This window comes from Nuphar pumila, chromosome 13, assembly GCF_984573655.1.
Source record: "Nuphar pumila chromosome 13, dmNupPumi1.hap1.1, whole genome shotgun sequence".
Classification (NCBI taxonomy): domain Eukaryota; kingdom Viridiplantae; phylum Streptophyta; class Magnoliopsida; order Nymphaeales; family Nymphaeaceae; genus Nuphar; species Nuphar pumila.
Genome location: NC_143261.1, coordinates 7,147,046 through 7,219,134, shown reverse-complemented (window position 1 = coordinate 7,219,134; position 72,089 = coordinate 7,147,046). Strand labels below are relative to the sequence as shown.

The following is a 72,089-nucleotide window of genomic DNA, read 5'->3' as shown; positions in this document are numbered from 1 at the left end:
CAACCTCGCCCTGTTTGGACCGAGGTTGGAGGACATGAAACATTAATGGATGTGGGGATGGAGGGCAAAATTTGAGATGGGGTAGGGGTGGAGACCTTGTTCCCCGCCTCCACCTCGATCCATTGCCATCCTTAATTATCAGGCCCGTAATCAAATTACGATTAAGGACAAGTATCTAATTTTGATAATCAACTAATTGCTCAATGAACTCCATAGGGCACATTATTATTCGAAGCTGGAACTCAGGTTCGGTTATCATTAGATTTGCATGGCCCCAAAAGATGTCCAGAAGACGGCGTTCCAGATACACGACGGTTACTACGAGTTTTACATGATGCCATTTGGTCTCACCAACACTTCAGCCACTTTTCTAAGGCATGATGAATGATGTTTTTCGGCCCTACCTCTGGCAATTCATATTGGTATTCTTCGACAATATCCTAATCTACAATCCTTCTTGGGAAGACCATATGTGCCACCTGTGGATTGCCCTAGTGACCCTCGTTGAGCATCAATTATATGCTAAGCAGACCAAGTTTAGCTTTGGTCAGCCCTGTGTCCATAAATCGGGACTTGTTATCTTAGGTCAGGGTGTAAAGGTGGACTTCAAGAAAGTCGAGGCGATGTAGAGTTGGCCAGTACTCTAGTCACTCAAGGGATTGTAGAGATTTATTGACCATACTGAGTACTACCGAAAGTTCATTCAGGGGTATGCTCAGATCACCCATCTCCTAATGGGTCTCTTGAAGAAAGGTGTCTTTCACTGGAGCTAGGAGGTTATGGCGACCTTCGAGTCTTTGAAGGAGGCCATAACTCGGGCACCTATTTTGGCCCTTCCAAATTTCACGAAGACTTTTGTGGTTGACACTGACGTTCAAGCTTGGTATAAGGGTTATTCTCATACAGCAGAAGCACCCCCTCACTTATTTAAGCAAGCTTATCGTAGCTGAGAAACAAGACTTGTCTACTTACGAGAAGGAGATCATAGTCATCATCCTAGTCATGGACAAGAGGTGATCATATCTCTTTGGTCGACACTTTATAGTTTGAATAGACCATAGGAGTCTCAAGTTCATGCTTGAGCAATGGGTAAGCACTCCTATCTTGCAGAAGTGTGTCTTGAAGCTCCTCAGGTATGACTTTGAGATCCAATATCTCAAGGGGGGTCAACAATCAGGTAGCCAACACCCTCTCGGAGCAGAGACACAAAGATGACTTGACATGTCTCAGCATGACCGTTGTCACCTTTTCCTTCTTGGATGACCTCCAATGGAAGAATGCGGCACATGACTTCCTCTCTATAGTCAGGGCACAAATTCAGAGGAGAGAGGCTTCTGGACTCAAGATTCAGAGAAATCTGGTGATGCACCATGGGCAAATAGTCATTTTGCTCGGGTCTGACCTGACGACTCTTCTCATAGGGTAATATCAGGTGACTTTTATAGCGGTCCATAAGGGAGTAACAAACCTATCAGTGTTTGAGTAAAAAGTTTACAGGGAGGGGGTACGAAGAAACATGTTTGATAGTTTGTGGGGTAGTGTGATGCATGCCAGAGAGTCAAGTACGAGACTGCCTCTTCTGCCAAATTATTGTAGCCTCTTCCAATGTTAGACCGTGCTTAGGAGGATATATTGATGTGTTTCCTTTCATGCAGAGAAAGTCCACAGTCATGGTTGTGGTAGATCATTTGACCAAGCATGGGCACTTCTTGGCTGTGTTTCACCCATACACTGCCACATCCATCGCAAAGTTGTTCGTACAAGAGGTGTTTCGCCTACACGGGATGCCTTATACTATCGTCAGTGACATAGACCCAATATTCATCTAGAGATGGCAATGGACCAGGGGGAACGGAGTCCCGCCCCACCTTGCTTTGTTTGCACTGGAGATAGAGGACATGAAACGGGAAATGGACCGAGAATGGAGGTTAAAATCAAAACCCGTGCAGAGATGGAGGTGGGAGTGGACTTACTCTTTCCCCCGCCCCGCTTGGCCCTACTCCGTCCTCAATCCCCATTAAAAAATTATTATTATACCTTTATATATATATATATATATATATAACCCTAACGTAAAATCCTTTTTTCGAATCTCTCCTCTATCTAAGGATGGCAGTGGACTGGGGGGAAACGGGCCCCCGCCCCACCTCGCCCCATTTGAAACGGGAATGGAGGACATGAAACATGGATGTAGGAAGGGATGGAGGTTAAAATCAAAACCCATGTGGGGATGGAGGTTAAAATCAAAACCTGTGTGGGGATGGAGGCGAGGATAGACTTACACTTTCCTTTGCCCCGCCCCACCCTGTCCCTAATCTCCATTAGTAAAATGCTAAAATACTCTTTAGGGATGGCAGTGAACCGAGAGGAAACGGGGCCTTGCCCTGCCCGTTTGGATTGAGGGTGGAAGACATGAAACATGGATGGAGATTAAAATCAAAACCCATGCAGGGATGGAGGGCAAAATTTTGAGACAGGGCGGCGGTGGAGACCTTGTCCCCCGCCCCCGCCCCGATCCATTGGCATCCCTACCTCTATCCTTCCTCTAACAAGTTGCACAAACTCTCATTTCTCTTGTCGCCTTCCTCTAATAGCAGAAGATGACAGTGACAAAAGGACCAAAAAATCAAGGCCCTGCCTCGCCTCGCCCTGTTTGGACCGAGGATAGAGGATACAAAATGGGGAATGGACTAGGGATGAAGGTTAAAATCAAAACCTATGCGGGGATGGAGGGCAAAATTTTGAGACGGAGTGGGTTTGCCCCTACCCCAGTCCACTACCATCCCTATGTTTATCAGTACCTTCTGGGTGGAGTTGTTTCGGTTTAGGGTACCAAGCTGACCATTAGTACTGCCTATCATCCTCAGACTGACTGAGGTACTGAACTGGTGCTTGGGGGGCTACCTTTATGCCTTCATAGGTGACAAACCCAAGGCATGAGTAAGGCTCCTCCCATGGGCAGAGTGATCCTACAACACAACCTACCACAACTTCATTCAGGCAACCTCATTCCAAGGTGTGTATAGATGCCCCCCTCCGACCATAGCCGACTATGTTGGTTGAGCTGCATAGGTGGACGAAGTTGAGTCAACATTGCTAGAAAGAGACCACCTATTAGCGGCCAGTCATGAATATGTTTCTACTTTCAGTCGTGCCTTTGGCATCTACCTTATTTCCCACACCCATCAGGTGAGACATCCCTCTCTCTCCATGTTATTTTTTGTCTGTGACCGTGTCTTCCACCCTGAGACATGCCCAGCCTCCACAGGCACCCTCTTCCTGGTCATGTTCCTGCCCGGTGACACGCCCTGCTCGCTGCAACATGTCCGACACCTACTCAGACATGCTGCTGCATCCTCCGCCGTAACTGCTACTATCGTGCCCTTGCCTCCATTGCTGCACCCTCTACTGCTATTGCAGCAACCCTGCCACGACCTCAGATCCATAGGCGGAGCTGGGGGGGGTAGGACTGGGCTGTAGCCCAGTCCTGCCTCCCGAAACAGTTAAAATTTTTATTTTTATTTTGTAAAAGCCCAGTCATAGCCCAGCCCTGATTCCATATGAAATAGATTTTTACCCATTTTTTTAGCCCAGTCCTAGCCCAGCCCTGACTGCAGCAAATAGTTTGATTTGTCCATATGAAATAGGTTTTTATTATAATTGTAGCCATTTTTTTATTTTATCTCAAAAAAAAAATATTCGGGGGCTCTGCCCCCGAATCCCCAATTATCAAACCAGTTTTTTTTTTCCTACACCCCTGTTTGCCCTCCCCTCACATGAATCCTAGCTACGCCACTGCTCAGATCCAACCCACCCCCTAACCGTGCAGGTACAGTTTCTTTCTGAGTTTTTATCTGCGTTCTGCAAGGCCTGAACTGCAGGACCGACCCATCTGGGATTCAGGTCCTGACAGATGTAGGTCTGGATCCATCCGTTTCTAATGAAAGTCGGGCCCACTCTCACCCCTAATGTCAAGTAAGGATGAGACAGTTGGATTTTGTTTGAATTGTTTTCAAATCCAGATTAAGAATTAGACCCAAACCCAAACCCAACCCAATTTGATTCAAACTTCGGTTCAACTTCGAGTCTTATTAAAATTATAGACCGTATGGATAAATGGGTTTAGGCATAAACTGTTCGTATCTCAAGCAAGTTCGCTCTTAATCCAGTCTAAAAATTAGATTCAAAGCCAATCCTTTTCGTTTTGGGACTGGGTTACAGCCTGATTGAAATTGTGGACTTGTGTAAGTTAACAGGTTCAGGTATAAATGGGTTAGGTCTTAAGTAGGCCCACTTTGAACCGAGTCTACGTCTGGGTTTCGGCCTGATCCAAATTTTGGACTTGTATGAGTTAACAGGTTCAGGTATAAATGGGTTAGGTCTTAAGTAGGCCCGCTTTGAATCGAGTCTAAAAATTAGATTCGTATAGGTTAATAGGTTTCAATCTGGAAACTAGACTCGTATACCCTAATATTCAACCTCAATGGTATTCTAACTCAAAAAGAAGTAGCTGCTAAATTGACGCATATGGTTCATAGGCCATTCATGCCAAAGAAAAATTATAGTCTACTCTTGCAAAAAAAAAAAAACAATTTCATTACACCATTAATAATAACTAAAAAAACATTGGTAAAGCTAGAATCCCTAACTCATACACCAAAACTAAATTATAACAAAATTCCAAGATTCCAACCTTCGAAACTAGTTTATTCAGATTATATATATAAGGTAAATATTGGCTACTAATGAACGTAAGGAATTAATGAGTAGAAAAAAACTCTTCAAAAAAAAATTCATTTTTTTGTAAATCAAGTGTTAGGGATGTGATCTACATGGTTTGTTTAGTAGGAAACTTGTTTTGAATCATGAGATTATGATAAATAATTAGGTTTTTAAAGGGCTAAAAAAATTATTGGCCCGCAATGTACCGAAATTTCATAAGTCAAAGGATCACATTTTTATATTAGAAAAGCACTATTCAAGGCTTGATCCTTAGCAAACAAACCATGTTAAACACATCTATGCCGTTAGATTGAGTGGATACAACTTGGATTTCTAGCACATTAGTTCCTTACTTTCATTAGTGACATATATATATATATATATATATATATATATATATATATATATATATATATATATATATATATATAGGGAAAATGGTAGGTGCCTTATCCTTTTTATGCCTATTGCATGCCTACCGAGCTTGGATAGGGGTTTTCAGGTTGTTTTTGAAAAATTTGACCCGATATATCGATTTACTATAAAATCACACTTGAATCATGTTTTTTTGAGAAAAAAAATAAATTTTTAAGCACTAATTATTTTTTGAAATGGTAGATCGTTGATTTTTTAATCTTATAAAAACCTAACTTGGTGTTGGAATCAGACGATTCAAAAGTCGATTCCCACAAAATCAAACATGTAAATCACATATGTATGATCAGATTTTAGAAAAAATAGAAACAATCTTTCCAAAGCTGGGTAGGCACAAAAAAGTATTAGGCACCTATATATATATATATATATATATATATATATATATAGAGAGAGAGAGAGAAAGAGAAAGAGAAAGAGAGTACTAAACCCATTTTGTGTTAAACAGCATGCTAAATACGTTTTTTGGGCTTTTTATTTTATTTTTAAATTCTGACCGTACATATGTGATCTGTTTACTTGATTTTGTAGGGATCAGCTCTTGAAGTGTTCGATTCTGACACATGGGTAGGCTTTTATAAAGTTCAAAAAATGAACGGTCCAAAATTGTTGTAAATTTTGGAGGCTCCAAACATCATTTTTTTCATGATCATGATCCAGGTGTGGATTCTTAGTAAATAGACCATGCCCAAAACATTTATAAGGCCGAAACTGAATTAAAAGCACAGGAGAAGCTGAAAAACTCATTTAGCACCAAATGAGTTTAAAACCGACCCATTACTATATATATAACTCGAAGAAACTGCTTCTGTATTAGAGACCTAACCATGTTGGCTCAGATTGTCCTCTTACCCTTCAGCTTGAGCAAGGGTAACGTCCATAAAATTTGAACCTAGACCAGCCTAGCGCCCCCACAACACCAAACCCCTTTGGGGCTTCAAATCATTCATATATGTGATGCATCACAAAGCAAGTCTTCAACATTAACTACTCCATGAGCAATGACGCACGCGCAAGAGAGAGAGAGGTTAAAGAAAAGTTAATCATTGTAAAGAAAACTGTAATGATATTTTTATTAATGGGAAGGATATGTAATTTATCATGATTTTTTAGATTAGGATCAGTTTGGTGATGGATCGGATTTGGGTTCCGGTTCGTTTAGCTTCTGGTACAAAATCCATAGAATTGTTTGGGTCAACTATGACAAACATAGTTCAGATTTGGGTATAAATTACATAAAACTGTTTTGCGTGATGTAAAAATGAATCGGGTCAAACAGGTTTTGGTTTATATTTTTTACACCCACAAAATTACCCATTTTTAAACTGGTACAGGTTTCACATCCGACCTGAAACCATTAGTCAAATCAAAATTGGATCTGTCCAGGTATAATCGTGCTTGGCCCAACTCAGTTGCAACCTTAAATTGTCAACCTTGCTTTCTCCTAACGTTTGGGACATGTTGTGTAGGGTTCTGTGCCAGAGGGGCACAACATGACACCGGAGATGCACCTTGTGACTACGTCGGGGGCAGGTTATATGTTCCTCCAGGAACATGCACTGTAGCTACAGTTTCCGGAGTCCCCACTGAGCATGGGGTACACGGGACCGTACATCCTTCAAGCTGATGTACGGCTCCCCCTATGCTCCACTGAGCACCACGCGGCGCGTGGAGACCCCGAAACATGCACTGTAGCTACAGTGCATGTTCCGGGGTTGCACACGCAACACCCTCTCGACTATGTCTCTAATGTTCAAAACTGTTAAAAATGTTATACAAAAATACTAAAAATATATTATTATCAATTAAACAATAAAAATTTTCATATATAATAGCACGTGAATCGACTAAGGCTCCCATGAACTTTTTTTTTTAATTTATAACTCCAAGAAATCGCGCTGGCTCAGCCTGCTATACCTACTGTCATTGTGCCGACATCTTAAAACTCCGAGGCTAAGACCCTTACCCTCCAAGCCTATGCTACTCATTAGCTTGCGCAAAGGGGTGACACCCATGAGAATCGAACATTTACTGCCTGTCTAGCAGCTAAGGCCCCATCCCAATATGCCAACCCACCTTGGGGCCGGCTCACATGAACTTGGTTGCTTAGAAGGTTGTCAAAATCAGTTCGAAAATCTGCCTGAATCAGGTCGAATAGGAACCGACCCAAAGACGATTTAAAATGAGCCAATTAAATGTCGATTCAATATTTTTATTAATATTTTTAAGGGGATTAAATTTGTTTAACTTTTTTTATTTTTGGGTTTTTTGCATATTGGTCCCTGCCTTATAGACGATTCAAAATGGGTTTGTTGCACTTTGATGGTAAAAAAGGGGTGATTCAAGATTGATTGAATTCGATTTTTTTTCATTTTTTTTTAATAAACTGATTCACCTAGTGAAGAGATTTTAATAACATTGCTTAGAATGCATCAGTAGGGTTGGGCATCGGGTTAGAGCTCAGCCCATTGGGTTTTAAGTGTAACCATGGGTTGGGTTTTGGACCAGTTCTCAACAGACTCCGGTTTGAAGAGCAGCCCATTAGCCCAATGTGCCAATGTTCAGTGGGTCCGCCCAGCCTGACCTAAGTTGTTTTTTAAATGAAGTTCATAAATTAATTCTTATATACCAAAAGCAATGAATTAAATGAAAGATTAATGCACTCATCTAATTATCTTTTTATTTTTCATATAATTAATGCAACTAATTAGGTAAATAGTAATAGTTACCAAGTTACTATGCAACTAGCTACTAAAAAATAAATTAGGTAGCTCAGGCTCATTGGGTCAGCCCGATAGCCCATGGCCTGACCCGAGTCTGGCCCATGTATATAACGGGCTGGTAGTTAACGGGTCAGGGCCTAAAACCTTGACCCAAACCCAGCCCACGGTTGGTCAGGTCGGCTTGGCCCACTGGGCTGCCCGGTCCTCCCTAAGGGCATCTTGGTCGTTCTACACTAGCAGGGGTTTATGAAGATTCCAATTTCCAAGGAATACCTGTGAATCTTGTTTGTCTATTTCTGTTTACTTGAGCAAATCAGACTTGAACTTTGAGGTTTTCAGGACTAGTTCCATTTTTGTTTGTCTACGACGTGTCTATTTTTGTTTCTTGTCCCAAATGTCCAAACTCTTGTTAATAATCATACTGGTGGAAATTACCAGGGAAGTGGTTGGACCTCCCACCCTCCATCAAAATATTCACTGGATCATGGGCCCATAAGGTTGATAGATCAAGATGTACATCTTGTAGGGTTTTTTTTTTAAACCCGAAAAAACTGTACCTGTCACAGAGACCCGGTCGTACTGCCTGCCATACCTACGGTCGTCATACCAGCAGCGTAAAACTCCGAGACTAGAACTCCTGCCCCAAGAGCTTATGTTACGTGTTGGCTTGCACAGAGGGGCGGCACCCATGGCAATCGAACCTTGACTGCCTGTCTGGCAGCAAGGCCCCAACCCCACTATGCCAAACCCTCTTGGGGCACATCACGTAAGTTTAGAAGTAGGGATGTCAATGGGTAGGATGTAATCCGAATCCATTTCGGCTGTTGTGTTGATGATCTGTCTCAATTGTAATTACTTTCTTTTTTGCTTATTACACAGAGAAATCCGAGCAATCAACGCCTACTTAGCAGTTTGATCTTAGATCGACCTTCCAGAGGAGGAAACTTCGTGGCTAGGACCCTGACCCAGGGTGGGCTTCAGCTCCTGAAGGGGGTAGCGTGCCACAAGAATCGAACCCTGACTGCTCGTATGACAGAAGATGTTCGCTCCAACTACCCTAACCGCTTTGAGACTAGCAATTGTAATTAACAAAGAGAGAAAGACAAGAGAGAACTTTGACTTAAGATTTGTCAAACTAACTTTAGGTTGCAACTTTGCTTGAGAAAGGGGTAGCCTGAAATACTATACATCAACCAATTTTGCCTTATACGCTGAACTATGACGAAATTTAGTGGTATAACAAAAGTAGGTAGTTGTAGTTAACGTCAATAAAGAAGCCACCAGCCTCTTACATTTTGCTATAAAAGGCCATGTGTCACTACAACCCTTACTCTCAAGCTATAAGGCATGACTTCTCGTGAACACCCCCAACCATTTATGATCTTAACCAATTTCTGTTTTAGTTAGGTGATACGTTGCCATCGTTGCCTTCTCATCTTCGTTGGCATGACCGTGTATACCATGATTATGACACCATACTTTAATTGTCGTGGACCAAGCTTTTGGAAAGGGGCAGGGGAAGTGCGGAGCTCTACTTTATGTATGAACGCAGTATGCATTGGCTTGATCGGTGATATACGGTAATAGCACGACATGCGATAAGCAACGATATCATCGTTAATGCATCATTGTGTGGCAGCACAGACATGAAGCATTGTTTGACTAAGCAGTACCACCGGATCAGAGGATCTTGTCTTTGAAGATTTTGTTAAGGACATTTCAGCTTATAAGAAATTCGCATGCGTAACGGTTGGACACACAACGTGTGGGTTAGGGCTAATTCCCCTAAAGATCACATTAAGTGATTCCAACCGAGTATAGTGACTCGGAGCTAGGCGAGTGAATGCCTAGGCGCTGGCGAATGAGTCTGGGTGGTGCTCTTCGCTATGATGTTCAATCACCAACCGGTCTTCGGACCGGGGGCTGCAAGGTCTTGTTTCTTCAGTTGCAACGTTTTGTTGTAGCGTGTGCATAAAATTGCAATACGCTCCATGTCGCGCAAGGCTAAGGCAAGTTTGTGCCTCTTTCAAAAGTGATAGCTGGTATGGGACGGCTATGCATTAAGTAGCATGAACTAGATGAAATTAACATTTTAAGATGTGCTTGATCAACTTTCGCTAGACAGTTGCGCACGAGATGGTGTGCAGGGCAAATGAAATGATTCAGCACATGAAAATATGTTAGTGTGTGGCCTTTAGCCGTTAGGTTGGCCAGACTGGGCAGTTTGGTATATCGCGGGTTTGCGAAAAATTCTATGCCCATGACAAATTGGCATCAAAGCAAAAAGATTCATGAACACCTTATTGTTCATTATGTGTGACACTGAAGAGGACAATGATGGTTTATCCTGGTTACACAATTTTGCTCAACTGAAATGTGGTTGACCGTGCACAAAAAGCAAGATGTTAGTAGGTTGGTATGGGTCATCTTATTGATGATAAGCAGATGTGTAAGGTTGTTGTTCAGTCAGCTAAGAGAACGTGGATAAGCCAAAGATTTCTACCAGTTGTGTGTTAGGTTCACAGGTGGAGCGTGACGTTTGTCTTGTGTATGCAGAAAATGCATGTTGGATTCGACTGGATGGATTTGCACCTTTGAGTATAAGAGACTCAACTAAACTTCTAGATTCTCTTCCAAGATTGTGGGTTAGCGGAGTGCCCATATTGAGCAGAATGCTCATTGTTTTGGTTCCTTAAGTTGGCAATTCCTCTGTGGATTGTGTGTGCGAAAAAAGTTGTTGTTCATAACTCGACAGTTTAGTTCCTGCGAGAACATTTTGCTAGCTCCGGATGAGAGTTGCAGCGTTGGATCGTGTTGCTCTTTGTGCGGACGAGTGCATAGAAAAATACTTTGAAGGACCACTTTGGGGTGATACGCAAGTAGGCATCCCCCACTTGAGGACTAGTTTGGATAATTGAAAAATCGCAAGTTGGTACTTAAGGGAGTTGATATCCCTACGACACGTGTTGGTTGTTGTCTTTCTCTGTGAGGACTACGAAGGGCTTAGAATTTCTCTTGCTGGGGTTGGAAGGCAACCCAACCATGAGTTTGAAAACGACAAGTTTGTCGTGCGGGCGAGGATGACCCGCTTGTGTATGAAACTGCACTGGGGTCCCACGATCAAATGATGCTCAATGTTGATGCAAAAACCGTTGTGTAAGTGATCGAAGGTGCATTAAAGAATGAGACTTGGCGTGATAAAGGTTGCGACGATAATGAATGAAAACCAGAATAAGTTGAGTAAGGTAAAGAAAAGAAGTAAATTAAAGATAAGTAAAAAAAAAATTTGTCATATCAGTTAAGACTATGTTCTTACCTGCACTGACATTGTCAAGGATGACAATGGTTTAGGTGGAGGAGAATGTTTGAAACCGAGCCTTCAGAATGGGGCAGTGGCAGTGCGGTGCTCTACAGAGTAAAAAATGCATCGAGTGTAGGAACACGTGATATATGTTGGCTTGATCGGTAACGTGCGATGATAACACGACACACAATAAGCAACAATATTATCGTTAGTGCATCATTGTGTGACTGCACAGACATGGAGCATTGTTTGATTAAGCAGTGCCAGCAGATCAGAGGATGTTGCCTTTGAAGATTTGGTTAAAGACCTCTCAGCTTGCAAGAGATTCTCACGCATAGCTGTTGGATGCATAGGGGTGCATGTGGGTTAGGGCTAATTCTCCTAAGGATCACATTAGGTAATTCCAATCGAGTATGGTGACTCGGAGCTAGGCGAGTGAATGCTTAGGCGTCGGTGAATGAGTCTAGATGGTGTTCTTTGCTATGGTGTTCAATCATCAACTGGTCTTCAGACTAGGGGCCACAAGGTCATATTCCTTTAGTGGCAAGATTTTGCTGTAGCGTGCACATAGAATTGCAATATGCTCTATGTCGCGCAAGGCTAAGACGAGTTTGTGCCTCTTTTAGAAGTGATAGCTGGTATGGGATGGCTATGCACTAAGTAGCATGGTCTATATGGAATTCACATTTGAAGATGCGCTTGATCAGCTTCTGCTAGGCCGCTGCGCACGAGGTGGTGTACAGGGCCAATGAAATGATTCAGCACATGAAAAAGTGTTGGTGTGCGGCCTTTGGTCGTTAGGCTGGCCAGACTGGGCACTCTAGTGTGTCATGGGTTTGCGAAAAATTCTATGTCCGTGACACTAATTATTGTGTCTCATATTCCACATATATAAGTTATGCATGAATTTGGTAAAAACTTAATATGTTTGGAGCAATGACATTGCAACAATAGTTTATGCATTTTGGAAAGGAGGTGGGACCAAAGAAATTTCTACACCAAATCCAAGATCAAGCGACTCATGATCCAACATAAGGATCTCACTAGAAGATAAGGCACAAAGAAGACCTAATCAAGCAAGTCTTCTAAATAAAGTAAAGGGAGAGGAAGATGGCATGATAGGGAGAGACCTATTAGGTCTCTTTACAAACCAAAATAGTGTTTCTTATTCTTGTAAGACCTTCATTACTCTTGTAATATGGAACTCCTGTAACTTAATATATTAGAGAGCAATGAAGGTCATCCTCACCAAGAGAAAATGGTGAGGTTATTCATGGTAGTAGGATCAAACTGTTTTGAACCATATTAGACAATGTCTTGCATCTCTTTTGTGTGTGTATGTGATTCTTGTGTTTCATGGTTGTGTGTGTGGTTTTCATGGTATCAAACACGATGCTCGGGCACAATGCCACAATCGACATTCTCTTCCCAATCGTCTACTCAGTCTCCTCCATCGGTCATTAGATCAGTCATTGATGTTACCTTTCTTACTTGCACCTACCATGTTGTAACACTTTCTGTATGGGAATCTCAGTTGGTTGCCTTGTTAATTTCTTATGGTCTTTATGGATATATTGATGACTCTAAGGTGTGTCCTCCGAGATTTATAATTTAAGGAGACAAACAGGTTTTGAATCCTAATTTTATTACTTGGCAACGCCAAGACCAGCTTCTTGTTAGTTGGATTACTTCTTCCTTGAGTGAATCGGTCCACATATAGGTGGTCGGTTTGAAGACCGCATTTGAGATTTGGGTAGCATTGAAGAGAGCCTATATCGCTCACTCTTGCTTTTGGGTTTAGCAGTTACAAGACGCTGAACTGGTTTTGTCTATCACCTTTCCAGAATCAATCACGCAGACAATAGACGGGCACCCTGCTGGTGGCATTGTTTTCTTGAACAACATTTTCGGTGGCAATCTTTTCTCTCCCCATCTTCGACGGTCGGATTCGGTTCAGATTTGTTGCCCTGGTATGTGTGTTAGAAAAATCGTGTGGGCCTACATATGTTGAATCATACATTATAGTTTGTCTAAGGTTAAGGCAAATATAAAGTGATCTAATACGGTTGGGCCATATGATATCTCATATGGTATGGTCTTATTATGTGAAAAGACCTCTTATGCCTTTTTTTGTCAATTTTCATTTTTATAATGGATTGAATTGAAAATAGACCCTAAGGTGGTTACAATTAGGTTATGGTGCCCAAACCATATATAATGACTATTTTTTTAGGATCCACATCAACATCAAGAGAAAATAGTCCCTCTCTCATTAGGTTTAGAGAAAGGCAAGGCCACATATAGAGGTTCTAGAAGATCATATCTATCACAGATCTATCGGAGCACCAATGGATTCAGGTACGCTTTCACATCAAGATTCAATTTCTGTTTATTTTGTTTTCAATGATTTAGCGTGAATAAGATTAATGATCTATTTAGTTTTTCGATGGATCCAAAATCCAACAATTGGAATCAGAGCGGCTTATTCCTATTGAATCATTGGAATATTCATTTTTTTGTGAACATCATGTTTTTTGTTTTGTTTCTTGATCGATGGTTGAGCACCGATGGATGAGGGTCAATCGGTCCTCCTCGCACCATTTAGGTACATCCGAACGGGAGGAGGGGCAGATCGACCCCCCCCCCCCAAAAAAAAAAGGAACTTGTTCCTTTTTTTAGTTGTTCAGACGAGAAGGGCTGACAGGCCCTTTCCCCTCCAATCGATTAGTCGACCTCCCATTTTTCTCTCTGCTAGCTGGACGACATGCAATAGAGGAACCCCTATATTTTTTTTAGACCGACGAATGGCGGAAGAGGCCCTCTCTTCTTTTGTTTGTCAGACGACGAGCGAGCCTATTTTTCTGATGGTCAGACAAAAGAGGGTTTGCCCTTTTTCGGATCACCGGACAAACGGGGATGTGTCACCATTCAGATCGCCAACCGACGGAGCCTATCATTTCATCGGATGGATAGGGTCTTGGCTGACCAATTGGTGACTGACAGTGACCTGGGGCATACGACTCGCCCCAAACCACAGCTGGTGACCATTCAGAGTCAGCTGTGATCGACAACGGTGAGGGAAAGGGATTCGACTCGCCCTTGTCACCGTCGTTGGAAGTATTCAGGCCGACGGCAGCAGGTAGCCTTTTCATATAAGGCTACCGACTGTTAGGGTCGGTTTGGCGTACAGTCGATCCCTTGACCTGAGATGAGTTGGGCCAGGTGATACAGCTTTTAGGTCAGTTCGACGTCTATCAATCGACTCGGTCAAGCCAGGCGATACGACTTTTAGGCTGGTTCTGCGCGCCATTAGCCAACTCAATAGGGATGGGTGGATCAGGTGCCATTTGCTATCAGTCTCAGCGCCATTAGCTAATTCTAGAATTTGGTCTAGTCCTAGTTCGACCTTCAACTGACCGGATCATAGCTGGTTCGTCCTTCAGCTGGGGCTCGAGTAGGCTTACTTTCACTTAGATCCTGGAGCAGTTGACCTGGTTCAGTCCCCATTTGGCTGTGGGGACTGAACCATGTCATATGATGTTATTGTGCAGGCCAGGCCTGTTCAAACCTGGTAGAGGTGTTTTAGGTCTGACACATGCATATGTCTTGCGATAAAAAAAAATATGAGGACTGGTGTAAGTTTTATGAAATGAATTTTTAAAGATATATTTTTGATAAAACATTTTGTGAAATCCAGATGCCAAATAATAAAAACTGGCTCACACTAGGGTGAGATCCGAGTTGAACTCAGGGAACAAAATAAAAAACTTTGTATTCCACAGAAATGCAGTTTTTATTGTCTTAAAAATAAAAATAACTAACTAATTACAACGAGTTACCCTCTTGCAGAGGGCTCAAAAATAATAAACATGCCTTATTACAAACCCAATTAATTAAAAACGACCCTAAAACTAAAAGAAAAGAAAAGGAGAGGGTCTTCTTGTTGCTTGTGGTCTAGTCCCTTGCATGCTAGTTCTTCAATTGAATTAGCTGACTTATAAAAGCTACTATTACTCCGTCTTGAGGGCTCTCTGAGGGACCTTAGGGGGACTTTTGAGGGCTCTTTCTTCACTTGCAACGCTTTCCTGCAAAATACAAAAGGACAAAAACACAAAATAAACAAAGACACTATTCCTAAAATGAAGGTTAGACACATAAAAACATGAAAAACAAGAATCAAACTAACTATTATAACAAACTAACTAATTTGTAATAAATTAACAAGTTCTATCTAATTGCAAAACAAACTTAAAACAAATTCTAACTAAATGGAATATTATCTTAACAAACTAACTTCCAGCAATACGTTAAATCAACTTGATTAGCTAATGATAGTAGGAAATAGACATTCTAATCTACGACAATCAATGATTAAACTAACTACAACTATATGGAATTTAATAACTACTATCTAAAGTAAACGGCATAAAATAAAACACAATGACTGCAATCTAAAAAAAACTTTTGATCAATGCGAATCACGCTGGTGCGTAATTGGCATTAAGGTGCGTAATTGGCATTAAATCAAGTGAAACGCTGACTCTGATCTGTGTGAACACACAGCCTGCTAACAATCAAGTGAACAAAAGTTTAGTTTCACAGCAGGTATACGCTGATTCAAGATCCCGTGATTCGGCGAACGGATCGGATTCTTGAGTCTAATCAAACTGTGTTTTAGAAAGAAGAAAGTACATAGATGCGTTGGAATGGTTGTTCAGAAACAAGATCAGAATATTCACTCTCTTCAACTCCCGGATTTGTTGATCCAATCATGCATAAAAATACTGCAGACCGCGCTATTCAGAAAGATATTAGAACATACGTGATCTGATAACCTGCGGGATTTTACAAATCATGCACAGAACGTTTTTCTTATCCTTCTTTATGCATCAATTGGATATGTGTTGTCGTTGATCAAACGACCGATCAGAATAAAAAAACAAACTGTAAAATACGTTGATCCAATTCCATGCTGGTTCACCACACGCTGTTAGGCACTCACACATTCAAACAGATCTGCGTGAGAACTTTAGTCACGCAGGTCCGTTTGATGGCTGTTTAGCGATTTCACACTGTGTTTTCAAACAATAAACAGTTAAAACACTAAAACAAATAAAAACAAAATTCAACTAACTAAATATCACATAAATTTTAAACTCTATTCTATGCTAGATGCAACTAACATAAAGAAATTAAGTTACGCTATATGCTATGCTAAAAAAACTTATTTATGTTTTCAATGCACTGAAATAAATATAAACTAAATACACCTTAAATGAAGACCTAGGGGAGAAGAAGCAAACCTCACAGCTGCTTCTGTTGGAGAGGTTGAGAAGAAGAAGCGGTCGCTCCCATGGTTGGATGCACACTCCGACAACAACAACAGGGTAAGAAGCACTGGCGAAAGCAAAGATCCGAAGTAAGATGAAATAAAGATCAAAGAAGAGAAGAATCGGTGATCGAACGAGAACAAAGAGGGAAAAAATGAATCGGAGAGGGAGAAAAGAGGCTGGCATTTTTTCCAAGGGAGGATGCCCCCTCTGTCTTGAAAAATACTATTTATACTAAAAAAAATTAGGTTAAAACAAAAAATTCTAAAAACTATATTTAATTTTCTAAAAAATCCAAAAACTACCTTGCTAAAAATTAATTTTAAGAAAGACTCAATCCTAAACTAATTACAATACTCTAAAACATACAGGGAAGGTTGAAAGTCGTGTTTTTTTCTCATTTTTTATTTTAAAGCAGTCTATCGAAAACATTGACAAGAATGGGTTCTTATTCATTTTTTTGACAGATCGTGCATAAAAATATGTATCTAAAATGCAAAAATTATGCATGAACAAACTCTCCCATGCTTATCGTTTGCTAGTCCTCGAGCAAACTAACCTTGAATAGCAAAAAAAATAAAAGCAAACTAAGCAAAGCAAAAACCTAACTCACTTTTGTAAGAATCATGGTTGCATTTAGCGTATGCAATAAGCCCTTTAAACCCATGAGTTACCTCAGTGGACGAGGAAGGTCTCATGAGGGTTTGCACCGATGCTACCCACAAACATATTTGTCATGTATATAAAAGATTCAAATTCAAATGCTAAATTCAAAATTCTTTATTTCTCTTCAAAAATTCTAAAATTTTGAATTTTCATTTTCAAATTCAATTCTAAAATTCTGAAGTTTACATCAATTCTCAATTCAATTCTAAATCAAATGTTTGAAATTTATTTCAAAATCTCATCTTAAATTCCAAGCTCAATTACAAAAATCGATTTCCAATTTTAATTCAAACTCAATCTTCAAATTTTCAAATTTCAAATTCCAAATTCAAAGTTCAAGTTCAATATCAATTCTAAATTCAAATTCAAATTTTAACTCTGATTTCAAGGTCTCAAAATTGATTTCTAAGTTCAAATTCTCGTTTCAAAATCAATTTAACTTCAATTTTCAGTCAATTTCAGCTTTCAAAGTTCTTAAATTCAGAATCCAATTTCCAAATCCTCGATTGCAAGCTTTCAAAGTAGAATTGATTTCAGTTTCAACTTTCAAAATTTCAAACTTCTGATTTTCTTTTCAAATCTCAAAATTCACTTCAAATCCAAGTTTTGGATTCAAATTTCAATCTTTTCAAAACAAATTAAATTTCTAAACCATTTTCTAAAGGATATTTTTCAAACCTATTTTAAAATCACTTGAAAAATCTAAACATTTCCAAGAAAAGCATACACATTTCTCAAAATTCAAAAGTCATAGCATAAGCCTGATTCCATGTGCATTTAGGATTTCAAAATAATCACTTAGACAAATTTAGGCAAAGCACATGCATTAAAGTCGATCCTTGGTTCAATTACCTCTGGTAAAGGCGTCAGGAACGGTTGAACCTCGTACTGACGAGTGAATCCCATCTCTCTATTTTCCAACAAAATTTCAAAACGGAGGCGAGTAAATTTCAAAAACATCTTTTTCAAAAGGTCAAGTAAGACCTTGCAAAGAGTTTCTTCTTCTTCTTTTTCCCCTTAAAAAGGAGAAAAAAGGAAGAGGAAAAAATTTGCAACGATCACAGCAAGGAGACACACTTTTCCCCCTTCTATTAATTGTTGCTATGGAGGCTCTCTCAGCCATGGTTGCTAATGCGAAGTGGGTCATCATCTTTAAAAGGTGGAAGGTGTGAGATTCGATTTCAATCTCACACATCCTATTCGCAAATGATCTATTAATTTTTGGGGAAACATTAGAATCTAATATGTAGACCTTGTGGATGATTCTCAAGTATTTTTTGAAAATCTCGGGTCTTCGAATAATTGAAGGGAAGACTCAAATTATGGTACTCAATGACCCATCCGGAGGCTCTCATCCTTTGGCCTCTTCTATTTTTATTTGTTAAGAATAGGCACTACCAATGAAATACTTAGGCCCATCGCTTCACTTGGGAGTCTCTAAGGATTCTCATTGAAATGTGGTGGAAGACAAGATATGTTAGAAAATCCAATTGTGTGCCTCTCGCTTGCTCTATAAGTGGGTAGACTTAGTCTTGTTCGGTCTTGCACTTTCTCCAAGTGTTCAAAATCCCAAGAAAAGTAGAAAAGCGATTGAATTCCCTATTTCAAAAATTTATTTGGCATGAGTCTTTGGAAGGAAAGTCTAAGGCCATAATTAATGGGACTTCTATCTCTCAACCTTTATATGTGGGCGGTTTGATAATTCATAACTTGGAGAGATTCAATAGAGCTTTATTAGCCAAATGGATTTGGAGAATTTGTAGGAGAGAAAGTTCTATTAATATCATTTTTTTCATAGAAATACAATTTGGTAGGGTGGTCTTGGTGATGGGTGGAGAACAATAGGTGGGTTAACATTTGGAAGGGATGGATCTCGATTTTTGATTCATTCAATAAGGGGGTGAAGGTGAAAGTTGAAAATGGCAAAAATACTTTGTTTTGGCAAGATGTATGGTGTGGTGACATAAAGCTAAGAGAAGCTTATCCCTTGGTGTATACTCTTTGCTAGAGAAAAATATGGAAGGGTTTGTGACTTTTGGTCTATCATGGGGGGCATGTGGGACATTGTTTTGCATAGAGAACCATCTAATTTGGCTTCTCAACAATGGACTGCACTCATGGCTACCTTATCAAGTATCTCTTTCTCATATCGTAAAGACAGTGTTTTGGTCTCTTACTAGGGATGAGTTTTTTTCCTTGTTCTCCATGTACATTTTCCTTGGGCCACCCTCTATCCCTTGGCTCCCCAAGCATGCTTTATGGGGTGCAAGGTTGCCCCTTCATGGGTCACTCTCATGGGCTGGTTGATCCTTCTTGATGTGGTGTACTCGAACTCTAGACTCAAGAAATGAGGTTTTCATTTTGCTAGTCAGTGTTCGCTATGCTTTGGTGATGAAGAGTCCACACCCCATCTTTTTTGGAAATGTGGTTTATTTTGCACTCTTTTATGCCGTGCTTGGAGCAATTTTTTCTTTAATTCGGACACCTTATCCTTTCCTAAGGAAGTTCTTATTGCTCCTCACATCAGGCCCATGGGCATGCGGTGGCAATTCTTTTGGCGAGTTTGGGTATTGATGGCTTGGAAGCTTCTATGGTTAGAGCGAAACAACTGTCTTCCGTGGCAAAGCTTGTGGCATTGAGCGCTTTTACAATCAGCTGCGATGGGAGCTTGGTGCGAGGGCTTGCCTCAAATGGCCATTTTATTAGACTGGATTGAGGCGTGCAAAGTTGAAACTGCGATTCTCTCTTAATGTCTTCTTTTTTTTCTAGTTTTCAGGCTTATTTTTCTGTCTTCTATCTAATGTAGTTGCGAGTGGGGGCTGTGATATTTCATCACCTCCACACTCAATGCTTAGTTGATGTAATCCTATACCACTATATTCCATCTTCAGATTCAGCTCCTCTCACATATCACACTTCGACATTCAGTTATTCGGATGATGGCTGGTTTCCTTATTCAGGGGTGTCCCATCATATAACGTCTGACCTGAATTCTCTCTCTTTGCACTTGGACTATCAAGAAAGCGATATAGAAAAGATTGGTAACGAGACATATTTGGCTATTTCACATATTGGTGACTCTTCCTTTTCAAATAATGACACAAACTTTATCTTGAGAAATATTTTGCATATGCCTCAAATAAAAAACCAATAATGTTATTTACTCAGGATAATAATGTTATTTTTTTTTTCACCCCTCATTGTTGTGTTAAGTATCCGTCAATTTGAAAAGAAATCCTTTGTGGAACAAGTAAGAACCTTGCTCTCTCAATGGCATTGTTTGTCAGGGGCATTCTACCCATCATACGGTTCAACAAGTTAATCATAAATTTGATTTACCTTATTTTGATAATGCAATGTATTTGTGAAGCATGTCAGAAGGGAAAACATCATAAACTTTCTTTCATTGATAGTGTTAGAGATATTTCTAAAGCTTCAGAGATTATTTTTGCTAATGTGTACGGATCGCAAGCACAAACTTGATTATAAGTTCTCTCGACATGTGTTGCTTGGGTACAACCCGAGTCATCATGGTTACCTATGTTTAGATCCCTAGTGTCATAAAATTCTTGTATCCCATCATGTGATATTTGATGAGAACACCTTCCTGTTAAAACAAAAATACCCATCACACCTAAACCTATGCCACCAGAAAAATCACCTTCTTCCCTTGTCCCCATACTTATTTTACATGTAAGTGGGCCGTTTACATGTTCATCATCTCCCTCTCTAACTGCTAATTCTCCTCTTCCTTCTTCTGACCCTCCTGTCACCCGTATCCCCACCTTCTACCTCTTCTTCTACTCGGCCATGGGCATCCTTTGGTTATTGTTAACCTTGGCCCACTCCAAACCCCAGCTCCTCCTGTTCCCCATTGTACCCATCACATGGTTAGACAAGTTCAAGATGGAACTCTCAAACATCGGCTTTAACAAGCAACCAAATACCCATTAATTACTTGTTGCCCTTCTCACTAAGCTCTTAATTGATGTTGAACCTACTTTCAAACAAACCCATAAAGAACCTCATTGGCATGTGATGCTATGCATTCAAAGCTCTCTACTCTTCATAAAAATGCCACTTGGACATTTGTCCCCTCTTATACAGATCATAACATTATCAGATGCAAGTGGATATATCGCATCAAACGGCTGGCATATGGTAGTTTTGAGAGTTGTAAAGCGTGGTTGGCAGCCAAAGGCTTTCACCAGGAAAAGGTATTGATAGACCTTCATCCCAATTGTGAAGCCTCCTACTATTCGAGTAGTGTTGTCTATCGCTCTCAATCAGAAGTGAGCAGTTCATCAACTCGATGTTAATAATCTTTTTCTTAATGACAATCTTGAAGAAGTTGTTTATATACAACAGCCTCCTGGTTATCAAGATCCGAGGTTTCTCCAAGGTTGTTAAATGCGATGAGGCGAAGCGAGGGGTTGAGCCTGCGCTTCACCTCTGAGGCGTATGCCTCAGGTACTGAGGTGTACGCCTCTCACAACGTGAGACTCTCAAGCAAGGTTGTAAATGCGATGAGGCGAAGCGAGGCGTTGAGCCTGCGCTTCGCAACTTGAATAAGGCTCTCAATGAGCTCAAGCAGTTCCCACAGGACTGGTATCAACATTTGAGCTTTACTTTGTTGCATTTTAGATTCAATGAATCACCTACTGATGCTTCTTTGTTTATTCCTCATAACTCCAAACATGTGATTTATATCTTGGTGTATGTTAATGATATACTAGTTTTTGTTAACTCACCACAATATGTGCAGTCGCTTATTACTCATCTTAGTCAGAAATTTGCTCTAAAGGATTTTGGGTATCTCCACTATTTCATTGGCATTCAAGCTCTGCACACCAATGAAAGCCTACTTCTATCCCAATGCAAGTACATTCTTGAGCTTCTTAATCGGACCTCCATACTGGGTGTCAAGCCTATCAACACTTCTATAGTGTCGTCCTAACCTCTCTTAGCTACTGCTGAATCATTTTATGATGCTACCTTATATCGGAGTGTCTTTGGAGCAATGAAGTATGTCACTATAACTCACACTGATTTATCTTTTGCGGTCAATCAAGTTAGTCAATATATGCACATGCCAACCACAAATCATTGGGGTGTTGTTAACTATTTACATGGGGTTGTTTATCCTGCCATCCAAGTCTACCACCTTATCAGCATTCTCTGATGCCGATTGGGTTGGTTGCTTTGATGATTGCAAATCCACTCTCGGTTATGTTGTATATATAATACCCCAAAATTTCTAACTTGGAATATTTAGGAAAATTTTAAAATTTTGCAATTGGTCTTCTTAAAACCAAAATGATTGCAGCAAAAATCTTTTAGGGTGTTTACTGATAATGTAGGACTAGATCTACTTCCCATTAGGATTTGGATCCAGGTCCACCATAGTAAATCTAAATTTATGAATCAAATTCCATATCATAACAAGAAAAGACATTCATATCCATTTTAAAACCCATGCAGTTTAAGCATAAAATTAACAATACCAATGTCATGAAAACTCATTTGCTAGTTTCCAAATATCCAAACCATTTTCTTAAACAAATCCTAGAAAATCTTGAAATGAATAGAAGTTTGGTTTGATGCTCCACCATCACATCAGACCATCAGATCATCACAGCTACTCAATACCTAAAATTTTAAAGGGCCAGACTCATGAAAGCCTAGTAGGTATCACCAGATCACAAGTAATTATACAATATTAAAACATACATTCAAATAATATTACTGTTCATCAATTCAGATATTCATAAAAGAAATCAAACAGAAGGAAAAGGGTATTTGAAAGCACTATAACATGATGTCACATATTGTTTGCATCAATCATAACGAAGCCCATAAATATTATACAACAATATTCAAAGACATGCTAACAACCCTCATGCTTTTATCATATATTCGAGATACAAATTAATGATATTCAATTTAATATCAACACCCAATCTTGTGGTATATTAATCATAATGAGCATACTTCATATAATACATGTGATTTTTCATGGGCATTCTCACAAATAATAAATTGATAATCATAATAAGAGGTATGACATAAATAAATTAGATTTCAGAAAAAAAAAAAACCAAGTTGTCTTGCCGACCCTAGTGAAAATCACACTCGAAACTAATTTCAGTAAAAATGGTATTTTTGAGAAGAGAATTTAGCTAATTATGATAAATTAACGTTTGAAAGAACTGCACATGAATTCGAAATGATTTGGCTTACATGTAGTGTCATTCCATCTAAAATTGAATTTTTGTTTTAGGCATTTTGAAATCCAAAATGCCAAATAAAGTTAACTAGTAAATTAATTAATATGGACTAAAAATTTTGATTTACCTAAATTGTATAAAGTAGTACAGGTCCATTGGTGGAGCATCTCTTGTAGGGCCCATCCGATGTGGTACCTCAAGTTAAATTGAAACTTTTTAAAACTTTAAAAACAAAAAGATTTTTAAAACTTTCCAAAAACCAAATAAGAGAAGCTAAGTCAAAAAATTTCAAGTTGATGGAAACCCTCCCAAAGGGGGGGTGGGCATCCTAAAATATTCTAGGATGGGATGACAAGCCAAGAAAAAAAAAGCAAAAAAGTAATATGAAAAGAAATGGAAGAAGAAAAGAAAAAAATATAACAAGTCAATTACTTACCAAGCAAGCTAGCTTGATAATTTGGAATTTGGAAAAAAGCTAAACAAAGAGGTGGGGGGTGGGGGGGGGGGGGGGGGAGGATGTCCTGCCTTGTGTGCCCCCTTGCTTAGTATTCAAACCATATGATGTACATTAATGTACATCATATGAATGCCTAAAACCTAGAATAGCTAAGTAGAAAAAAATATATACATTGTGTATAAAAAATATGGTTAAGGAAATTAAGAAAGGGAAAAAATAGAAATTTTTTCTAGGACTGAGATTTAATATCAGCACCCTAGATGAGGTAAGAGAGGGGGTAAATGGATATAAATAAGGGGGAGGGGCTCATGCCTCCCTTATTTTGCCTTTTTAAGATTTTTTCTCTCTCTCCTCTCTATCTCCCTCTTTCTCTCTTTCTCTCTTTCTTTCTTTTTCTCCTTCTCCTTCTTCTTCATTGAGATTTCCCTCTTTCACAACACAAGAACAACCATATTACACGTTGGATTCAGGCTGAGCATCAGAATGCAGCCACCATAAGAAGGAAAGAAGGCGGGTCGATAGAAGAACTGATCTTTTAGCGATCAGATTCATTATTTTTGCAAAAAGGTACAAGGTTTTATTCTTTACTCATAGATCAAAACTCGTATGCACGAGTTTATTCTGATACTAAATAAATAAACCCTCATCAAGCCTACGATACAAGGATTCGATGTTGGATCTATCATATTTAGTGTAAAAATGGTTTTTGAGATAAAAAACTATCTTAAAAACTCGATTCCCACTCTAATCAGTTTCAAGGTTTAAAAATAAATTCGGGCTAAATACACATATGCATGTACACATCTGATATCTATACACACATATACATGTGAGAAATACTCTGGTCTACAGTATTAGCCAACGAAATAATAATAATAATTTATAGTTATGCGTTTTAGTTGAATAAGGGTAAATCATGCATAGTCGATTAGCCTGAATTCGATGCATGAAGGATTTTTAAATGAAAACCCTTCATGGATCAGAATGGGTGTTTAAGGGGTGGGGACTGATCAGATCCCACAGTGGAGGTCGGTTTAGTCCCTAGAAAAAAAAAATGAAAACGCATAGGAATGTGCAAAATGTGTGTGTTGGATTAATTAAAAAAAATGGCTTTCGAGTCAAATAGGGGGATGTGCAATTATTTTTTAAAAAATAAACTAGTATCCTTGCGTTATTTCTCTCATTCGTGGTATATGTTGTCAATAAAAGGAAATTTAAAATATAAAATATTTGCTGTAAAAATTAAATGCATGTAATTAGGAAAAATACTGAAAACTTTTCTAAGAAAATAGTTTTCAAGATGACAATTCATTTTTCGGCTTAATGACTGTGGAATTATGGTTTATTTGAAAGAAAATTTTATATTGTTAGTAGTTGAATTTTTTATAATGAAATATGGCTTGTTGTTAGTGGAAAAAAAATCAATTCGCTTTGTTTTTTTCTGCTCACCCAAATGTATATTACTCGTTATTGGGCATATCTGTTCTGACATTCATCCGGTAAATCGTTAATATCTTCCATGTTTAGAGAAGTTTTTATGAACAGATTGTTACATTGAAAAGCTAACAAAAATTTATATAATCTGTAAAATTTTGGGATCTATTTACAGAATATGCACAAAACAGTGATAGTCGGAACAAAAAAGTATAGGCAAACACTAAATTGATCATATCTCCCTCATTCAGAGGAAGTTTTATGAATAGTTTATGGCATCGAAAAGCTGACAAAATTTTCTACAATCTATCAAAAATTGAGCTCTGCCCACAGATATACAGTTCTGTGATAGTTGTAATAGTAAAACAGTTTGAGGGTCTGCCGGGTCCAAAACCAACTAAAGACCGGGATAACAATGAATGTGATACCTTATCGGTATTTAAATATGATTTTATTCTTAAATGAATGGTACTGAAAATGACTTTAGTATTGATCTTATGAGGTGTTGAGTGCCCAAATTGGGGTATGATTTGACTATGGTGCTTAATGCACAAAATGGCTTTCACTACAAATTGATATCGAAGTGAATGAAATGTGTATGAAATATGAATGTATATGGGTTCATCTACCTGTGTATGACCATAGCCTATTGATGAATGAATGTTAGAGTCGAAAATATAAAATTCTTAGATATACTTTATGACAAATACATAAAAGAGATTTATGATGTAGCCCATCGACACTTCAAGGGGACAGTGCCTGAGCTGAAGTTTGTGAAGCATATTCTCAAGGTGCACCATTGCTCGAGTCTCTATCAACCTCAGCTCAAGGGAAATGATGCAGTGGCATGCCATTACTAATGAGGTCAATTTCTTGTAGAGGATGTATCCGTAGCTGCAAATAGAATCGCTTTGCAGCAGGAAATGAATTCGACGATGAACGATACAGATGTTTTGGTGATCGCTTTTGTAAAAATAGGAGTCTCATAAAGATAGATATGCGTTTAACAAAAATGTCTTCCCATAAATAGCTTTCCATATTCCCACACCTGGATTGCATTAGAAACTCATTACTAATTTGGATGTGGGTTTCATACTTGTGATGATATCTATTTTCTTTCTTGATGATGGTCATGTATTATATCTAAGCCAAACCATTGGTCATGATGTATTGCATCTAAATTCTAATATTTTTTGTATATGAATGTGGTTTTAAATCATGTGGATTTGTAGTTACGAAATTGCGGTGAGAACGATATGTGTTTGTAAAAGCAAATTGCGATAGCACGTGGCCTTCATACATCATTGTGTAAATCGTGATGGTATAACGATTTACACAATGACGTCTATGTTGGTCACATATGGATAAAAATGGTGGTTCATGAGTACAGTGTGCATTTGTGCAAATCATTTTAGTCGTTTATCAAAATTTATGCAAAGCGATTCATTACTAGTAGATTACTTTTACATTTCATAATTCACTGTTTCAGATGTTTATTAACTCAACTGTGTAAATCGTGATAGGAACAACTCGTAAAAGCAAATCGGTGGCATTTTCACTATACACAACACTAAACGATTATTTGATTTTTATTTATGAACGCCGATCATTACAATGATTTGTTCAATGACAACGATTTATTCCATTTGCCTTTGTTACAAAAATATTGTCATAGCATCATACAAATCGATATGGAAATTCTTGTTGATAGCTTATAAATCGATATACAGAATCAACATATAACTCGATATTTAGAATCATAACAATAACATATAAATCGATATTAAAAATCAAAACAATAACTTAAATCGATATCAAGAATCAACACAGAAATCGATATTAAGATTCAGAACAATATCTTAAATCAATTTGAAAATTTGTTTTGATATCTTAAAAATCAATATTTAGAATCAAAACAATATCTTAAATCGATATTAAGAATCAAAATATTTTCTTAAATCGATATGTCAAATCCTATTGATATCTTAAAAATTGTTGCAATGTTTAGTCAATTTGTCTTTGTTACGAAAATATTGTCATAGTATAACGCAAATCGATGGTCAAATATCATATAAATTGATGTGGAGATTCTTATTTATAGCTTATAAATCGATATACCAAATTATCTTCATAATCGAGGGTTTAGTTATAGGGTTTAGTTTATAGGTTTTAGGGTTAGGGTTTAGGGTTTAAGGTTTAGGGTTTACAAATATATTAAGGGTTTATGGTTTAGCATTACAATTTAATAAGATATTAAGAGTTTAGGGTTTAGGGTTAGAGTTTAGTAAGATATTAAGGGTTTAGGATTTAGGTTAAGGGTTTAGGGTTAGAGTTTAGGGTTAGGGTTTAGTAAGATGTTAAGGGTTTAGGGTTTAGTTTAAGGGTTTAGGGTTATGGTTTAGGGTCGAGGGTTATGGTTTAGTAAGATATTAAGAGATTTGGGTTTAGGTTAAGGGTTTAGGGTAAAAGGTTTAGGGTTTAGTAATATATTAAGGGTTTATAGTTTAACATTACAGTTTAGTAAGATATTAAGGGTTTAGGGTTTAGGTTAAGGGTTTAGGGTTTAGGGTTTGGGTTTAGGGTTTAGGGTTTAGGATTTAGGGTTTAGTAATATATTAAGGGTTTATGGTTTAGCATTACGGTTTAGTAAGATATTAAGGGTTTAGGGTTAGGGTTTAGTAAGATATTAAGGGTTTAGGGTTAAGGTTTAGGGTTTAGGTTTAGGGTTAGGGTTTAGTAAGATATTAAGGGTTTAGGGTTTAGGTTAAGGGTTTAGTGTTAGGGTTTAGGTTTAGGGATTCGGGTTTTAGGGTTTAGGGTTTAGGGTTAGGGTTTAGGTGTTAAGGGTTTTAGGGTTCTTGCTTTAAACGTACAAATCGTTGCTTTAAACATACAAATAGATGTAGATATCACATCGTTCATAAGTACATATAGTTGTAACGTTTGAACTTCAACATTAAACATCGTTGTACAATTTAGCAAACTTGATTACAAATCTTGGTAACTTTATAAATCATAAATCTCGGTTGCATTAAATGTATAAATCGTTGATGCTTTAAATGTGTAAATCATAAATCATAAATCGCCACAATGATTTGCCTTTGTTACAAAAATATGTGGCATTCATTTATAAAAGAAACATTGTTTCAATCCCGCTTGTTGTCAAAAATCGATATGCCTTGTGAGACCTGGATTCTAATTGTGATGTTTGCGATTTAAGCAATGACGTCTATGTAAGCAATAACGATTTGCCTTTTTATAGAAAATATTATAATAGTATAACGCAAATCGCAGTTGTAGTAACATACTATCAATTTGCGAGATATTGTTTTGTTTGTTAATATCGATTTGTAAGCTATGCTGCTAAATTTTTGTATCGATTTGTAATATAGTATGCGATATGTATATCGATTTGTAACATACTATGTGTTTGCTAGTGTCGATTTGTATGATATTTGTATTTAACATACTATTTACATTGTTGCACGATTGTGCTGATGATGTGCGTATTCAAATCATTGTTCATTTAGCGATTAAAATTGAAATCGCTTTGCAGAATCGTAGATGTCATTGAATCGTTGTCTCTTGAATCATTATTGTCAACACACATATACGATAAGTCATTTCTTTTATTGGCATGGTACGTTTGTATGTAGACTTATTTGAATATAACATAAATGTATCATTTATGACGATTGTATAGCATCTGTATAGATTCATAGAATGACTTATTCAGAATCACAATCAAGACATGGCAGCAGAAAAGGAACAAACAAAGATCATTTGTCTTACCTCTTATTTCTCAATGAGTCTCTAAAGTGATAGTCCTCATGCTTTTTCTACCAACTAAGAGAAACTAACTGCTTAACATTGTTCACAACAAATGGTTGAATGTGAATATACAAAATAAGGTGCTCATACTTTCTTGGATAACAAAAACGTGTCAACAATGTATCACTTAAACAACATTGCATACTTACATTTACATTTATATATAGATAAATTACTTATATTTTAAACTTGATACATATAATGTCCCTAAAAAATCCAACCTTTTTAAAAAAAATCTCAAAACCTAAATTTTTGAAAAAAAATTACATTTTTTTATTTAAGTAAAATTATACATGACTTATAAAGATAATGCATTAACGAATTCATCTAAGGTCGTGTTTCAACTATTCTAAATACTAGACGACCTACCTGAGTGCAAGCTCAAGCATATATTAGCCTCTCAGTATCAGGTACAATACAAGACCATATATAGACACAACTCGATTGGGTTAATTACTTTATCAGAATTCATATAATAAATATGGAAGGCAAAATATATTTAAGAGTTAAAACATTTGAGAAGTTATTTAAAAGTTTAAGATTTGAGATAAAATTTTAATTTTCATACGAGAAATGAATTAACATCTATAAGTTCATCTTATTCCAAAATATTTACAAGTCTTTTACCATAAAATTCAAGACAATAGTCATGATCTAGAATAATAAAAGTTTAATATTTTTATAGTTTTTTAACAAGAAATCAAAGTCTGGATCCCCCAAAGGATCATAGTAGGTAAAAGTGTCCCTCGAGTGCTCAACAATCCCTTATTTGCCCCAGTCCTCTAAAATGGTATCTGTAATGTTATAGGGTATTAACACGTGCCCGTAGAAAACCTAAAACCAAACTTGAAGAATATAAACCAAGTTTGTATTGGTATAACCATAGTGTGATTCTCATCATTTATAAAATGAGAGTCAAGGGAATCTACAAACATAACATTTATTCATATTGCATTCATTTATTCATTTTCATAGCATTTATTCATCCATTCACTCATTCTCATGGCATCCATTTACATAAATGAATAAGCAATTAAAATAAATCACATATAATTGCGTAAAACATATAGGTCAAGTCCAATTGATCGTATCCAGCGTGAAGCGCACATACATGCTTTTCAAACAAGTCAGAACATATGAATCCCACAAAATCATAACATATGCATTCACAAATTACATATAACAAACAGGTCAAAATCTCATTTAACAATTTCAACGTATATTATATGTGCATGCTTTTCAAGTAAATAAGACATAGAAGTCTACAACAATTTAAAGCAATGCATTCATTCTTTCACAAGTGTATAAACAAGTCAATCTCATAACTATAATATGCTTTCATGCATTTATGAGACTAACAGGTCAATCCATTTGACCAAAATATACACTTTTGCATTTTTATAACATAGGAACAGGTTCATTTTCATGGCCTTTTCAATGTGTATCACACATACACATGCATTTTATTTGCACTTCTATCAAGTCCTTTACTTGAATCATCTGGTCAATCTCATGACCCAATACATGTCATTTTCATTCACATGTATACTCATATGCAATAACATTTGTCAATATTAGTAATTCTATATGTCTACATCAATATATTTATGTGCATGATAAAAGTGATTCTAATAATCTAATGCATTGTTTCTCTTGATTGTTTTAAACTCATCTGGTACAATAGAATGTATAACTAACCATAAATAACCAATAGAGTGTTTATTATTTTATGTCTTATTACTTCCCCAAGGGCTCAACTGGGTCTATCCTAAGCAGTCAATCCTACAATGCAACGATTAAGAGATAAACACAAAGTCCTTGTATCAGCCTACGCCTGCATACGTTGCTCGAGCTAAAAATATAGGAAACATTTTTTCTAACTGTGCAGAATTTTTGGCCCTATCTTATAAATTCTTGGGTAGGCATGTCCACATAACTTTCGTGGGGCAGAGATGAGGCACACATAGTCTTCTAATATCTTTATATCCTATGAGGTTTGTATTGTCTTTCCCTATCCAAGGAAGACATGAGATCATAACGGACTTAGCCATCTCGTTGAGATCGAGACAAACTCATCTATCTCAGAGAGCCCGGTTTCACTGATGCCTCATATGGACCCATGTTCTCAAAGCTATATTTTATTGAGGTCATAGGTCACACTCTCAATGTCATTATCTCATACGATAACTCTCTCATGCTCTTATGCATGATTTATTAGTCCACGCTCTTATGCATGAATCATGTCATCATTGTATCTATGCCCTCATGCGTAATATATGATACACTTCATTTATGTTTTGATGCATAATACATGTCATATTTAATTCATGCTCCTATGCATGATTCATTCATACAACACTCATATGTATAATACATCCATAACATACATGACATACTTCACATACATTCATTTAGCATATACATTCATTTCAGTAATACATTCATTTCACCCATAAATTCATTTTAATCATGCATGTACCTTCAAAAACACTCCATATTCTATTATTTTAAAATTATTTTAAGCACAATCTTCGTACTACAACAAGAAAAATACTTCAATTCCTATACATTTAAATTATGCTCTGCATGATTTCCAAACTTCTTTCGATATTGCATAATGCATTGCATCATACACACTTACCACGGGTAGTTTACCAGATTTCATAGGCGATTGTATTTTTTGAATGCGCTTGACTTATAGCTTCTTTGCAATACTTAGCATTAAGTATTGTATTTTTGCGATACCTGCATGACAATTCATATAAACATATGGTGCAAACATTTGAGCATTTAACACATATCTAAAATTAAATTAACACCTGCATCTAAGCACATTCGAATGCGAATATCAATAATGCATGAGCATTAGCACAAAACTGAAAATTCAATGTTCATGTTAACCTAGTTAACTATGCACATTCACACTTGCTTGCATGCATTTATGATGCATATAAGGCATAATCAAAACCATGGCATAAATATGTATAAAAAACTACTTCGAAACTGAGATTTAAATACACATGATTGAAATTTGAAAACTGGTTTTGAAACTTGTTAAATACTGCATCCAATTCTGGAAAATTTCTCTCTTAGGCATTTTACCAAAAACTTATCGTGCAACACAATTCCCAAGGCAAAACTAAAATTTTAGAATTTATAACATGTAAACAAAATTTATTTTGTTAACTAAACAATTTTAATTACATGCTTCAATCACTTATTAATTAAAATTCACATAATCTAACGATTAGGCATAACCAAAACTTATTTATGTTACATGCATAACTAATTTAGCAATAAATCACACACAATTGCAACAAAACAACATATATAAGTATTGTAAAAATTGAGTTAAGGGTTTCTACCCTCATAGATCCATTAATTGAACGCTATATAACCCAAAAACCCTTTGGGTTTTGTAATCCGCAAAAAATGCAACACTATGCAATTGATCGAACACTTGGTGTGCATGTGCAATACCAAGGAAACCCAAGAATACCACACAACTATCGAGGTGGTGTTAGAAGGGTCTCCAAAAAAAATTGATATCAGTTGAGAATAGGGTAGGGTTATTTCCCAAAAATTGACCCAAAATCTCAAATCAGCAAGGGCTAGGCTGGTCAGCTATGGCTGGGCGTCCTCCACAGTCTGCACGCCTCCCAATGCTAAAAAATAATCTCCATTGTTGCACTTTCTTCAAGAATAAGTATGATTCCCAAGGAAATTTGATTTCCTTGGGGAAATCAGCTAAGAGAAGAGGAATCAACGGAAGAAGGGGATGACGATGATGTTGATGAACACCCGCAGCCACAAGATTGGGGTGTGAATCCCAATGTGACATTGTTCCCAAGAAAAACCCAATAAAAAAATGAGAAAATGGGTCGACTATAAGAAATCCCTCAAGAAAAGGAAGAAGAGATGAAGAAGAAGGAAAACTTACCAATGGCGTCGGTCTATGCTATTGATGCAAATCCCAATGCAAGAAGGATGGCGGCTGTTGGTGGCATAAATCCCAATAAAATGGGAGCAAGGGTCAACTATGGGGAAGAGATAGAAGAGGGGTTTTCTCAAAACAAGAGAAGAAGAGGAATATGGAGGGTTGGTTGAGGCTTGGAAAAAGAAGGGAAGAGAGGTGGGAGTCAGGTGCCTTGGTAGACCCCACTCACCCTCCTCCCTTCCTTTGTGCACTCCCTTCCATATTGGATCCAAATCGGGTTCGATTTGCTGCCAACCCAAAACCGCTTTGAAAAAACCAAAACCCTAACTATTAACAAGTATTTTCTATTTTCAAATATAAAATAGAAATATAGTTATTTCATAAAAAAAATAAAACTCTTTTAAATCTCTCAATTAGAGTGGGTCAACCCATTGGGTCCAAACCCATATGGATTCTAACTTCACCTTAAAAGTTTGCCTTAAAAAAATAAAATCCTAAACTTTGCTAAACTATAAGCAATTTATTCTACTCTTATTAAATTATTGTTTTAGAAATTCCAAGACTAAATCACTATTTTGAAACAAAATATCCCCTAAAATTAGTTTTGAACAAAATACCCTTTTAATGAAAATTCATTCGCAAGCTAATTAAATACATCTAGTTAAGCTTAAAACACTTTGAAATTACTTAAAAATTTTGTAGACACACTCAATTTCATATATTTAAGTATAAATTAAATATTTTTAATAGTTAATTGCTTGAAATAATTTTATAAATACCAATTATACCCTTATTTGCCATAAATGAGTAAATGAACATGTAATACATTAAAAAAGAGAATTTAAAAGCCAAAAATAATTTTTCAACTAAGTCATAAAGATGTTTACTTTATTTATTTATAACTCTCAAAATTTATAGGTTTTACAATATATGTTGCAGATCTTAATTTCTTTCAACTGGTTCAATGAACACTAGGTTTTGTGAGAGATGGCCATGAAAGAAAAGAAGTTGAGACTCAACAATTCTACGAAGTCCTTATATAATCTAGATACTGACATAAAAAATCTAATACAAACTTATTAATTATTCAATAATATCTTTATTTTTCTCTCATATTAAGTAGGATTAATGTTAAGTTACAAACTAATTTTTTCCAGAGTGCTTTGGCTGATATTCTATAACAAGAGAACGAATAATTACTTTGCACATAATTACTTGATAAATACTTGTACGTGTCGTTGAGTTTTTATATGATTGTTACATCAAAGATTCTGTTTGGGTCAATGCCTCTATCACTCAACCAGGGCAAGTTGAACACTAAACCAAGGTCCATTCCAAGTGTCAACGGGTTGGGTTTACCCGGATCCGACATAGACTAAACCCTATGGGGTTCGAGTATAGTGATAAATAAAAAGGCCCGATTAGACCTAGGTCCGAATATGAAGGTCCGATTAATACATGGATCCGAGTATAGTTTGTGAAATTTTATACTAGACCCAGGCCCGACCCGAGTTCTGATTAATACCCACAAATTTTCAATGTAAAAATGATAAAAATTATTATTTTATCGAGTATGGTTAGGGTCTGGTTTATGGAGTTCTTATCATGTTCGGGTATGGTTTCTCTTATAGTGGACCACATTAGATCCGGATTCAAACTCAATACCATACCCAAAAATTGGGTCCAAGTATGGTTTCACCTGAACCAAACCCGACCCAGTAACACCCCTAATTCCAAGGTACATAGGGATGTCAACGGGTTGAACATAATCCAATATCCGACCCAAATCCGATTAGTCAAATTCGGTAACCAAATTTGGATGCGATAAAAACTCAAATTCTGATTTGGTATTAATTTTGCATTGAAATCCAAATCCGATTCCGACTAAAACCCACACCCGATTAAGATCCGAATTACATTGAGTGTATATATGGCCATATGGGTTATAGACTAGTAGGATTCGGATTTGGTTTTATCTTTTTTTTATCCAAATCCGAATCCAATTAGGTCAGATCCGATTAAGTTGTAGAGCCTGTGGAGAGAGAGAGAGACGCCATGTCTTCCCGCAAAAAGGATCCCAAACTAGTAAACCAGAGCGAGTCGGAGCAGGATTCTTCCTCAGAAGAGGTTGGTTCCCTGTGTGTGTTTGTGTATGTGTGGGAGGAATTGATTGCACGCATTTGCTCTGCTATCGTTTGTGCTTATGCTTTGCTTCATGGGTTTCAGGAGGAAGAGATCGAGAAAGAGCTCGCAGATTTTAGCTTCGAAGAGCTCCACAGGGCTCGCTCCACTGGATTCGTCTCCGTACCCACCACCAAGACCGATTCGACCAAGAAGCAGCACGCTAGAGCCAACAAGAACAGGTTCCTCTCTCTCTTTATTTGTTTTGGCTTTTGTTCTTGTTCAGTCCATGGGTTCAACATTTTGTTGATCTTCATGAGTGGTAATGTTGAATTACTTTCGTCTCTCTCTCTCTTTTAATGGAATCGGTGGTGATAGGCCGATGGAGGTTAGCAGCAAGAAGCCGGCTAAAAGGCTCAGACAAGTGGTCCAAGTGCAGAAAAGGGCGAGTTAGATCTCTCTTTCTATTTCATTATCCTGTTCTTTTTCTGCTCTCTGTCTAGTTTACCTGGGAGATTTATGACCCGTTTTTGTGGCATTCTTCGCAATGCATTCTCTGTATGATTAGCGTCGTCTTACATATACCATTGGCGAAAGTTTAGATAACTGGTGTGATTCTATTGGAATAGTGGGCTACGATTATGTGAAATTTGGATCAATTTTGGTACCCAAGAATGTGAATTAGTCGAGGGAACGTTTGATTCTTGTTGGTGTCTGTTTAATTGCCGTTTGTGTGGTTTTTTAATTTGCTATATATTGTCGATTCAAGGTGCAAGAAGCTGTATTAGAGCCATGTGAGCATGTATTGTAGATTTTCTGTTGATGAATGCTTCAAGGTGGATGAGAAAGCATTTCATTTGATCATATTTTCTAAGGTGATTTATAATTTCGTTCAAGGGAATGCATCAGAAAGAATCTTTTCTTATTGAATTATAGTCTTCGTTGGATCTTTTATTATGATTGATTGCTTATCAATGTTGAAGCACACAGCCCAAACAAAACTTGAGGTGGTTTTTTATTGCACATTTTGGAAGAAATGTGTATTGGGTAAAATACGCTTGAAGTAGAATCAAATAAGCCTAATTTTAACTCACCAACATTTTACACTTAAAAACACATGTGAACTCACATATATGCGATTTGGCAGAGACTTACAAACAAGTAAAACTTACAACCCATACTAAATTCTATATGCATTTTATCCAAAACATGTTTTGTCGGTTCCATTGGACACCCTGTAAACCTGAACTTGATCTGTCCTCTGATGCCAAATATGAACCAGAATGGTTGGATCGATGTACACCATGTCTGCTATGTATGAGTAATCCTTACAACATATGTTAGTAATCCCTACAACATATGGACAGAACACATTGGTGCGGTAAGGGAGGGTGCAGGACCGTGGCTTAGGGTGTTGTGGACTGATCTGATTCAAGCTAGATCAAATATGATCCAATCAAGTGATGAAGTTTGACCATTATAGAGATACTCCAAGGTATAGATAGACCCTATGATGAGCAGCTGGTAATGTGGACAGAATGCGGGATTACATGGTTAAGGCAGGACGTGGAAGTAGGTGTGCAGGTCCAAGATGATTAAATGGTCTTGGTGTTACAGATTGCGAGCTTGGTTCAAATGAATCTGTTTCAAAAGAGTGGATCTTAGTCAAATGGATTGCCACATCAACTTTTTGAAATCCATTTGAATTCTTCGATGACCACCATTTCCATCCTTTGATACTGGTTTTGCATGTACTGCACAGTTTTCTAAATTGCAATTGGAAGAGTTGCACAAGGATGCCAAACTTGTAGGCATTTGATCCAATCCTATGATTTGACTTACTTTTGATCTAAGTTATTAATTATGGAGTTTCATTTCAAAGAAGGATTGTTTTGGGGGTAGTTGGCTTGAGAACAAAGCAAGAATAGAGAAATTCACCTTCCTTGAGTTTTCACATGAGGAAAGTTCTCTTCTTTTCCTATGTAGATTGAGTTTAAGTCTAGGTTCGCTTGTTATATGCAATTCATTGAAACATTCATTTTGTTAATAATATGTTATGGTCTTTTGGTCTTAATCATTGGCTGTTTGTTTGTTTGTTCAAGTTGCTTGTGACGGATATCCTTCATTATTGCCTCCCCTCCATTGTCATCGGGTTTCGGTATAGTGATGCTTATGGTGAATGGCCTATGATTTACCATATAATTTAGGTGAAGTCATCTTGTAGAAGTTAGCAAGTTCTTCAATTTGCTGACCAAAGATGTCAATGAACCTGTCTTTTGTGGAGATAAGTCCCCACCTTGGTGAATTTGTGATATTTCTATATATTGTGGATTATTAACAAATCAATTTAAGGATGAAAATAAATAAATATCCGTGATATTTGTCTAGACTATAGTAGGTATTACATGGGCCATGATTAATGTGATATGTTGGCAGACACATAGTATTGAATATTTATTTAACATGTTAAGTAAAAGTTGCCTTGTAGAAAGCCAAAACTCTTTCCTTCCTGAGGAGAATGACACTCAGGCTGCCATTAAGCTTCTACTTTATATTCTTTCTGTTTTCCATGCCTTTTACTACAGAGAAGGAATGGATGCGTGAATTTCTCCCATTAGGAGGAATACATTCCCTGGGTTCTCATTCTTGAAAACTTCTGTCGCTGCAAAATAATCAATGATTTAAGGTTAGAAGAAACATCAAGATGGTGGTTATCAGCATGGTCATAGCAGCACACATACAAGTTAGAAACCATTTTCAACTATTCACGAAATTATCCTCACCTCTTATGACTGGGGATTAATATTACATAACATGAGGTTGAAAATAAATCATAATCTGCAAAATGAGTGAAATCTTGTGGAGTAATTAAATTATTGAGATGCAAGATATTTATGATGGATTTATTTTTTCCACTTTTTCACCAATTGAAAATAATCATATAATCTCAAAAAAGGGTATATACAAGTTTTTTTTTGTTAGTTATATATTTTGCCCTTCTATGGACGTATTTTTTTGTTTAGATTGTTATTATCACCAATAAGCTTTTAAGATAGCATGCTCCATCTTTTAAGAATCCTTTTTCTTGGTCTATAATGCTTCACGGCATTTTTCATGAAAATTCTTTAAGTCCTCTCAAGTTTTATTAATTTTTTTACTTTTGCATTGACAGGAAGTGCGAGACCCACGTTTTGAATCTTTATGTGGAACACTTGATGTGGAGGGGTATGCTCTACTGAAATTACTAATATGTGAAGGATTATCTTCTCTTGATTAGTGCTTTCCTTACTGGTTGCAATATTTTTCTCTTCTTGTTATGGTTTCCATTGATGATGGGGCGGTTTGATGATTTTTGCATTGGTACTATGCACTTGTGCATGGGACTGGCTCATCTCTTTTGAGTCGCATCTTGTGGTCCCGTAATGCAATTTACATAGGTGTGATACTGGGTTGTCTTTTTTGGTTTGATTCCTGTGAACCATGGTCCAATATGCTGTTATGAGTTGCATCTTGTGTCTGTGCAGCGTAGCTTGGGTTCATGCTTGACACTGGATAGAACCAGGCTTAGCTCTGTCTAATACTTTTGTGGGCTGGGTTTGATCAGTCTATAGCCTGTCAAAGTACCTGATCGGACTGCCTCTTTTACATGTTGGGCCAGCCTGTTGACTGTTAATATATATATATATATATATATATATATATATATATATATATATATATATGTATGTATATCAGGGGATTTTTGGTCATTTCACATCATGTAATGGGGACAGCCTAGTAGGGGCTGTATGGACTTTTTAGGGTCTTTATTTTTTGTATTTTTATTTTTTGAGTGTTACAGTCAATTTGACTATTGGAGCAGTCCAACTAGCTGTTGGAATGTTCCCAACAGTCATATTTATGTCTGTTGGAGGCAGTCCAACTACTAGCTGGATTCCCTCTCTTTTTCTCTCCTCTTTGGCTCTATAAATAGAGCTCTCTCTTTTATGAATATACGTTTTTCTAAGCATTGTTGTGGTTCAATATAATTTATATTTTTACATTGTGTTTTCTTTGTGACTTGTGTTTGGTGATTATCTCCTTCGTTAAGATTGTGGTTGGCCCATTAGTGACCCTATTGTAATTGTGCTCTCTTGTAGCCCTTAGTGGCATTCTATTGTATTTTTATTGTTTCATTTCATGGTATCAGAGTGTAGGGCTCTTGTATTTTAAAAGACACCTTGGTCATGCTCTCTTTGTGGTGGTAATCATCTTAAAGTCTTCTTCCTCACCGTGATTGTCATCATGGGCAAAAGAAAATCTTCTTCCGTCATCTTCTACGAGTTTAATGAAAGCAACTACATGTGGGCTACCGCCATGAGAAACCACATCAAAGGGAAAGAGTTGTCAGGTTTTGTTAGTGGAACCACTACCGAACCCCAACTAAAACAAACAAGGAAAGGAGATCAAATTAAAGCTCTTTCCGAAGAAGAAAAAGCGAAGGATCTACAAGAATATCAAGAAAGAATTAGGAGGCTAACAATGATCAAATACTCTCATGGTTCATGAATACCATAGAGTTCAAGATCACTACCAATATTATCAAATTCAAGAAAGTATGTGATGCATGAGTGTTTTAAAAAAACATGTTGATTAAAAAGGACATGGCTCAGTTATATTATCTCCAAGATAAAGTACGTACTGCCAAACAAGGAGATAAAAGTGTAAGGGATTTTTATGGTCTCTTATTTCCTATATGGGACGAATTGGCTATGCTAAAGCCTAAGTGGGAAGGCTCGACAATTGAAATGAGGTAAAGGCAAGTCGAAAGAAAAAATATTTTCTCCTTTCTATATGGCCTTAGACCAGAATTTGAGCAAGTAGGGTCATCTGTTCTCCATAGAACTTTCGCTCATTCTATAAGTAAGGCTCTTATCCAAGTGTGTCAAGAGGAAACTAGACTTGGGATGGACAAGACTAGTGATGAAGTCCTTGTCGTATCAAGACCCAAAAACTATGTAAAAACCTATAAACCTCCTCACTTTGAGAGAAAATACAATGGAAGAAGAAGGAAGATCATTTGTCACTTTTGTAATGAACCGGGATGCATAAGACCAGATTGTCCAAAACTCAAAAGAAAGGTGGCGGTGGTGAGTGAAGAACCTCTAAAACGTGAAGAAACAAAAAAAGAGGCAACTTCAAGTTCAAATTACAGAGTCCGTTTCACAAATTCTAAAACTTACTCCTAAATCCGGTGTCGCCATATCTTCCTCTTCTCCTTCGGGTAAGACCTCTTAGGATTTGGATTTGGGAGCCTCCTTCTATATGACACATAATGAATCTTTACTTTTCGATTGCACCAATTCATATTTTTCATGTGTGTCAACCACCGATGAAACTTCTTTAAATGTGAAAAGTTAAAATTTCGAATGATTCAAAAAAAATTCTTGTTCAAAATGCTCAAGTTATTCCAAAACTTAATTTAAATTTTTTTTCGGTTTCTCAAATCTCTGATTATGGGTATAAGGTCTTTGTCTCATCTAAGGCTTGTTGGGTGCAGGATCTTCAGTAAAGGAAGCTGATTGGGCAAGGCCATATAAGAGGCGGCCTTTATTATATGAATTGTTTTATGTCTTCCTGAAGAATATTTTTGTAACTATGCTAAAGAGGTTGACTTAAACTTTTGGCATAGACGTCTAGAGCATCCAAGTATATCCAAACTATCAACTTTTTCATTTTGGGAAAAATCTTGTAAGGAAAAAGACTATATATGTAATGATTGTCTACTTGAAAAAATGAAAATGTTACCTTTTGGTTCTAGAACTTCTTTATCTAATGAAAATTTTGAATTGGTGTATTCAGATGTGTGGGGTCTCACTCCCGTTTTGTCAAAAGGTGGATTCTCATATTATGTTACATTTATAGATGATTTTACTAGACATACTTGGATCTACTTCCTTAGATTCAAATCTGATGTGTTTTCATGTTTCAAAGATTTTCATAATCTTGTAAAAAATCAATTTAAAACAAATATTAAGATCTTTCGCTCTGATTTAATGAAAGAATTTCTTTCAAATGAATTTCAATTTGAACTAAAAACCAATGGTATTTTACACAACTAATTATGTCCTATGACTCCTCAATAAAATAGAATTGCCGAGAGAAAACGTCGTCATATTGTTGAAACTATTAGGACTTTACTTATTTCAAAAGGAGTTCCAAAAAGGTTTTGGGCTGAAGCTGCTCTCACTATGGTGTATTTAATAAGTAGAATGCCTTCTCAAATCTTAGAAAACAAGTCTCCAATTGAAAAGTTTTTTAAAACTATTATTGATTTGAAAAATTAAAGGTGTTTTGATGTAAATGCTTTGTGCCCCTTGAAAAATATGATAAACTCTCTTCCAAAGCTATTAAATGTGTATTTTTTTGGATATGTCGATAACCAAAAAGATTATCGATGCTACGATTTAAAAAATGATAAAACTTTATCTGTCTAGGAATGCTATTTTTCTTGAAAAAGAAAAAGGATTTGATCTTGAAAAACCTAAGGAAGAATCCGAGTATGCTTTTTTTGTTTGACTTGTTGCCTAAGTCAAATGTTGAGATTAATGATTGTGAAAATAATGATAATTAAGTTAGTGATAATATTGAACCAAAGGATGAATCAAGCGATGGAGGAGAACCTATTCATGATCTTATACATTACTCTAGATGTGGTAATGGGGAGCATCCATGTGCACTTGAAAAATATATTCAACCGCTTGAAATAGAGGTACCTAGTCTTAGAAGATCTAAACGAATATCTAGAACCCCAGGTAGGTTTGTTTTGTATGAATCATTTTCTTCCAATGATAAGGCATGCCTTCTAGCCATTCAATCAGATTATGAGTCATCCAGCTATAGAGAAGCTAAAGATATCAAAGAATGGGTTGAAGCTATAAACTTAGAATTAGATTGCATTACATAAGGCCAATACTTGAGAAATCCAACATCTTTCCAAGGGTAAGACGACAATAAGATATAAGTGGGTTTTTAAGATCAAAACAAAGAGTAATGGATTCCTAGAAAGATACAAAGCTAGTTTGGTTGCAAAAAGGGTATTCTGAGGAATATGATATAGATTATGAAAAGACCTTTGCCCTAATAGCTCGTATGACCACCGTTAGGACTTTAGTTGGCATAACATCCATTAGAAATTTGTCTACATATCAATTAGATGTTAAAAATATTTTTTTGAATAAAAATTTAAATGAAAAAGTCTATATAGATCCCCCCTAGTCTAATTATTGAAAAAAGCATGGTTTTTTGTCTTCGTAATGCTTTATATGAGCTTAAACAAGTCCCTCAAACATGGTATGATCGGTTCAGTAGGACTATGTTACATTTTGGATTTAAATCATGTTATACTGACACTGAGTTTATAAGGAGGGTTGCGGTAGGCCAGTGACAGCCAACATAAAAAATTTAGTCACACCCTATGAATATGAACCAATATGAGAATTTCGTTGGGGCGTTCCCTACTAAGCGACGCGCTATACTCTATAGGCCCAGAGGCAGTGATAAATGGGCAAGGGTTGCTAGGTCGTCGCCCAGAAGCGACGCGTCACACCGGCGCCTGGGTATGGTGTCAAATAGGCAAGGGTTCCCTCACTTTGTTAGACGGGTGGGGGTAGAGAAGATAGTTCAAGACCATAAAATTAGGTTAGCCACTTGGAACATAGGGTCTTTAACTGGTAAGTTGGTAGAGTTGGTAGATGTTATGTGTAGGAGAAAGATTGATATTTTATGTCTACAAGAGACCAAATGGGTAGGTGAGAAAGCAGAAGTGATAGAACCTTGGGGATATAAGATTTGGTATACAGGAATAAATAGGAATAGGAATGGAGTAGGGATTGTTATTAGTCGTGAGTTTATAGATAATGTAGTTGAGGTCCGTAGGAAGGGTGATAGGATTTTACTTATTAAATTAGTATTAGGTAAGGATATAGATGATTCCATTAAGCGTCAATTTTGGGAAGATTTAGATGGAGTAGTACAAGGGATATCTTATGGAGAAAAGCTTTTAATCGGCGGTGACCTTAATGGACATGTAGGCATTAGTAAGGATGAATATGATATGATCTTAGCCAACACTTGGTTTTGGAAGAGAGAGTCTCACCTAGTAACATTTAAAAGTGGGGTTAATACGAGTCAGATAGATTTTTTCCTACATAGAAAGAGAGATAGGGGTTGCTGCATCGATTGTAAGGTTATACCGGGAGAAAGTGTAGCTACACAACATAGAGTCTTAATTTTAGATCTTAGATTTAAAAAATGCCGCAAAAGGCATAGACATAGGATAGATCCTAGAATTAAGTGGGGGGCACTGAAAGGAGCTAAACAAGGGATGTTGGTAGAGCAGGTAGTTAAGGAAGCTGATTGGTGTCTCGAGGAGGATTCAGAATCAATGTGGAATAAGATAGTGGGTTGCATGAGAAACGTGGCTAAGGAGGTATTGGGTGAGTCTAAAGGCGATGCACCGCTAGGTAAGGATATATCATGGTGGAACGAGGATGTCAAATTAGCTATTAAGGTTAAAAGAGAGTGTTATAGAAATCTAAGTAAGAATCATGATAATGAGAATTTGGAGAAATATATGATAGCAAAGAAGAAAGCTAAAAAAGTAGTTCGAAACGCGAGGGATAAGGTATATAAGGAGGTTTATAACAAGTTGGATACCAAAGAGGGCGAGAAGGATATTTATAGGCTTGCAAAGATGAGAGATAGGAAATCGAGGGATCTGGGTATGGTTTGATGTATCAAAGATGAAACGCAAAGGGTTTTAGTCAAAGATGAAAAGATTAAGGAAAGATTATTTTGATAAGCTATTTAATGGAAGTCATGCTCAGGATCTTGGAGACTTCTCCATTCATTTTCATGAGATGAATCGTGACTTCATGCGCAAGATTCAAAAGAAAGAAATTGCAGAGGCTTTGAAGAAAATGAAATCAAGAAGGGCAGTTGGCCCAGATGGTATACCTATCGAGGCTTGGAAATGCTTAGGTGAGAAAGGTTTAGAATGGTTGACAAATCTTTTTAAAAAGATTTGGCGGACAAATAAGATGCCTAATGAGTGGAGGAAGAATACTTTGGTGCCTCTATATAAGAATAATGGTGATATACAAGATTGCACAAACTATCATGGTATAAAACTCATGAGTCATACTATGAAACTTTGGGAGAGGGTGATTGAGTCTAGGTTGAGGAAGGTTGTCATGATATCGGAGAATCAATTTGGTTTTATGCCTGGAAGATCAACTATGGAAGCTATACATCTTTTTAGACAACTTATTGAAAGATATAGCGAGAGGAACAAAGATTTGCATATGGTTTTTATTGATTTAGAGAAGGCATACGATAGAGTACCTAGGGACGTTCTTTGGTGGACAATGATGAAGAAAGGTGTTTCTCTCAAGTACATTAGTATAATTAAAGATATGTACGAAGGAGTAGTAACCAATGTCTGCACTTGTGGAGGGGTGACAACCAATTTTCCTATAACGGTTGGGTTACATCAAGGATCTGCATTAAGCCCTTTCCTATTTGCTATAGTGATGGATGAGCTTACGAGATTAATTCAAGAAAATGTGCCATGGTGTATGTTGTTTGCTGATGATATTGTTTTGATTGATGAGTCTAGAGCTGGGGTTAATGTTAAGTTAGAATTATGGAGACAGACATTGAAAGCAAGAGGTTTTAAGTTGAGTAAGAGTAAGACAAAATATATGAAATGTCGGTTTAGTAAGCAACGAAGTAATGATGGGAAACAAGAAATACCGGTGGATGACTGTTTCAAATATTTGGGATCTATCATTCAAAAGGATGGAGAAATTGATGGAGATGTAAATCATAGGATAAAGGTTGGGTGGATGAAATGGAAAAGTGCAACGGGAGTGTTGTGCAATCGTAGAATGCCATTGCGGTTGAAGGGAAAGTTTTATAGGACGACAATTAGGCCCGCTTTACTATATGGTACAGAATGTTGGGTTGCCAAGAGACATCATATTCAAAAAATGAGTGTAGCTGAGATGCGTATGCTTCGATGGATGTGTGAAAATACAATTAAAGATAAGATTCAAAACGAGGAGATACGTAAGAAGGTAGGCGTTGCATCCATTGAAAATAAGATGAGAGAGAATCGTTTACGGTGTTTTGGACATATTCGGCGAAGGCCTAATGATGCTTTAGTTAGAAGGATGGAGAAATGGGAAAATATATTAGTTAATAGAGGTCGGGGTAGGCCTAAAAAGACTTGGATGGAAATGATAGGAAAGGATATGAATGCTTTGAACCTCACCGACGACATGACTTTGGATAGAAATGATTGGAGGAGAATGATTCATGTGGAAGACCCAGAATGATTTTCTTATTTGGTTCATATCGTCGACCCCAATTATTTTGGGATGAAGGCGTAGTTGTTGTTTGTTGTTGTATACTGACATTGAGTTTTTTATGAGATCTACAGGTTCTAGAATTGTTATTTTGCTCTTATATGTTGATGATATGATCATCACTAAAAGTGATAAGAAGGGAGTTGAAAAAATTAAAATTATGCTTAAGAAAACTTTTGATATGACTGACATTGGTTTCTTGAGATATTTCTTAAGTATTGAAGTTGTCTATTCGCCAAGAGGATATATGTTGTCTCAAATAAAGTTTGCAGCCCATATTGTTGCACGTTCAGAGATTACAAACGAGAAATCTACTATCACTCTTAAGTGATTAATGCCAAAATGTGAGTCTTATTGGATGATCTAACTCCTTATAAGAAGCATATTGGATCACTAATGTATTTGTCTATTACTAGACCGAATATTGCGCATCCAGTGCATACTGCAAGTCAATTTCAGCATGCGCCTATTTTAGTTTACATGAGTATTGTGTTGAGAATAGTTCGATACATTAAAAACACTATATCTAAAAGTCTATTCTTCTCCTTTTTCTCATTATTAAATTTTATTGCATATACTGATTTTGACTGTGGAGGCGATCTCCATAACTGACACTCAAATATGGTTTTTTGTGTATTCTTAGGTGATTCCCTTATATCCTGAAGTTGTAAAAAGTAGTAGAAGGTATTGTCCTCCACAAAAGCTGAATATAGGGCGATGGCTATAACAACAATCGAGGTCATGTGGGTACGATCATTACTTACCGATGTGTGAGTTGATGTCTCAGAACCTTCAAAGTTATGTTGTAACAACAAGAGGTCCATATATAGCCAAGAATCATACATTCCATGAACGAACAAATAACATCAAAATTGATTGCCACTACATTCGGAAAGAACACTTGAAGGGGACGATTGATTTACTATATGTATCGTCTTCTTCACCGAGGCTCTTCCTCTACCACAATTTCTTTTTCTTTTTAACAAAGTTTCGATAATCTCATCATAAGTTTAAGTGAGTGTTAAAATATGTTGTATGGATGTTTATATATATATATATAATCAGGGGCTTTTTAATCATTTCATATCATGTAATAGGGACAACCTAGTAGGGGCTGTATGAACTTTTTAGGGTCTTTATTTTTATTTTTATTTTTTAACTGTTACAGTCAATAAAATTGTTGGAGCAGTCCAACTAGCTGTTGGATTGTTCTACAACTGTTGGAGGCGGTCCAACTACTTGGACTGCCTCCCTTCTTCTCTCTTTTTTGGCTCTATAAATAGAGCTCTCCCTTATATGAATATATGCTTTTCTAAGCATTGTTTGAAAGAAAGCAACGAACGAGGAGAGAGAGGCTCTGAGGGCTGCAGAGAAAACCCAATACAGGTCTTCGTGTTTTGCTTCTCATTAAGTAGGCTTCTGTACAATGATTAGGGTACGAAAATACCCATTACATGTTATACAAATATTACAACATGCCATTAATGAGCATGTGTTAATAAACAAGATAAGTTGGGTCTGAGATCCAGACCCAGTCGTGAATGATGTCTTTTTACCCTCCCTCAAGGTGTACATGGTTTTTAACCATGAACAACTTGCCTTTTAACATCCAAAATCGGTCCTTGATAAGTCCTTTTGTAAGCAGGCCAACAACTTGATCAGCAGTCCGAACATATTCTGGTTCAATTTCCTTTTCTTCGACCTTCTGTCTTACAAAATGTTGATCAATTTCAGTATGTTTGGCACGACTGTGTTAGATGGGATTGAATGACATGTTGATAGTACTTTGATTGTCACACAAGAGAACGCTTTTGAAAATCGATTCTCCTACTTCTGTCAACAGATGTCTGATCCATGTTACTTCAGCTGTAGCTGCTGCCATTGATCTATACTTTGCTTATGTGCTCAACCTCGCTATGACTTTTTGCTTCTTACTGCTCCAGGAGACAAGATTTAGGCCAATAAAAATACAGTATCTTGAAACTGATTTACGCTCATCTAGATCTCCTGCCCAATCTGCATATGTGTAAGTAAGAAGCTCATGCATGTGATGGCCATGCATACTCTTTCTGTATTGAAGACCATCTCCAATAGTTCCCTTCAAATATCGAAGAATGCGTTTAACAACTTCCATATGCCCAATATGTGGTTCATGCATGAACTGAGATACCTGATTGACAGAATAGACAATGTAAGGCCGAGTGAAGGTAAGATACTGAAGCATTCCTACTATCCTGCGATATCTTGTAGGGTCCTCATACAGATCTCCATCTTGGGAACTGAGTTTCTGATGAAGTACACTGGGTGTGCTTATAGACTTGCAATCAGTCATACCTACCTTGCTAAGAACATCGACGGTATACTTATGTGAAGTGAGTGTCATGCCTTCAGCAGTCCTGTCAACTGCTACTCCAAGAAAGTATCACAATTTACCAAGATCCTTCATCTTGAATCTATGATTCAGAAGTTCTTTAACCTGTTGAATATGTTCATTAGAGTTACCTGTTCAACATATATCAATAACAGGGTAACTACATCTTTGCATTTGAATATAAAAAGCGAATGGTCGAGAAGAGACCGAATAAAGCCATATTTTTCTACTTCAAGCAAAAAACTGTCAAACCAAGATCGAGATGCTTGCTTCAGACCATATATAGCTCTCTTTAACTTGCACACGTATTCTTTAGAGTTTCCTTCTGCATACCCAGTGGGTTGCTCTATGTATACTTCCTCCTTTAGAGTTTCATATAGAAACACATTTTTCACATCCAGTTGACCGAGAGTCCATTGGTGTTCAACATCCAATGCTAGTATGCTGCGAATAGTGCCCATTTTCACGACCGGACTGAAAGTCTCATCATAATCTTGTCCTTGCTCCTGTGTGAAGCCTTTAGCAACCAACCTAGCCTTGTATTGTTTGATAGTCCCATCCGGCTTATACTTTATCTTATACACCCACTTTGATCCAACCACATTTCGATCGTGGGGTCTGGGAACAATATCTCAAGTCCCACATTCATGAAGGGCCTCCATTTCTTCGTTCATAGCTTCAATCCATCTCTTAGAATTTATTGTTTGATAAAATGTTGTGGGTTGATCCTCCTTGCCCAAAGAAGCTAAGAAGAGTTGGAAATCCATTGTAAAATTCTCATAACTAACCCACCTATCAATAGGATGTCGAGATCGGGTAGACCTTCTATGAATAGGTGATTGAATGAAAACAGGAGGATTCTGCTCCTGATTAGAGCTGAGGGGTATCTCCTTCTCACGTCGAGAGTAAACAATGCCTTTATATCTTTCTGGAGCCGATAGTGACTCAGAAATCACACTTTTCTGAGGTCTTTGCTCAGCAGTAGATACGTTTCCCTCATCTCTTTGATGACATTTAGAGGAACAAACATCATCAATACTAGAAAAGAGATCTGAGTTTAACCAAGGATGGTAAACTTCAATTTCAGGAGTGATAGCATTATGACCAAAATTTGATTCGTCAAACACAATATTTCTGGATATTTTGATGTGCTTGCTTACAGGATCATAACATTTGTAGCCTTTGTAATCATTAGCGTATCCAACGAATCTGCACTTTAAGGCCTTATCCTGAAACTTATGCCGCATTGAACTATCAACATGAACATAACATACACACCCGAATACACGCAAATCATGATAATTTGGATGCACACCATGCAAAGAGAAATAAGGTGATTTGTTTTCCAAGATGTTCATGGGCAATCGATTTATGACATAGACTGTTGTATGAAAGGCTTCTGTCCAGAAGGTAACTGGAAGATTACTATCATGCATCATGCTCATTGCACTCTCGACAATATGGCGATGCTTTCGTTCAGCAATCCCATTTTGTTGAGGTCTATGAGGGCAAGACACCTGCCTACTTATCCCGTTTGTCTGGAGGAAACTAATAAAGTCATTTGAGGAGAATTCACCCCCTCCATCACATTGGAAACAAATGATATTCTCAGAGAATTGATTTTGAACAAAGAAATAAAAGTTCTGAAATAACTTAAAGATTTCAGATTTATTTTTCATAAAGAAAATCCATGTGTATCTAGAATAGCTATCAACAAAGATGAGATAATATTTAGTGTCAGACATGGAAGAAACTGGAGTCGGGCCCCAAACATTTTAACATATAATCTTGAATGGTCTTGAAGCTCTTTTATTAATGGAATGAAAAAGAAGAACATGACTCTTACACTGAAGACAACTAGAACATTTTTTATTGTCGACACTTAAACTTAGACTTGACTTGGAATAAGACTACTTGAAACAAGCTTATCAATAAAACGACTACTACGATGACCCAGACAACCATGCCAAAGATTCGGCTCAATACATTTAGAAAGATTAAAAACACTCTCAGGAGGAACTGAGGATGATGGCGTGAGCTTCAAGGTGGAATCAACAGACTGAATACCAGATGAAGGATTCTCTTGGAACACATACATATTCTCTTGTCGTTTTCCTTCAGCGAACGTTTTCCTCGTGTGAAGGTCCTTAACACAAACAGAGAAAGGAGTAAACTCGACTGAAGCATTAATGTCATCTACAAGCTTAGAGACAGAAACAATATTTTTCTTGATATTAGGACCATGGATGACATTTGAAAGAGCAAGAGAAGAGTTGAACATAGGAATTACAAAGTTTCCAATGTGCGAAATATGGTGGTGAGACCCATCTCCAGTGACTATATTATTTCTACCAACATAAAGAACAAGATTTAGGAGCTTACCAGCATCACCAGTGACATGAGTGGCTGCACCAGAATCAACATACCAAGTGCCTTGATCATTCTGTTTGATATTTAATTCAGCCAAAGCAGACAATAACAATTCTTTGACTTCTCCACTATTTTTCAATGTATCTGTTTCCTTTCTTGTCTCCAATTGCTTTCCTCTATTTTGCGAGTTAAACCAACAATTTACCTTTATGTCCCCTTTTGTTGCAGAGAAAGCAGGTAGGTATTGTCCTTTGCCTTTGCAGATTAGGAGGCATACTAGGAATAGGTAATATTCTACGAGCTCCTTGTCCATTCCTCTCTTGACTTCCTCTTTCTCTAGATTCATACCTGCCACGTCCACGACCATAGGCGACTCTTGTGACAAGAACGTCGTGGGCTCCAACGGGGTTGTGATTACCTTCAGAGAATCCTTTTAAAGTCATCTCATACTGTAAGAGCTTAGCACGAAGATCTTCAAATGTAGGTAAGTCTGACAAACACAGAAAGGAAGTAACCATCATATGATAATCGGGTCCCAACCCGTTCAAGGTTTGTTGCACCATATCTTTGTCGTTAACCGCGCATCCCACTATAGCAAAATGATCTGTGATGGTTTTCATTTTGTTTAAGTACTCCATGAGAGTCATGGAGTCCTTTCTCAGCATTTGAAATTCTTTCTTTAAAAATAAAACTCTTGCCTGAGAAACTGCTGAGCGAGACGATGCCATAACTGCATAGTTGTGCAGTCATCGGGGATTGCCACAAGCACCTCCTGTGACAGGGTGAAAATGATGTAGGCAACCAAAGCCTGATCTCGTTTCATCTAGGATATATATTCTGGATTTCTGACGAAAGTAATGGAAGTGTCACCCTCCCCGGTCTTGCCATCTTGTGATATGAACTCTGGAGGAACATAAACAGAGCCATCTAGATACCCAGAAAGATCCTGACTTCTTATGAATGAGATGATTTGTCTTTTCCATGTAAGAAAATTGGAGTTATTCAGTTTTTCTGACACAAGTTGGCTAAGAAAGTTGGAAGAAAGTACAAATTGAGAAAAAGAAAAAGAATCCATAGGTAATTGAAGGTAGAAGGAAAAGAATATTGGAGTAGAACAAAAATAGTCAGAAACAAAGGTCATAACCAATACGAAATTTCAGAAAACTCAGAACTTGGCTGCCTTTTTTTTTTACAGCAGACCCGAGTCAGAAAACAAAGTTATGCAGTAAACTGATCTGAATAAAGATCAGTTAATGAGAAGCAAAACAGAAACACGTTATTTGGATATAATGTGTTTTTTTTTTTGAAAGATGCAAAGCGCTGAATCTGATTTTTGGATGAAACGATATTCTAAAATGTAAAGAAAAGAAATCTGAATTTGTCCTTACTTTTCTGAAGAAGATGAGGAACAATTTATGAAGTCACACAAGAATTTGGTCTTGCGTGACCATATGGAATCACGTCAAACAGCGTGAAAGGGAAAAGTAAATGCAAAATAGAGAAGGTGCAGACTCTGATGACGATTAAAGGAAAGAGGATGATGATTAATGGTGGGTGACGATTAAAAGTGAAAAGGGATTGACGAGATGTAGACCTTAGAGATAGGAGAAAAAAAACAGAATACCTTAGATATAGGGAAGCAACGAGGGAGGAGAGAACCTGGATCTGTTAATGAAAGGATTACCGTGGAGGAAGACGTTAAAGAGAGAACCTGGAACCTGTTGCTCTGATACCATGAAAGAAAGCAGCGAACGAGGAGAGAGAGACTCTGAGGGCTGCAGAGAAAACCTAATACAGGTCTGCGCGTTTTGCTTCTCATTAAGTAGGCTTTTGTACAGTGATTAGGGTACGAAAATACCCATTACATGTTATACAAATATTACAACATGCCATTAATGATAAGTTGGGTCTGGATCCAATCGTGAATGATGTCTTTTCATTGTTGTGGTTCAATACATTTTATATTTTTAAGTTGTTTTCTTTGTGACTTGTGTCTAGTGATTATCTCCTTTGTTGAGATTGTGATTGGCCCATTAATGACTATTAATTGTGCTCTCTTGTAGCCTCTTGGCATTCTATTGTATTAGTATTGTTTCATTTCATTGACCACCCTTGTGTGTGTGTGCACACACGCACAATGATGTGACCGGAGATGTATCTCTTTTTGAACATGTTTGGACTGATCCGATGATAAAGTTGAACCAGATTCCTGCATCAGGGATCTGCTTATTTGATCCAGAGTTTTGGAAGAGCAAAAAATGGAGTTTCATCTCGAAATGGTGCTTTGTTTTGCTTTGGGGAGGAACTGCAGATTTTCAAGGGCATTGATGCAAAATTATTAATATTTGTCCTCATATTTAAATTATTATTTTTATATCTGCAATGTTCAAGTGGCCTGATTTGCATTTATCATGCATTGGTTCTGCTAGATTAGGGGTTATTTCAATGTCGCATCATTGTGTCGCATTATGTTTCAGTGACTCCTTGTTGCCTTCGTTTATCACTTAATGATATTTCCTTTAAATAATGTTAAAACTTCTGCAGTAATATGACTGGTAGGAGTTTATGCGGCGTACTTATTAAGTTGTTCACTTCTGATGGTTGAACAGGTTCAGAAAACGGTATGGTTTCCTGTTTGAGGAGGAACTTCCTAAAGAACAAGAGGTAAGCCTTCATATGACATCAAAAGGATGAAACTTGTATTACTTACAAGTTCATTATTTTTTACAATCACTATGATTGTTAATCAGAAGCTGCAGAAGATGCTCAAGAAGTCAAAGGACCCAAAATCCATCCAGGAATTGAAAAAACACATCTCTTGGATAGTAAGTATTTGGATAATTCTAAAATTATATTTTAGCTTGTTTGTGCTACCTGCAGAAGGATCAGAGAGTGACATCTGTCTTTATCTTAGTTTCTTGATGTCTATTGTTGATGCTATTTTACTATTTTTTAATGGCTGTCCAGCTTATTTGATGGATCTTTTTCTCTTCCGCTTAGTCTTGGGTGCTGCAAGTAAAACATCACCTTGATACTTTGTTAAGAAGTTCTTTCTAATAGATGATAATGGGCTGAAGGTTACATTTAGATAAACGGATTTTATTTTTGTTATTGAAACCTCAACCTGAACTGGAGCTTTCCATTGTCATAATCTTGTGTATCGTAGAGAAAAGATGAATTTATAAAGTAGAATGGAGAAAGATGCTTAGTTCTCCATCAGGGGACACGGGTCCCTTATGAAAGCTTGACTTTGAAATTAATACAGGAGATTCTAGTGGGTGTTGCGCATGATTTCACATGAATGTGCGTCTGTTGCAAGTTGTGTCACATAGATGCGGGTGTAAATGTGACACTTTAAAAAAACTTGGGTACGGGGGTGCGAGGAGTATATATATATATATAATTTTTAACATTTTTAAGTTAACACTAATAAAATAAAAACAATTATCATATCATCAATTCATCATGTATAAATTCATGCAGCAAATCAAATTAACAATCTACAATTGTTATTTCTCGTCAATAAAAGATAACACCGCAATTAAATCAACCTAAATATATTATGGCTACACTAAGTGAATTAAGAAAACATGAAACAATCAAACAAGTCAAGCAGAAAAGAATTAAATTATACTAATAAAAGAAACAAACAATGGATAATTGCATATCAAAAGTATATCATACACAATGTATATGACGGTGAGGTAATGATCCTAATAATTGTATGCTTTATATTCAAGTTCATCATAAGAAGAAAGAGTATGCTCAGTTAAGCCCTTGCACCAACAAGGAGATGATGAAAATGAAGAAGAAGAAAGAGAAGGGGAGGAGGAGGAGGAGAAGGAAGAATAAGAAGAAAGAGTGGAGGAGGCAGAGGAGGAGAAGGAAGAATAAGAAGAAAGAGTGGAGGAGGCAGAGGAGGAAGGATGTAACGTCCCCAAGCTGACTCAAAAAAATGCAGAATTTTTTTGTTTTTTTTTAAACGAATACATATTTTAAATCATTGCGGAAAGACAACCCATGGATTTGGGGCACATTACAGATTTTATATTCGCCAAACCAACATCCATTCAAAAACATAAATTTATTCAAGTCATAAATTTAAATTCAATGTATTTAACTTAATAACCCAATTTAAAGTTTAATCAATTCCAAAAGAAACAGTCAACTCCTATAACAGTTAGAATCCGGGCCACCTAAATCATAAATTGTCGTCCTCTCTATCAAGCCGGTCCCTCCATCACTTTGCTTAGTTAAGACTAAGTCTTAACACATGAAAAAGGTTTTTAAAAACGGGTAAGAACCGAAGTTCTCGTACGAGATCCTCTCAAAATCCAGCAGTAAGAAAAGAAGCATACATTAAATCAAACATAAGTTTAAAAGGGTTTTAACTCATAATTCACACTTTTTTATAGGCTTGTAATATGGACCAATTTAATTTCAGGAAATCACAATTTGCATGTTACATAAACCAAAGTGAATGCATGGACCAAAGCTTAATCAATGCAGATTTCATGAGTGGTTTTTTGTCTTATTGTTAATCATTGCTTTTGAATGCATGTTCATACTTAATGCAACACATTTAAGTTTCATCTTATATAAAACCTGTAGATACTAAAAACGAGTCAAATCTCAAGATCTAAGGCAGCCCTAATTGTATATCTCAATCACACAATTGTATTTTATTAACTAGGTCCCACACATGTCCTTCGACTAGTATTGAGAATCATCATCCTAAGTCGAAACATTAGTAATCATCACCTAATGTTGGGACAACAAGGGCATTATCATCCTTTGATGCCACTTTCTTGGTATACCAATAACTTCAGCCGAGTTAGACAACACCACTCTTAGGCAAAATTGTGAAAGTTTCCTACAACCGTGGATAGAAACACGAACCACTCATCGGGTTCTTGGGGTAAACAATACACACGACGTTCAATATCCTCATGGTCCCCCATGACCGCCATCCAAAGGCCCCACCATTTCAGAGGGCAATTAAGGAAGAAAAATAAATTACACTGTTTGGGTATCTTATACCATTATTAAATTATTAAGGGTTCTTCACACAAGAACAATATGCAAATCAACATGCATTATCCGATCGGGCCTTTACCCCCGTCGATTATAACAGTGTAATACTTGTGCCACATTGTCAGAAGCATTATAAATCAACATATCAATGCATTTCACAATTTATTATTTTAAGAACTTACAAGCATATGGCCTCCAAAGCCTTACAAGTGGTTCAATCATAACCACTATACAATTTAATACACTTAAATAACAATACAAATTTAAGTGAACACCAAACTCACGTGAACAAGAGAATACCAATTTGTATTCACATTAATCTCATCTGAAATGCATACTTGTGCATGTTTGTGGCTACAAGAAATCAGATGCATAATCAAATAAAAACCCAGATTTAATTGAACTAAAAATCCAGACTTAATATGCTTCAATCTAGACCCGATTTATTCAATTTAAATCTCAGATTCAAATTGCTTCACGAGAAATCAGATTTTTTTTTCTTAATTAAATTCAGACTTGTCAAATAAAAACCTGGATTTTTATTCAATCTAAAACCAGACTTAATTAAGCAAGATAAACTCAGATTTTTATAATCAAGTACAGATTTAAATCGTGCTTTAAGCAAGATCTCAAGTTCATGCAATTAAATCCAGATTTATGTTAATAAAAGAAATCAGATTTTATTAAGTTTTATTACAAAGTTTCCAAAATGTGCTGCTGAAACAGTTCTTTATATATATATTCAAGCATCTGAATACTGATTTTTTTCAAGCATCAAAACACAGATTTCAAATCTAATAGCAACACACAGAAAATACAGATTTTGAATCTACTGTCAAAGCTCAAGAAAAATATATGGATTTGAATCCACTAGCACCCACATCAAACTACATATTTTTAATCTGATGTCAAAACTCATAAAATACAGATTTATAAAAAGAACACATGGACATAAGCATCAACAGACTCACATGTACATAAGTATTACCAAAACCACATGTACATAGGCATCCTTAAAAACTGCATGTACATGGCATCATCCAAAACAACATATACATGTGCGCAAAAACACACACACTTACCTCTTCACCATTAAAACACATACATCATGAAAATTGTATGTAAATATGCAGCAGCATTGACTCAGGTACATAGGCTTTTTAGAGGAAACGCATATACCTCTACATATACAGGTTTGCATAACAGCAAATATACATAGCTAACAAAAAAAACAAAACACAAGCAAACAACCTAATGATATGCGTGAAAATCCCAACACACAGTATATCCAGATTTGCAGGAGCAACGCAATACATAGAAACAATTAAATTGTACCTGTTCTCAGTAAAATAACAAACAACATACAGGGGGAATATAGAATTTTTGCGTGAATCCTAAAACCCATTCCAATCCCTATCAAATAGAGTTTTTATGTTTTTGAATTTGAACCCTAAGGAGAGCATCTCTCAAACAAACTTTTTTTTTCTAAAATCCAATGTGAACCTCTCCTTCACCGCCCTCTCTCTCTCTCTCTATAGTTGCCCTCACTTTCTTTCTCTTGTTACCCCCTCTTGTTCTCTCTCTCTCTCTGCCCTCTCTCTCAAATCAAGTCTTTTGTTTTGAGAGAGAGGAGTCACGCCCACTTATATAAAAGGGGAGATGCCCTTTTCTTTTGTTAGAGAGGAGACATCCCTTATAAAAAAAGAATTTAGGAAATATACCTTTTCTAATTACAAGTTTACTTGATATAATTTTTTTTTGATAAAATTTACTTAAATGGGTTTTAAAATTTTAAAACTCTAAATAGCCTATGGACCATGGATCCCATTCACTGGGTCCACAATCCAACTAGGGTCCATAGCCTGCGCCAACCTTCTATACATATTCAAATAATATTATATTATTATTTTACACCAAAGTTGCATGAATCATTATTAATTGTAAAAAAAAGTTTTAGAAAATTACGAGATATTACAAAGGAGGAGGAGGAGGAGGAGAAGGAACAAGAAGAAGAGAGGAGGAGCCGGAGAAGGTAGAAGAAGAAAGAGAAGAGGAGGAGAAAGGAGGAAAAGGAATAAGAAGAAGAAAGAAAAGAGGAGGTGGCGGAGGCAGGAGGAGAAAAAAGAACAAGAAAGACATGAGGAGATGGAGAAGAACAAAGACCGGAGGACGAGGAGGCGGGGAAGGAAGAAAAGACAGGAGGAGAAGAAGGAAGAAGAACAAGAAAGAGAGGAGGAAGAAGTGGAACAAAGAAAAAGATGTACCTATTTCATCGTCGTTGTTGTCGTTACCGCTGTCGGAAGAAGAGAGGAGGAGGAGTTGGGGAGGGGGGGAGGATCGTGCCCTAAACCCCCCATTTTAATTTTTTTGGACAAATATAACCTTGGATACGGGTTGATCACAGCCAGGGATATTTGACCGCACCTGTTGCGGCAAATTTTGATATTTGCCGCACCGTGTGTCACACCCGCGTTGCGTCGCATCGACAGGGTGCAGTGACCTAAATGATGAGTCTATGCGACTCAGGTTGCAAGTTAGGTATCGGGCATTTCATCCTAAATCCCAAATTTTCACAGTGAGAGGTTTTCTGCTCTGGTTTTGAGTTGCACCTTGTCGATATATAATAATTAGTTTTGTGGTGAAGTGGGATTTACCAACCAATGCACTGCAAATAGCAAGTTGGAAAGCTGAGATGAAAGGAGCATATATTATATGAATTCAACCTAATAGTCAAGTGCATTCGTTCATATAGGCTTTGACTATTTGGTTGGAAGTTATATAGGAAGATATGAGTGGCTGGCTAAATGCTTTGATTTTCATATTAGGTCTCGCTAGTACCAGCAATAGCTTTTGGAGAGGAGCTTCTTATAAGGAAATATCTAACCCAAGAACTGCAGATCCTACATAGTAGCTAGTCGTTCACTGTCACACACTCAATGATCTCACAACATTGCAGTCCCATCCATGTTTGTCAGGCACATAGGCAGAGGTATAACCAGGCAAAAGGTCTATGTGGATGACTTTTTGCTTTTAGTGTTGTGGATATGATGCTAAAGAAGAAAAAGATAATGTTGCAGAAGTGTTGAAAGACTTCTTATTTGGGCATACTTGTTTTATGTTGCTAAGGACAAGTGGAAGATGAATTCTCCAGCTTGTCTGAATGAAGGTACTGAGATTTAGTTCGTTTAGACTCCTCCATCCTAACCAAGTGGAGTTTCTTGTTTGTTGGTCAAAGTAGATGATGGTGATGCCTTGTTGTGCTTTAGAGGTGGCATTCATTCTTCCTGCTTAACACTTAACCTACTCAAAGTACTTTTTTTTCCTTTTTTAAAGTCTTATGTTGTGCGGATTACTCTTGCCCCACTTTCTCATTGGGGAAGTTTGAATCTCCCAACAAATGCAGGTCCACAATTTCTGATAGTTCCTTTGGTAGTTGTTTTTCATGATTTATTTTTTATTGTCCCATTTGGAATATCCAAGGAACTTTGTGAAAATGAAAATGGACTCTTGCTCAGTCGTCTCCTGGACAAAGGAGAAAATGAAGGATCAAGGCACAATCTATAGTATCCACTTCCAAAACCTAATTGAAATGCATCTATTAATTCCAAACACATGTAATGGTGGAAAAGTATTAGAATCCAACTCCTATCAAGGCTGCTTTCTATCATTGTTCTACTTCTACCTATAGGGGCTAACTTTCTTGGTTGGTAGAGCCAAGGTTGTACGTATTGTATCGTAACCCATATCGGTCGGGCCCAAAATAAGATATGTATTGTATCCTAACGTAAAAAATCCTAAATTTTGAAAAAAAAAATTCTAAAAAAAATCATAAAAAATTAGAAAAAATAACAAAAATTCTAAAAAATCATAACACAAAAAAAGAATGATGAAATGCACAAAATGCAACCATAAAAACACATGTGAAGCATTTATGTCTCTATGAACTACATAACACATCATCAATCATCAAATCTCACAAGAACAATGCAAAATAGTATTATCTTCAATTAAGAACATGCCACAAGATTCATCAAAAAACAAAAAAAAAACAAGTTTATGAATACTTAACAGCTACAAATTACAATACATAACCAAGTTTTTAAGAAGTATATAACCAATCATCATCATCGTTATCTTCTTCTTGTTCTTCTTCTTTTCCTTCTTTGACATTCAAATCATCCCCAATATACGTGGAGGTCTTTGTCATCTACGTCTTGAGATCCCTTCACATTTATCCATTGAATGTTTTTTTTACCTTAACCCACTTCTTTGGGTGAAAAAATGGTGGAAATTCACTCTTACTTGACGAAATCACAAAAACCTTTTTCCTAACACAAAGATCAGCCCCCAAAACGGTCTCACGACTCCTAGGGTGTGCGGGAAGCTCTCTAATATGTTCTACACGAATGAGGGTTTCGGCCCTCAAAAACCCTTTAAAACCCAAAAACTTAAAACCCCTATTTTGCCCTTTTTAAAGTCCGCTGTTACCATACCATGCAATACGGTATGGCCCTGTATCATACAATACATACGATACACACCCGTATCGAGATACGAGTGTGTATCGTACTGTGCCCTTGCATCGATACGATACAGACAACATTGGGTAGAACTATCTCAAATGTCAGTTCCACAAGTGCTAGTGCCAACACCAAGTAGGGAATAGGTGGGCATGGACCACAGTACTGTGCTGGTAGGTCAATCTTGAAAAGAAGACATTATTATCTTCATTGTATGTCTGACCCAATCCATTTGTATAATGGATCAGGTCCAGATCCAGTTCATGTATTGTAAATTATTATTTTGTAAAAGGGTATTTTCGTACCCTAATGTTTACACTTTATGTTAAATAGAATGAGAGGGCAGTCACGATCGACTGAACCCTCCTTTCAGCTGGAAATTTCTCTCTCCCTCTCTTCTCTTCTCTCATCGTAGATTAGGGTTTCATTCTTTCATGGTATCAGAGCAGGGCGTGGATCTGCGTGAATCTGTGTGAAGAAAGCAAGGCGTGGATCTGCGTGAAGAAAGCACAGCGTGTGCATCAGCGTGGATCTGCATCAGCTATCTGCATGAATATGGGTGTGAATACCCAGCGTAAATACCCAGTGAAGAATGTCTGGTCGTGAATCAGCGTGATTTCAGCCTGCGTGAAGAAAGAAAGCCCAGCCTGCGTGAAGAAAGCCCATCTGCGTGAAGAAAACCCAGCCTGAGTCTGCGTGAGCCAATCCCAGCGTGAATCCACCAGCGTCAGCAGAGTGAACTTATCAGCCGTGAATCCCAGCGTGAATCTGTGTGCCGTGATTTGAATCTGTGTGGTAAATCTCTGTGAATCTGTGTGGTATTGTGGCCCTCAAATACCTAGCGTGAATCTGTGTGAAGAAAATCTATGTGAAGAAAATCTGTGATTTCTTTCAGCCGTGTGTTACAGCATCAATCTGTGTTTTCTTTTCAGCCGTGATTGCTTCTTTGTGAAATCAGGTTCATCAGGTTTAATCCCTGCTGTTTTCCTGCTGTTTTTCCTACATTTAATCTCTTGATCTGTGGTTTAATCCCTGCTAACCATTGTTAATCTCTTGATCTGTGATTTCCTTTTCCTTTCTGCTGTTTTTCCTGCTAATCACTGCTAATCATTGTTAGCCATCTGTCATATCTTATCTGTCTTTTTCTGTTAGCCGAGTTCTTTGTTCTTCATACCTAAGTGTCAGTTCAAGCATATTCATCAAATGGAATTTACTCACGGGCAATCATTCCTGTCCTCAAGTTTTCTTGGTCAACAAGTCTCTGAAAAATTGAATAACTGTAATTTCTTGACCTGGAAAAGACAGATTATTCCGTTTATAAAAAGTCAGGACCTTTCTGGTCATCTGGATGGATCGGTCCCACCGCCTCCAGAATTTCTTTCGCAAGAAAAGGTGGATGATAAAGGCGAACAATCTGTTGTTTTTCACAAGAATCCAGAATATGTTGCTTGAATGAAGAGAGATCAATCGCTAGTGGCATATATCACTTCAACTCTTTCACAGGAGGTCCTTATTGCTCTTCCTGATGATTGTTCGGCAAATGAACTGTGGGATATGTTAGTTCAAACATATTCACAAATTTCTGAGGCAAGAATTATGTTTCTTAAGCGAGAATTTCAAATGCTGAAGAAAGATTCCATGTCTATTATGGAATACCTGAATAAAATGAAAGGCACCACAGATCAGTTGGCGGTTGTTGGGTGTCTCGTCAGTGAAAAAGATAAAGTACAACAAACCTTGAGTGGATTGGGGCCAGATTATCATGTTATGACGACAACCTTACTATGTTTACCAGAACTTCCAAAGTTTGAAGATCTTCGTGCAAAACTGCTGCAATATGAGATGAATCTGAAAGGTTCCTCTGAAGCTTTTCATGAGAATTCCGGAACACAAGATGTGCTGGCTATGGGAATGAGTTATGGTCAAGGTAGAGGAAATTCTTTTCGAGGAAAAGGAGGACAAGGGAGAAATAACTATGGAGGTCGTGGCATACTTTCTTGTTGCACAGGAAACAGGTGGGAATGGGTCTTTGTCCCTGAACATTGGGTGTTGAAAGTATGCCACGACCTCCATAGTTATCTTCATTGTATGTCTGACCCGATCCATTTGTATAATGGATCAGGTCCAGATCCAGTTCATGTATTGTAAATTATTATTTTGTAAAAGGGTATTTTCGTACCCTAATGTTTACACTTTATGTTAAATAGAATGAGAGGGCAGTCACGATCGACTGAACCCTCCTTTCAGCTGGAAATTTCTCTCTCCCTCTCTTCTCTTCTCTCATCGTAGATTAGGGTTTCATTCTTTCAAATCTAACCCTAGTTGCCATTTCTTAGAAAACAGTTCTTTCTCACTCTTTATCCAATGCCAGTCCTGCATTTCTGGGATTAGAGAAAGTAGGGCAAGGGTTGGGGAACAAGATCAAGGATAAACTCGTCAACTGAATAGTCAATGGAGAAGAATTGATGTTGCTTTTCCAGGGGAACGGAGATAGAGGGAAGGAGATATGGGGCTAGTGAGTGGCAAGTTTTTGGTGCCTTCTATGTGCTATCAGTCACTCGTCCCATCACTTTTCCTTTCTGTCAAGGTCTAACTTTGCAAAGCTCATGAAAAAATACACTTACAATGACGAAACAAAATAAAAGGGTACTAATAACATGAAATAATTTGTATCTCATGGATCCTTAGAAGTGCATAAAAATGGCCACCATAAATCTCAAATGCTTCTTCTGAATAATGGAGTAATAGGTAAAAAGACTTTTCTTAAATTTGATTCTGTTCTTCTCATCCAAAAGAATTCATGATTTGGGAAAATCTTTTCACAAGCAATTCATTCTTCTCTTTTTAGCCTCTTTCTTAGCACTGTTTGTGTTTGCCTCATCATTTGTAATGAAGTTGAATGCAATTTAGTTTGTATTCATTGTTGCTTTTTTAAGTTGTTTTGTGACTAAGCCTTGTGCTTGTAAGTGTCTCAAGTTTAAAAATTAAGCCGCAAAATTGAAAAACTGCTTACCATCCATGCTGCACTATGAGACTATGTTTCTGATGTGCGTTCTCAGAATGATCTACATGCATGAAATCTCAAGATCATGTTGTCCATTTTCATACAGTTCCAATTTCCTATGTATGTGCAATGTGAAAATGAAATTCCCATGAAACAAAATGCCCTAAAGCTAAGAATCTTTTATTTCTAATGATATTGCCATTTTTTTTACTATTGCTGTTAAATCAGAATCATATCTGTACACCTAATAGAAACTAAGGTATCAAATCAAATCCTAAACTAATCAGAATCATATCCATACACCTAATAGGAACTAAGGTATCAAATCAAAACCTAAACTAAAGCAGATGAGCAATTTTGAAAGCGCCCCTATAATCTCACATTGTTTCTGCTTGTCATTCTGACTTAACAAAATTTATTTATTGTCGTGACATTCATGAAATAACCATTAAATTTTAATGAGACCTGAACTAGACATCGGTTATCAAAAATATTGTTGCATGAAATGAACACTTTACCCACGTAACATAAGAAAGAGGCTGCGCTCTGTTAAATAAGGGAAAAAGAAAACAACATTTTAACTGCATTATTCGAATTTAAACTGCATCATTTTCGTTCTAGCTAAAAATTGCATGCAGCTGTATGATGTCCGCCTCTTGTTTATTTTTGATCTTATGGAAGATACGGAGATTTGTTGTTGTTTAACTGTTTCTGCTCCTTGATATTTTCAATGCCATTGTAACGACCCCAATCCATACCCTTTAAAAAATGCGGAATATTTTTTATTTTTTTTCTAAGAGTCGCGGAAACCTTCCCAGAGATCTGGGGTCCTCACAGTTCCACTTTCCATTGGATAGCCTATCCACCACAAACGAAGTTGCAATTATCATCCATATCAACCAACTAAAACCTTTTTTATTAATGAGTAAGAAAATTTCAAAGACAAGGTTTTCTTCAATTGAAAGTAAAGTAACAATTGCAGAAATTAAAAGAACTAAAAGACAAAAGAAAGAGCCAATATATCCTCTACTGAAGCTGACAAGCCCAAGTATAACTCATCCATTCCCAGACGCATATCCAACTTCACTGTTCACCATTTCCTGTGAAAAACCAACAAAGTAGGGTGTCAGAACCGAAATTCTGAGCACAGCTACTTCTAAAGAAACCAGGTGAGAGAAAGAACATGGATAAGATTTCATGCAGTGATTTGAGTGAGTATAGATATAAAATTTGCAACATTTAAATATCCATAACTACCAATAATTGCATTTACTCACCAGTCAAGAACAGTAAACAGTGTCATATATCAATAACTAAATGATCAAACCTTTCAGCATGATTTCACAAAGTAAGTCATATGCTACCAACAAATGATGTCATGATATCAAGAATGAGTCAAACATGCATGATCTAATGCATAACAGAAAAATTATGATTAGGTGCAATACATGATTTCTTCTGTTATCTTTCATTTAAGTTCCATCTTTCCATATGCATGCCCTATTAAATGCACACATCTTTAAGTTTCTCTTTTTAATTACTGTGGCCCGCGGATACACCAAACGGGTACAAACCCCGAGGTCAAGTAGGTTCCCAGGGTAGCTTAACACACAATTTGTATTTTATTACTGGGTTCCAACTTAGCCCTCGACCGATATCAGGAAACAACACCATCCATCGAAACATTAGACCTCCACATCTAATGTCGGGGACACAAGGGACACCCCACGCCCACAAGTGCCACTTCCTTGGTACCATAAACTCACAGCTGTGACTAACACACCACTCCCGGGTAAAGTGGCGGACTCTCCCTAAAACCGTGGCCAGGAGAAGAACCTCAATATCGGGTTCAGGGGCAACAACGCACACGAAGTTTTTGTATCCTCACAGTCTCCCCAAGACCAGATATCTAAGATTCTCATACTCCAGATGAGATATCCCAGAAAGTATATTACACTGTTCTTATTAATTATATTTTGATTTAATTCTATTCTTTAAGTTTGCAACACAGATGCAAAAGTAAAGTGAAAACCCCGCATCCTCCCTTGCCGGGACCCATTCGGGACTCCAGCCCGTACAAACCACTAGAACAGTGTAATGATGTGCCAAACCATCTTATGTGGTTTAAGTGATGCATAGAAAAACATATGTGAAAACACGCCAAACCCACGGCTCTCCAGGCCGATGATGGTCCATTTAGGCCATCGATGCATCACATAATAAAACCAAGTAGTGTTTCATTCATAACACTAAGCCAAAATGCCAAACAGCATATATATTCATGCAAATATAAACCCAAACATATGCATGTCATAATTCATTCATATGCATTTTCAATATGTGTGTTACCTACATCACATATGGGTATTAACCAATCCATGGTTTCTTTAAGTGTATGAGTGTACATGTACCATTTCACATATAAATCCAGCATACATGTTCAAGAAGAATTACTAATAACTTTTTCAGGCTCACACTCATGCGTACCATAATCATAACAGTCAAGTGAAAGCATAAACCTTCACGGCAAGTGTTTCCAAATGCACATCCATATGTGCCAATATAACCATGGACATGAAACAACAACACTCACAAGCATGGTTTCAAAGATTCATGTGCAAGGATTCACATATTTATACCAAAATGTATGTTGTCATTCCTTGATTAATTTTATTATATCATGTGAACACCCATGCATGTAGATTCAAGCAATAAAGCATTAGTTTCATGATTGCTCATGCCCATGAAAACAACTAGACAACGATATCCAAATCAAGCATAACAAATCAAGTCTAAGCATATTAGCATTTTCATTCACTTGTATGCAAGGAGCCAGGTCTAACACGATTAGCTAGTATTTCTGAAAACTTTGACTTTAGTATGCTAAGAGGTATGCTTCCAAGTAAGTTCCAAGAGAGTATTTTACAACTACTTAATTTGTTGTGAAAGAGATGCATGGTTGGAAACAGTACTGCAAGCAGCCAAAAATGCAATGCAAGCATAATAGTTTTTCTTTAATATTGACACTGAGTATAAAGCCATTGATTAAGACTACTGTAGTCAAATGAACACTTATAAAAGAATTTCTATACATAAAATGACTTATAGTTTATTTACAATTGCCTTCTAATTCTCAATGTTATTATCATCTTGTCCATTTGTCATCATCATCTTCACCAATAACAACACAACACTATCATCTTTTTATTTTTCTTCACTAGCACAGCCCCTACCACTCTGTCTCTCTGGTTGGCCTGGAAATAACCAGGATGGATCAATTAACCTGGGTATTACTACCACAAGGTAGCAGGAAAAATGGTTAGAACCTAGGATGCCATATCAGCATGCAAAGAACCATCTAGGCCACTTTCTTGTTGAGCTATGGCCGGATAATGATGGAAGAGAAAGAAAACCTGCATAAGAGAGAGAGAGAGAGATCAACTCCCCCGGGCATGCACAATGTTCAGTGCACTTGTGTTTACTGTAAAACTGGATTAATGCATCTAGGAATATGCTTGCAGAGTCGCATTCCTATACTCAGCATCAAGTCTTCAGTTAAGAGCCAATGTAGATACAGATTCATCAATTTAAGGTCTTGTATCAACAACTGACTTGTTAGCTTCAATTCTTTGTCCTGGAGAATACTTGAGGAATCATAGATTTTGTGCACGGTGCACAACAACAACCAAGCATAGAGCCTTGAACATGCTAAGAAATCACAGTCTTCATATGTTATCATTTACATTTATCCTCGTGTATATATATCAGTATACCTATTACACCATACGACTGACGATTCCACAAGATAGCCAAACATATAGAACAAGTTGTTGCTTTATTCACACACACAACACCTGGACCAGACTTATTTCTATTAACACTTAAAAAGAGTTCTGGGTTCCCCTAACCCATCAAGACTTCCAACATTGCACGCTTCAACAAACCTGCTGCCAATTTCAAAGTCAATGACTCAATGTTACATTGTACTCTAAAATTTAATCTCATCTTTTAGCCCGCCCTTACCTACATAAAATATCAACCCCCAGAAAATATCTCCCACATCCAACAGTCATTTACATCATTCCAACAAAGGAGAATATCACAACAATCATCTTTGAATGATGAACATTACACAGATTCAAATATTTTCTTTTTAAATTTGATATGTTAAACAAGAATGTATCAAATCTGTATGCATAAAATGAAGGATAAGTTTTATACTAAAAAAACAAAGGATCTGATACAAAAACTCAAAAAAAAGCATAAATATCTTTAGCCCTTTCCACACTATGACATGCAGCATATTGAAATACAGAAAAGTAATAAACTCACAAAAAAAATGCTAAACATCGAGAATTAATCATTAAAGAGATATAGATTTTTGCATAACAACAGGCTGAAAATAAAAGTTACATAGAAATCCCAACGGATCCTACATTATAATCGAAAATCCCCAAAAGAAATTTCGAACCACACAAGGCATACTTGAAATAGATATGTATGTAAAAGCACAACCACCTTACTACCAAAGGTTCACGGTTTGGGGCTCCCCAAGCACCTAAACCCCAGATCCTCCCCTCACGGTGGATTTCCAGCAACCATTCAGCCGAAATAACAAAGATAAAAACCCCAAAAACAAAATTTTTGTTTTGTTACTCACGGTAACCCCTCCACACACACACGTGTTCGAACCCCTCATCAGGAAAAATCCGAAACCCCCAAATCATAGATTTGGGGTTTTAGGTTTAGGGTTGACATAACCCCAAATCCTACACTCAAACCCCCACATGGAATCAAACCTATGTTCGATTCCTCACCCCGATTCCAAGGAGCACCGTACCTTATTGAAGATTTCTCCGGCGATCAACGGCGGCAATCGCGAAAGTAGGGCCGCGGCTGACGCTCCTCACTGCTGCCGTGGCCTTCGGTGGTGGCTGGTGGCCAAAGCTCCACTCACGGCTGCTGTCGTGGTTGTTGGTGGCCGAAGTTCGCCGGCGACCACCTCTTTTCCGGAGCGCACGAAAACGAGAGGGAGAGGCGAGATAGATGGGGGAAGAGATCGGGTGAAGAGAGGGAGCCCGAGTGAAGAGGGAAAACCCCCCTCTCCACTCCTTTTATCGGCCCCCTCCATGCCGAGATGGGGGGTTGGTTACGCCTTGCGTAACCCCCCTCCTGCCCCCCTTTCTTTAACTGCTGAGGATTTATCGGGCAACCCTTATCGGGTTGCCCTTTTCCTTAAAAAGGCTGTTACAGGGGGCGCGGCTCGGGTCCGGACCCGAGACCTGTAACCCGGCCCCAAATCAAATATGGATCCACAAGTTGGATCCGAATGGATCCAACTGTGGATCCTCGGATAAGTTTTAAAAATTAAAATTTTATAAAATTTGTATTTCACATTATACATATATTTTAACCCCCATCAATATGGATCCGCAAGTTGGATCCAAGTGGATCCAATTGTGGATCCTCGAATTCGCTTAATATATATATACATATATATATATATATATATGTATATTTCTATTTTATTACTAATATTAATATTATTTTAATATAACTTCATTATTTTAGTATAACGCAAATATTTAAGCGTAAATACCCCTTTATGGGTCCTGGATCCGAAATGTGGATCTAGGCCCAATTTGCATAATTTGAAATATTTTACAATAAAAATTTCGGGTTTTACAGCCATGACCCTTGTTTTATTTTCACTGCTGCAGGATAAGCAACTAAAAACTGGATCAGCAAACAAAATTGATGCTAAGATACTAGCAGAACACAAGAAAAAGGAAAGGGAAGCTGTAAAACAAGGAAAGCGGCCATTTTACCTGAAAAAATGTCAGCATTTCTCTATCTCCTGCTCTCACATGTGTGCATTCACTTTTTTTTTCGCACTTCTGTGTGCTTACTGAGTTTTACTATAAAATTGTGCAGCACAAGTGCGGGAGCAACGGATGATTGAAAAATATAATGAACTCAAGGTTTGTGGTTTCATAAAACATGCAAGGAGCAAAATTTTTTGCCTTTTCTCTTTTTAATTGGTTATTTTTCCTTCTGCTGTGCAGGCAACAGGAAAACTTGAAGCTTTCATGGCAAAGAGGAGGCGTCGAAATGCTTCAAAAGAACATCGGTTTATGCCATATCGCCGGCCTGGTGATGAGGGTGAACAGTAGCAGGCTGTTTCATGGAAGCTTAGCAACTTTACACGGTGCATGAGATTGAGATGTTCAAATGGCTACCTGAAATGCTTTGTTTTGCTTTTTGTTGCACTATTGACAATTGCAATCATGGAGGCCAGGTAAAATGAACCAAACAGTGGTTGGTTAACCATTGGGAATTTGAAAAAAGTTGAACGCAAAAATCAGAAATTCCTTGGAAACAAGATAGAAATGAAATGGGAGTTTTATTTGAAAAGGAAGACTTCATGACGGACTGTTGGCATGTGTGAGTTGTAATCTTTCCCTCCAAAATAGCAGTCTCATAAGAGACTTCTGCCATGTGTATAGGTCTGAATCTTTTTCCCCAATATCTCCTGTCTGTTTCAGTTGATTCTTATTTTTATTAGATTATATGTATTGTCACCTTAAGCTACTATTATTTTACAGCGTGTTTAGATCGGCTTAGTCAGACCATGGACTGATACCTACTTTTTGAAAATAATTATGATTTTGTTTTGTTGAAACTAATAATAAGGTTACTCTTTGAATAACTCATCTCTGGTTTCCTAAGTGGGTCATCTGTCTTGCTGGTTCTCCAACTCTTCAGTGAAATCCTCCCTGGCTGCCTTAAGTTCATATTGGTAGTAAAGTTTGGACATCTGACCCTTGTTTACAGATTAAACTAAAATTAGCCATGAATGGAACTTGCACCTCTCTAATGCAATACACAGATGTAAGCAAGTTATTTGTCAAGCCTCCTCGCAACCACAATTTAATTCGTGCATGCACAGCTCCCTTTGCATGCCTTTGATATATTATTATACACTATTATATTTTGTAAAAAAGAAAATTGTGTTATAGGCATATTCAGGTTTTTGTGTTATTCAACTTCTTTTGATCTCCACCTTCATAATCCAATTCCTTCCATTTTATTTCTTTTTTATTGCATAGGTTTGCTCAATTATTCATCTTTCATGACAACCATTTTCAAATGACCATGACAATTGACCCCTCTCTCTCTCTCTCATATTTTGTTGGGATTTTTCTTATCCCAATGGGTCAGATGTCCAACCCTTTGATGCACTGTCTGTGATGACGCACACACAAAACTTAAGAGGCGATAGAGCATTGGCTTGTTGAAAATTGTGGCACTTCATAGTTTTTTGACATTTACAAAATGACCAGATGTGGGTGGATCTGTGGTTCGTTGGACATTTTTCAAGTTCTTGTTGTCTAATGCTCAAGGGCCGTTTGTTTCACTCTCATGGAAGGGAAGCCCTTCCATAGGAGAGAGCGCGGATTTTTTAAAACTTGCGATCATCACTTTCCCATGGAAAATCCTTTCACATGGGGGAAGGTATGGATTAACTTGACCATATTTGCCAGCTTGGACTTTTCTCTCTCCATTATTTTGGCACTTGTTTCACTAGTGGCAAGAAAAAGTTCAAACTTCACTACCAAGACTGCATTTTTCAATGAAAAGCCCTATAAAGTAGGGGCCCTTAAGGGGCGTTTGTTACACTCTCGCTCAAGGGAAGCCTCTTTCCTTTGAAAGAGGGACTTTGGAAGGAAAGTGCATCCCCAGGGAGGGGAGTTATGAACCTATTTTGACAGGAAAGCTGTTTTTTTGCATTTAGTATGTGAGTCCCACCTATATTTCTTATAAACATGTTTGTCTCACCTTTTGTAGGAAAGAAACACTATTTCCTATGAAAGTGAGCTTCTTTCATAAAAAAGGGCATGAAACAAACACTTCAGGTAAAACACACATCCCCTTAAAAAGTACCAATGATTATGGCGTTTTACCTCCTTTGGAAGGAATAGTACGTGTGTTCTTGTAATCATGATTTCAAGAGATTAGAAAAAATGGGTTTTCCCCTTTTTAATAGTTTCTTGCCTAAATTCGACACTTGTAACATACTATTTTCTTCAATTGAGAGGTGATCACCACATGTAACATAGTATTTTTTTCAATTGAAAGGTGATTGCTTGCTTCTTTGATATAAACCTCCCATTGAAAGGGTAATTCTTGGATAGTATATCCAAAACAAAGAGGCACAACTTTGAATGATAACATTTGTTAGCATGAATTTGAATTAAAAAAATAAACTAGGCTTGTCGTTTTAGAAACAAGCAATTCAGACTTACTCCCTAATGCAGGCATAAGTTAGTTTGCATTCCTTACTACATTTTCATGTCTGTTGAGATGGCCTCTAGTTTGTCAAGAATTGACAGATTTCTTTTTTCTATTATTATCTCAAAGTCTGACATTTAATCTAGTTACTTATAAAACTTTTTTTCCATAAGTTGGGGGAATTAAGGTGCCCCCTTGTTACAACAGTTATTCAATTGCCTGTATACAATGGGTTTTGAACTTGCAATGTCCCATTACACGGAAACATGCACTAACTGCTCCTGTCAGATGAGCGGAGCCCCGGTTGATTATAACTTCAGACACTTGAAACAAGGCAAAAAGAAGGTAGAAGTAGGCATCGGGTTGGGTCAGGTACTGGGGATGTAAACGGATCAGATCCGGATCAGCTATATATAGAAAAGACCGATTCAGATAGAGTCAAAACAGCCCAAAATCATAAAAGTGGCATACTGGATCCCGCCTGTTCCCATCCCTATCAGGTACCTCATATCAGATGGGCCAAGTTTGGGCTGCCACAGTAGTCCAAAGTTCAATGGACGTGGGAGACTAACCCAACCTGATTATAATAAATATATTTAGTTCCAGGGAAGGTAAAGTAATGTGTCAATGGAGTTTGGCTTGGCCCAACACCATCACAACTGAGTTTTTCAAAGGGTTGGATTTGACTTGTCTCGAACCCAGTCCAATAAATCCTAGGCTGAGCTTAAACCTAACAAGGGACGGATCGGGCTTTTGGCAGGGTAGGCCCTCAAGTCGAGCTAACCTGGGCTGGTCTGGTGTCCACTCTTAGAAAAACAAAAGCAAATTTCTAGCAGATTTGCGTTGTAACACCCCAAATAATTAACTTAAAAATTTTGAAATAAATTTTTTTTCTAAACAAC

The 72,089-nt window shown here is 37.3% G+C and overlaps 1 protein-coding gene across 1 annotated transcript; it reads left to right on the top strand.

The window, feature by feature from the left end:
- Positions 1-35,105: 35,105 nt before the first annotated feature.
- On the top strand, positions 35,106-69,392 carry LOC149817642 (rRNA biogenesis RRP36-like protein). Its single transcript, XM_089986530.1, has 9 exons — positions 35,106-35,193; positions 35,293-35,429; positions 35,566-35,632; positions 38,360-38,412; positions 52,947-53,001; positions 53,088-53,162; positions 68,616-68,733; positions 68,830-68,876; positions 68,961-69,392. Exons 1-9 carry the CDS (start codon positions 35,122-35,124, stop codon positions 69,066-69,068), a joined length of 732 nt encoding a protein of 243 aa, XP_089842656.1. The 5' UTR covers positions 35,106-35,121; the 3' UTR covers positions 69,069-69,392.
- The last annotated feature ends 2,697 nt before the right edge of the window (positions 69,393-72,089 follow it).

Coding starts and splice junctions, on each gene's coding strand:
- LOC149817642 (XM_089986530.1), top strand. CDS start 35,122: ATGTCTTCCCGCAAAAAGGATCCCAAACTAGTAAACCAGAGCGAGTCG. Junction 35,194..35,292: donor AGGATTCTTCCTCAGAAGAG/GTTGGTTCCCTG, acceptor CATGGGTTTCAG/GAGGAAGAGATCGAGAAAGA. Junction 35,430..35,565: donor GCTAGAGCCAACAAGAACAG/GTTCCTCTCTCT, acceptor CGGTGGTGATAG/GCCGATGGAGGTTAGCAGCA.